At 42.7% G+C, this 71426-nt stretch overlaps 3 protein-coding genes across 5 annotated transcripts in view; all 3 read right to left on the reverse strand.

Moving 5' to 3' along the window:
- Positions 1-2745: 2745 nt before the first annotated feature.
- Positions 2746-39943, reverse strand: Gdpd1 (glycerophosphodiester phosphodiesterase domain containing 1). Its single transcript, XM_005076893.4, has 10 exons — positions 39679-39943; positions 30715-30757; positions 25558-25693; positions 22144-22189; positions 15900-16018; positions 15236-15325; positions 11053-11186; positions 7526-7585; positions 4454-4505; positions 2746-4097 (listed from the first exon to the last, which is right to left on the reverse strand). Exons 1-10 carry the CDS (start codon positions 39818-39820, stop codon positions 3975-3977), a joined length of 945 nt encoding a protein of 314 aa, XP_005076950.1. The 5' UTR covers positions 39821-39943; the 3' UTR covers positions 2746-3974.
- A 2620-nt stretch (positions 39944-42563) lies between these two features.
- Positions 42564-51184, reverse strand: Smg8 (SMG8 nonsense mediated mRNA decay factor). Its single transcript, XM_005076892.4, has 4 exons — positions 49400-51184; positions 47411-47556; positions 44366-45238; positions 42564-42972 (listed from the first exon to the last, which is right to left on the reverse strand). Exons 1-4 carry the CDS (start codon positions 51156-51158, stop codon positions 42775-42777), a joined length of 2976 nt encoding a protein of 991 aa, XP_005076949.1. The 5' UTR covers positions 51159-51184; the 3' UTR covers positions 42564-42774.
- Positions 51185-58140: 6956 nt separating this feature from the next.
- Positions 58141-71426, reverse strand: part of Prr11 (proline rich 11) — a 38628-nt gene continuing 25342 nt past the window's right edge. For all 3 annotated transcript variants that reach the window (XM_040749424.1, XM_040749427.1, XM_040749426.1), the window contains exons 3-10: positions 71112-71262; positions 70767-70889; positions 67967-68212; positions 65467-65565; positions 64046-64161; positions 61780-61839; positions 61597-61693; positions 58141-58644 (exon numbers count right to left, since the gene is read on the reverse strand). In XM_040749424.1, coding sequence (XP_040605358.1) covers positions 58576-58644; positions 61597-61693; positions 61780-61839; positions 64046-64161; positions 65467-65565; positions 67967-68212; positions 70767-70889; positions 71112-71262 — 961 coding nt within the window. In that variant the 3' untranslated portion in view covers positions 58141-58575. The remainder of the gene's footprint in view (positions 58645-61596; positions 61694-61779; positions 61840-64045; positions 64162-65466; positions 65566-67966; positions 68213-70766; positions 70890-71111; positions 71263-71426) is intronic.

The raw sequence follows: 71426 nt of genomic DNA on the forward strand, positions 1-71426 counted from the left end.
GCCTAGCTGTCCTAGAACTCTGTAAACCAGATTGGCCTTGAACTCAGAGAGATCCGCCCGCCTCTGCTTCCCCAGTTCTGGGAAGGGTATTTGTCACCATGTCTGGCTTTTGATTTCTTTCTCTTTAATGTTCTGAATTTTTTTTTTTGGCTTTTCGAGACAAGGTTTCTCTGTGGCTTTGGAGGCTGTCCTAGAACTCACTCTCTAGACCAGGCTGGCCTCGAACTCACAGAGATCGGCCTGCCTCTGCCTCTCGAGTGTTGGGATTAAAGGTGTGTGCCACCAACGCCCCGGCCTAATGTTCTGAAATTTGTTGACATGTGAGAGTTAACAGGTCGCCAAGAAAGTTAAAGGATTAATACCTCTCCTTTTAAATAATGTTGTAGTAGACTATATTAATTATGCATAAAATTTTAATACATGGATTTGTGTTTTGATCATATTCACTGTGACCTTTCCTTGTCTCCCTCCCACTCCTGATCATTTCCTTCCTGTTTCCAATTAGCACCCCCCATTTGTGTGTGTGTCCCAGTGAGTCTCAGTAAGGTTTGTTTATAGTAAGAAGCACCCTACTTGTGGCTATATTACTAAAGAAATGTCTCTCTCCATCAATCATTGACTGGTATAAATCCAAAGGGAGTGGTGGGGCTGAATGAGCCCCTCCCCTTGCTAAGTGCTGACAGGTGCAGTCTTGGGCAGGTAATCCCAGCTCCTGTGAGTTCAAGAGTGCACCAGCTGGCTGTGGAGGTGACTCACTGGGTAAAGGTGCTTGCCTCCAGGCCTGATGGCCTGAGTTCAATCCCCCAGATGAGCTGGTTGCTACAGCTTGTTCTCTGATTTTCATATATACACCAGGCTTCAGAGTTCAAGTGGGGCCACTGATTGAAACACAGTGCTCAGGTTTCATCTTATTTGTGAAAGAGAGTCATGCAGGCCTGGACTGTCTGGAATGCCCAACCTGAAGCTGGAATTAAAAGAGTGCCACCATGCCCAGCTGGCATTTACACAGCTGTTGTAGCTCTCAGAGTTGTTCAGCAAGATTTTTACTCACTGAGCCATCTCCTCAACCCAAAAATCATCCACTAGCCTAGCATGGTTTAAAAATAATTTTTTTTCTTTTTTGGTTTTTACGAGACAGGGTTTCTCTGTATTGTTTTGGAGGCTATCGGTTCAGCCCGGCCTCGAACTCATAGAGATCCGACTGCCTCTGCCTCCCCAGTGCTGGGATTAAAGGCGTGCGCCACCACCGCCCGGCTAAAAATAATTTTTGAGGTTTATTTATGTATATGAGTATTTTGTCTGTTTGTCCTTATGTGCGCTTTGTGCATGTCTGGTGTCTTGGAAGGCCAGAAGAGGGCACTGGGTCCTCTAGAACTGGAGTTATGGACAGTTGTGAGCTGCCATGAGGGTGCTGGGAACCCAAGGCTCTCAGCAACTGAGCATCTCTCTAGTCCCTTGAGAATGACTTTCTAAAACATGGTTGTTATTTTGAGTAATTTCTACTGACTGACACAAAACATGTGCTAGTTTTACAATATGACCTTCTCTGAATCATAATGAAGCAAGATTTAAAAAAACATAGCTGGGTGATGGTGGGGCATGCCTTTAATTCCAGCACTTGGGAAGCAGAGGCGGGCAGATCTTTGAGTTTGAGGCCAGCCTGGTCTACATAGTGAGTTCCAGGGCAGCCAGGGCTACACAGAGAAATCCTGTCTTGAAAAAACAAACAAAATAAACCATAAAAAGTAGCATTAAAAAAAAATCAGCCTCTGGACCTGGTAGCATAGGCCTGTAACTCCTATAATTTCCAACACTGGGGAGGCTGAGGAAAAAGACTCAAAGTTCAAAGCCTAACTGGGCTATAGAGTGAGTTCAGGGTGCCCTGAGTAATTCAGTCACAAAAAATAAAATAAAAATAAAACAAAGAGGCACTAGAAATACAACTGCAGTTCAGTGTTCGGGATGGCGCATTGGTGGATCAGCGTGGCCTGGTGGTCAAGCCTGTACTTCCATCACTCAAGAGGCTGAAGCAAGGCCTGAGGCATAGCTCAGCAGGTACACAGGACATCCTGAATTTGATCCCTGGAACCTACTTAACAGTGGAAGAAAAGGGCAAATTCCACAAAGGTACCCTCTCATCACCATATGTGCAGCATACGCTCCCACACACACACATCATGCAAATACACAGGGAGATACATATGGATACACACACAAACAAAATAAATTTTAAAAAAGAGGTTGAGGTAGGAGGAGCATCATGAGTTCAAGGCCAGCCTGGGGTACAAAAATGAGGCCTCAGAGATAAATAAATAAGATTAAAATGATCTCTAAGAACTAGAATAAAAGTTACTATACAAAAAAGTAAAAGTCTGCACCAGTAGACTAGCTTGCACAAGTTGCTGTCCAAATGTCAAGAAATAACTTCCTAATTTATAGTTCTATTTTCCTTACGCTAGTGAGAAATCCAGGTTTACTCATTTATTGATTAATTACCTCATTAACTGAAAAAGCTATATGAAACACACTGGAATTGCAAGTATGAAGGAAAGTCTGGTGTTGGTGGCACACACCTTTAATCCCAGCACTCGAGGTAGAGGCAGGCGGATCTCTGTAAGTTCAAGGCCAGCATGGTCTACAAATCGAGTTCCAGGACAACCTCCAAAGCCACAGAGAAACCCTGTCTTGAAAAACCAAAAAAAAAAAAAAAAAAAAAAAAAAAGTGAAAGGAAATCAAGGCCCTCATTTTACTCTTGGAAAACTTTATTACAGCTTAAACAACAGAGCAAAGATGGGAGAGTAAGGCCGTTCTCACAGCTATTTGCGGCAAACCCACACGAGACATAATTTAGCAAAAAGACACTTATTAGTCTGTATTATATCTTATCTCCCAATTTGATATCATGGAAAATTAGTCAAAAAGGTTAGAAACAGATTTGCAGGAAGTCACATCTGAAAGGAGAGGAAGTGATGTCTAATGTTGGGCGAGTCTGTTGACTCACACTAAAAATACCCACAATGGTGCTGCACTCCTGCTAGTTAATCAGTGCTAGGGCTGCCGTGTCCCTTACGATGTCGATGGAGGTCTAAACAGTCAGGTCAAGCCCAAAAGATAATAATCGTGTATTTTGTTAGAGGAAACAAAAGCATGACTAGTTGGATCTTAGTTTACAATTAAAAAGTCTATTTTTGAAGACATAGAAAAATAGACACAGTAGCATCGTCACACATCTGAAAAAGACTCCACAGGGAATGTCTCCCATTAACAACCATGACCTCGCAGCCTGTTTCAGCCCACAGAGTTGATTTCTGAGTAAGGAACAAACTTCACTTGAATTTGCCATCTATCACTAGCGCACGCCTTGCTCGCTGACTATTAAACATCCACTTCCAGGTTCTTCTTCCACTTCTTTCCCCTGTAACTAAAATGCACCTAGACATAACCAGACATTTCAAAAAGGCTGCAATGGCCTTCAATAATTTTCTTCTTTTTATTAAAAAAATTAAAAACAGGGGAGTTCACTATGTAGCCCAGGCTGACCTTGAACTCATGACCCTCTTGCCTCAGCCTCCCAAATGCTGGGATTACAGGCTTGCATCACCATGCCCAGCTCAATAATCTTTTACCATGGTTGATCTTTTCTCAGTGAAGGTTAATGCCCAATTGGCCTCCAGTCTTTGATTTGAGATTTACAATAGCAGAATACTGTGTCACATACAGCCATCTTGATCAATGATCTACCTACATCTCATAGCCAGTTATCTTTCAGAACAAGTTACCAATGTAAAATATGCAATATTGTTGAAAATAAATATACAGTATAGAGAAGTTTCTACATTCCCATACAGGCTTTAAAATGAGGTAATAAAAACTTAACTGATTAAACCTTTTTATCATCCTGGAATCTCAGGGACACAATGGTGACACACCTTTTCTCGCATCTTTTCAAGTCATGTGATTCTGAGACCCTTTTCTATGCTGGAAAATTATTTAGGAAATCCTTAAGCTTTGTTGGGTAGTCTGTCATGACTCCAGTCGCTCCCAAATCAAAAGCTCTTTTGTACTCATGCTCTTCATTTAAAACCCAAATGTAGACCTGGAAATTGGGGTACAGGAAGTAAAAGAAGAGGTGTTAAACAGCAAATGATTTTACGTTTCTCAGCTATGGTCTCAACACACTTACAATGAACCTTATAAAGGTTGTCATTTTAAGAAATGATTAAGCTCTTTTTTTTAAAAAATCACATTTCCTCATTAGATACTCACCACCCCTCCGCTCTGACTTCAGCTGCCCTCTTTCATACGAGACTGTAGCTAATGATTTATTACTAACCGTCAGGAAGAGCACACAGTCCTCATTACAGCTGTAGCCCCAAAGCCACAGCTCAGACAGTTAAAAACCCTGCACTGTGGTTTATATCAAATGGGAGAGCACTGTTATCCCAGACTTACTTGGATGCCCCGGGCAGTGAGGTGGTCAAATAAAGCTTTCCGCATTAATAAGCTAGAGGGGGAAAAAACAGCAGATTCAGGCACATCTTCGTCCTCAGGACTAGAATTAACCTTTGTCTTCTCTGTCAGTTCATAGAGTTTAATAATTGCTAGTTTAATCCAAATGCTTCAGCAATATAAGCAAACATCTCAGGTAATAATGGTTGTTACAAATTAATGTTCTTTCTTTTTGGACAGTTTCACTACCCTAGCTGGCCTAAATTACCTATGTAGACCAGACTGTCCTATCTAACTTCTGATCAGCAAAAACCTAGTTGCTTCTCTCTCTAAAGGCCAGCTGGATGAATTTTCGTAACTTCTGACTGCTGGCCACCCTAAGCATGCTTTAGGACTGCCCTTGGCTGCCCACCAGACCATTCACCTTGCAGCACCTCAGTGAAGTAGAATCTCCTCGCTTTGTCTGCTGGAGCCGGGATGAAAGTAAATATGAGCTAGAAGCCCCTGTCACTGTGCCCAACTTTCCAAGTTAAATAAGGCAGGGAATTCAATTTCAGTTCTGTGCCATCATATTTCTATCACATATGTTTTTGTATGTCTATTCATTGTGATTTTATCTGTGAAAAATGATTTAGACTGCAAATCACTTAAACAAGATGGGAACTAGTCGAACTGGAAAATTACAAATATTCTTTTTTTAAGTTTTATTTTAAATTATGTCTCTATGTGTGGTGTCTATGTAGACAGACATGTGCACACATGAGAGCAGGTGCATGAGGAGGCCAGTAGAGGGCATCAGATCCCCCGGAGCTGAAGTTACAAGCAATTGCAAGCAGCCTAACATGGGTTTTGGAAATCAAACCCTGTGCTAGGGCAGTCTGTACTCTTAACCACTGAGCCATGCCTCCAGCCCTTACAGATCAATCCTATTCCTATCCATTTACATGTATTACAGTGATTAAATATGAAAACCTAGCAATCATGAGCTTTTGCACCAATTAAAATGTATTCTTGAGGGCCTGGAGAGATGGCTCAGAGGTTAAGAGCACTGGCTGTTCTTCCAGAAGGACCTGAATTCAATTCCCAACACTCTCATAGCAGCTCACACTTGTCTGTAACTCCAACATCTGACACCCTCACACAGACATACATGCAGATAAAACACCAATGCACATAAAAAATAATTATTAAAAAAAAAACATCCTGAGTGAGGGCAACCCAGACTCAGAAAGACAAACATGGTATGTGCTCTCTCATGTGCGGATACTAAATGTAAAGCAAAGAATAACCAGACTAGAGAGAGCCATTATGGGGCTAGGGAGAAACCTGGTGCGAGGGGAATTTCCATGTATCCACAAGGATGACCCCAGCTAAGACTCCTAGCTGTAGTGGAGAGGGTGCCTGAACTGGCCTTCCCCTGTAATGAGATTGGTGAATAGCCCAATTGTCATCATAGAGCCTTCATGCAGTAACTGATGGAATCACATGCAGAGACCCACAACCAAGCACCAGGCGGAGCTTTGGAAATCCAGTCAAAGAGAGGGAGGAGGGATATATGAGCAAGGTCAAGATCAGGAAGGAGAAATCTACAGAGACAGCTGAACCACGCTTGTGGAAACTCGTGAACTCTAGACTGACAGCTATGGCTCCTCCATGGGGTCCTCTGCATGTGGGAGACAGTTGAAAAGCTTGAACTATCAGAGAGGCCCTGAGCAGCAGGACCATGATACAAACCTGGTACATGAGCTACCTTGTTGGAGCTCATTCCTTAGGGTGGAATGCCATGCTTAGTGGCAGTAGGACCAAGATATAATTCCAGTAATGAGCTAGCTTGTTGGTGCCCACTCCCTATGATGGGATGCCATGCTTAGCCTTAATGCAGGGAGAGGGGCTTTGTCCTGCCTCAACTTAATGGGCCAGGTTTTGTTGACTCCTCATGGAGCCCTTACCCTTTAGGAAGAGTGGCTGGGGGATGGGCTGGGGAGGAGGTGAAAGGAGGCCAGGATGGGGGGTTGGAGGGAGAACTGTGACTGGAGTGTAAAATGAAATTAAAATAAATAGCTGGGCGGTGGTGGCACACACCTTTAATCCCAGCACTTGGGAAGCAGATGCAGTTGGATCTCTGTGAGTTCGAGACCAGCCTGGTCTACAAGAGCTAGTTTCATGACAGCCTCCAAAAGCCACAGAGAAACCCTGTCTTGAAAAACCAAAAAAAAAAAAAAAATTAAAATTAAAATAAAGAACAAAATTGGATTCTTAAAGACTAGAAATTAGCCGGACGTTGGTGGTGCACGCCTTTAATCCCAGCACTCGGGAGGCAGAGGCAGGTGGATCTCTGTGAGTTTGAGACTACCCTGGACTACCAAGCAAGTTCCAGGACAGCCTCCAAAGCCACAAAGAAACCCTGTCTCGAAAAACCAAAAAAAAAAAAAAAAAAAAAAAAAACCAAAAAAAAAAAAAACCTAGAAATTAAAGCAAGAATAAAATACAAAAAGATTAGACTCCTGTGACATGCAGAAAAGACAAAACTAATTCTCCAAGACTCTTGGACATCAGGCATCAATCAGGACCTTGTAGGCAGGACTACATTGTGATGTTTTGGTGCAAATATTTCCAAGAAACGTGCCAGCCGACAATACCCACTTTTACACACCCTGTATTGCCATACACACTTCTTTTTACCATGTTGAACTGTGGGGTTTGTGGAAACAGCAAGGAAGTAGAAGGGAACAGTTAGTTTTTACAACCTTGCTAGTAACTAGCTATACCACCTGGAGTAAACCATTTAGGTGAATGGACAGATACCTGGTTTTCTTATGAAGGTTGAAGAGATAAGAATTATAGGCTGCCAGCTGGGCGTTGGTGGCACATGCCTTTAATCCCAGCACTCGGGAGGCAGAGGCAGGCGGAACTCTGTGAGTTCGAGCAATAGGTCGAATAAGCCTGAGCAATAGGTCAAACAGTTTATAATTAGTATAAACCTCTGTGTGATTATTTGGGACTGAATGGCTGCAGGATGAGGCAGGACAGGAAAATCTATCTACATATAGCCACAGTAGTAAGTAAAATACTTACGTATCAGAAAGCCAAACGAGAAACTTGTGACCTTTGGACATAGTGTGTGGTTCTTTTAGCCTAGGAAAATAAAGGATCAGAACACAGGAATGTATCAGTGTGATAGAACAACAAAAAAAAAAAATCAAACTGAAAACAGTGCCTGCAGATAGGATGGGAGACAGAGGCAGGAGGATCGTTATGAGTTCACAGTCAGCCTGGTCTTCACAGTGAGTTTCAGGACAGAGAGAACTACATAGTGATACCCTTTCTCAAAAAACAAAACAAAACAAAAAAAAACAACAACAAAATAAATAAAGTTTAAAAATACTTGTCAAAGGACAAAAAAGAATACAAATTTGGTTCTGTCTCTACTGGCCTTGAACTAACTTTTACTAGAAGTTTACAAAGCTAAGCAAAACTAAAGAAAAATTAATTTCCCAGAGACCTTGTGCCCTAGACTTATCATTATCTTATCTTTTGTTGTATCCTTTTTTTTCTGTACTGTCTGTTAAAATTTAATATCTCCCATACTGGTAGATTTAATAATGCAATCAAAGTATGGAGAGATGGTTCAATGGTTAGGAGCATTGGCCAGTCTCACAGGGATGCAGGTTTGGTTCCTGGAACTCATATGACAGTTCACAACTATCAACAGTAATTCTAGTTCCAGGGGATCTGATAGCCTCTTTGGCCTGCACAGGTGCCAGGCACACATGTGGCGCATAGACATACATACAGGTAGAATAGCCATACATTTAAAAAAATAAAATTTAAAAGCACAACCAAACTGCCCTATGGATTAGTGTGTCTGGTGTGGTGGTGCATATCTTTCGTCCCAGCACTAGGAAGAAGAGATGGGGGTGGAAGGGTTCTGTCTCTGTGAGTTCAACGCCAGCCTGGTCTACATATGGAGTTCTAGGCCTGCCAGAGTTAAGTAGTAAGGCCCTGTCTAAATAAAATATACTTGGGCAAAAGTCAGATGTTTTTGCGGTTGTTCTTCATTTTGGTTTGGTTTGCTTTGGGATGGGGTCTTGGCTCTCCTGCCTCATGTCTGAAGTGCTGGGATGACAGGTATAGCCACCACATCTCACCACTGACACTTTTTCTTTTAATGATGGTTTTGCAGTTTTAATTTCCCTTACGCTTTGCATACCTCCATGTCCCCAGTCTCACTATGGAGCGTAAATTGGTCTTGAACTTGTGATCTTCACCCTTTGGAGAGCTAGCAGTGTGCAGCACTCTGGCTGCCACAGATCTTCCTGCTTCCGTATTTGAAGATCTGGACCCTGGGCTTTCCTATGAAAACGGCCAACCTGGCACTTAAGCCCCACCCCGAGCGCTTTCTTCAATCTCTTTAGTTATTACTTTTGCTTTTGCTGTCTTCCAGTTTCTGAGTTCTGGGGCTGCACAGCCATCTGTCAGGAAATCTCTGCCACACCTCTCTCCTGCCAAGGCTTCTTGGCTGCGCTTTGAATTTGTCATATGCCAAACAGGCTTTTCATGTTCCTCAGTTCTTCATTTCCTGTTTCTTTTCTAATTTCTCCTGCTTATACTGTCACTCCCCTCCCCCTCGTCCTCCCATATTGACTAAGCTGGCTGAACTCCAGCGATCGTCAATCTGTTTCCTACCAGCCCGTAGGTTACTGATGCATCTGGCTTTATGTGGACACACTGGACCTGAACTCGGGTCCTCATGCTTCTGCGGCAGGCACTTTACCCACTGAGTCCTCTCCCTAGCCCCTGTAAATGGTGCCACACTCAGTTTATGCAATTCTGGGATAAAATCTGGGGCATCATGGATACTAGCCTAGCATTCTAACAACCAAGCTGCATCTCTAGCTCCAATTTTCTTTGTTTTGCTCTGTTGTTTTTCAAGACCTGATTTCTCTGTGTAGCTCTGGCTATTCTGGAACTTGCTCTACCAGGCTGGCCTCAAACCAATAAAGCCATCTCTGTAGTCCTTGTAATCACTTCCCAGAGAGAAGACCAACGCACAGAGTCCCCAGTGTTTCTGCTTCCTATGTTTGTGTTGTAGTAACATTCACTTCCCTAAAGAGCCCACAGAGCTGTCTAGAGGACATGGTATGCTAGTTTACACAGCAAAAAGCTAAACACTTCAGTAATAAATGGTTAGAACCCTTTTAGTACAGCAAATGAAAACAGTTTCTTTGCAGACAAGCGTTTTCTGAGCAGGGTGGGGTGGCACATGCCTGAAATCCCAACACACTAGAGGCTGGGTAATAGGGTTACCATGAGTTTGACGTCACCTGGGATACACTAATAAGGTGTGTGCGTGTGTGCTCACACGCATGAAAAGGTATTTTCAGTTGTTTTGTTTAAGAAATGTTCATGGAAGCTTTTTAACAAATATAATGGAGAGCTGACAAAATTTAAAAGTTTATCACCAAGAATCTCAACAGTAAAAATGGGAACTAATCATAATACTGAAAATGGGTCATCAAGATGGCTCAGCGAGGTGCTTGCTACCAAATCTGATGACCCACGTGGTAGAAGGAGGGACCTGATTGCTCATGGCTGCCCTCTGAGCTCCACATGTGTGCAGTGGTACACACATGTGTGCAGTGGTACACACATGTGTGCAGTGATACACACATGTGTGCAGTGGTACACTTGAGAGTACATTCATGCACACACACAGTACGTAAATGTAATAAAAACTTGGTTGGGGATTATGGGCTTGAGGGGGTGGCTCAGACAGTACTGTGCTCGTGCAAGCACGGTGATCTGAGCCTCATCTTCTGCACCCACGCTAAAAAATAAACTGGACACGGTGATGTGCATTTTGTAATCCCACTGCAGGGAAGGCGGCATGCTGGCAAACTAGTTTAGAATAATTAATTAGTGAGCCCCAGGTCCCAGTCAGAGCTCCTGTCTCAGTAATAAGGTGGACAGCTCCTGAGGAACAGTGCCAGAGGTTAACATCCCCCCCAACAACACACACAAAATATGATCTAATTATATATAAGAAGCTTTTGATATCATAATTCATTTTTCTATGTTGGTGTGGGAGATTGAACCCAGGGCTTCATGTTTTCCAGCAAGAGCTCAACATCTAAAATATATCCAAGTCCCACAAACATCTATTAATTTCTTTAAAATGTTGCTAAAATGTATTCTTTGAAAACTCCATACATGTAGTTGATCATATTAATCCCTCACGATTCTTTTTTATCCCCACTCTCTTTGGATGATTTCCTCCTTCCAATAACACCCCGTCGTGTGTTCATGCCATCCCTCCCCCGGCCCCCCCGCTTTAAACTCAATTTAATTAGGGTTGCTTACATGAACGTCCCTGTGGAGTTACTAGAGCACTGGCAAGGTAACAGTGACCTCACCATGGAGGAAGGCTGACTCTCTCCTTCACAAGCTGTCAACTGCCTGTAGCTAGGGGTGGGAAAGTATTTTTTTTTATTGTTGATATTTGCTTTAGTCTGTTTTTCTGTAGCTATAATAAAGCATCTGAGGCTGGGTTCTTTACCTTGAGCATTCAGTATCGGTAACTGGTAAAAAGTATAAGGACTTACTTCAGTATGATAGACGGCATCGGAATTTCAAAGAACTGTTCTCGAATGGGCACAAAGGGCAAGAGGCCGGTAAAGAAAAGACCAAGGATGAGTAGGACACGCTGTAGGCTGAAGAGTATTGGGATATCTGAATTCTAAAACACAAACAATGTCTTATGTTACTTTAACGAGCAGGATCAATTTACAAACCTCAGAATATAGTTCCCCGACTATATGTTGACAACTCTTGCAAACATTCTCTGAATTATGAATGTTCATTACAATAACAATTCAGAAATAACTAGTCCATAATTAGATGCTTTTGTAATACGTGGGTCTGTTGGTTATAGTCTGAACAACTAGAGACTAGGAGAAACACAACAAAACAACAGCAAAAGAGAGATGATGCAGAAAATATCTGGCAATCTGACTCCTGCTAAAAATAGCTCACTAGGCAGTGGTGGTGCACACCTTTCATCCCAACATGGAGGAGGCACAGGAAGGTGGATCTCTGTGAGTTTCAGGCCAGTCTGGTCTACAGAGTGAGTTCCAGGACAGCCAGAGCTACATAGACAAACTGTGTCTCGAAAAACAAAAACCAAAACAAACAAAAGAGTACCCAGAGTGCAAACACGCACATGAGTACTGTAGCAAATACGTCCCTGTTCTGGTCTGTTGTGGATCAAATACAGAACATAGAGTGTGACAGTGCACACCTACACTCCCAGCACATGGCAGGCTGAGACAAAGGGACCTCGGGTTTGAGGCCAGCCTGGGCTATATGAGACCCTGTTGTAAAACGAATGAAGAACAGAATTTTGTAAATTAGAGCAAGACTCTAACTCTTTCTCAGAAATAATTAGAGACTCACAGAAAGGTATAAAAATAATAGAGTATGATACGTGCTTGACATGAGGCTGGACTAGAGGATCAAAGCCAGTTGATGCAATACTGCTGATTCGATGACAGGCTTTCTTCAGCTTGCACTGTATTTCCTTTGTGTCATCATTTTGACCTGTGTGTGTATGTGTGTGTTCATGTGTTTAAATCTGTGAGATCCATGTACAGATTCATGTAACCACCACAGATGAGATAGAGAATATCCTACCAGCACTGTGCCCACTCCCTACTCCCTCCAGTCTGCAATTCGCATCTACAATTTTGAGAATGTTATATAAATGGAACTACACTGCATATAATCCCTTTTTAAAGAAGGGATTTATTTATTCATTTCTCTCCTCTCTCTCTCTCTCTCTCTCTCTCTCTCTCTCTCTCTCTCTCTCTCTCTCTCTCTCTCTGTGTGTGTGTGTGTGTGTGTGTGTATGTACATGTTTATTTGCAGTGGCAATACTTGTATCTGTGTTTGGAGGTTGACCTCTTGCCTATGATGTGGATGCTGGGACTCAAACTCAGGCTTCACGCTTGAGCAACAAGTGAGCCATCCCTCTGGCCCCAGCATGTAAGTTTAAAAATTTTATATTTATTTGGGGTGGGGGTGCACATGTAGTGACCAGAGGACAAGTTGCAGAAGGTAGTCACTTCTCTCTTTCCAGTCTGGGCTCTGGGGTGTTGAACTCAGGTTATTGGGCCATACGTGCTTTTACCTGCTGAGCCATCTTGCCACCCATCAGTATGTAACATTTTGAGTGCATGTGTGCACCTCTGTGTGTTTGAACCCAAGGCTTTGAGTATTGCTAGGGACGTGTTCTTTCACCGAGCTACAGTCTCACTTCTTTTTACTTTTTAATTTGAGACAGGATTTTGCTAAGTTTCCCAGGGTGGTCTTGAATTTACTCTGTAGCCCAGGTTTACCTTGACCTCAGCCTCCAGAGTAGCTGGGATTACAGGCCTGCATGGCTGGCCTGGTTTAAGGTTGAGTTTTTAGTTTTTCTTACGGTAATTTTTTTGAGACATGGTCTCTCTATGTAGACCAGGCTGACCTCAAACTCTATCTCTTGAGCACTGAGATTAAAGGCATAAATTACCACGCCTACCTAGCTTTATTTTTATTTTTGTGTATACGCACGTTGTGCATGTGGGTGTGCATGCCACGGCTCCCAAGTGGTAATCAGAGGACAACTCTGAGGAGTCAGTTTCCTCCTTCCTCCTTTGCACGGGTTTGGGGACAAATGACTAGGATGAAATTGCTGGTTCATACGGTAAATGTGTGTTTAGTTTTATTTAAAACAAACCCTCTCCAACTGCTTTAGAAAGTGGTGGTGCATTCCCCCACCAGCGAATAAAGACAGACTTGACTCCCTGGCATTTGTATAACTATTATCTTGAAAAGTTGTTGTGATGATGTAGGCTTCCAGTACATTCTCTCCCTGTGGTAACACCTTAAAATATCATTAGACAATGGCCAGTTTTGAGTGGAAAGAAATTTCTTAACACCTGAAGCTGTGTGGTCAACAAATGAGCTCTGTGGTCTCCTTTTGTTCACACGCTATATTGGGCCCTCACAGCCCAGACACATAAGGAACACTTACGCAGCCTGGTGGGGCCTCAGCTGTACTCTGAGATGACATGCTAGGCCCAGGCCCTAAATGTTTTTGTTTTTTCTGCTGAGAAGGAAGGACTGTCCTAAAAGAGTTCTTTGTGTCTATCTGAGAATTTCTATTTGTGTCATGATATTTTCCCCTATACTTTGATATCATTTGTATTCTAAAAAAGAAAAAAACAGGGGACTTAGGATAACTCAGTGGCAGTGTGGTATGAACCAGGCTTGGTTGAATCCCTGGCACCACAGTATATGAATTAATTGTATAAATAAAAATGAAAAGGAATCTTCTGTTCTTTTTTTTTTTTTCTTGGTTTTTTGAGACAGGGTTTCTCTGTATTGTTTTGCAAGCTGTCCTGGAACTCGCTCTGTAGACCAGGCTGGCCTCGAACTCACAGAGATCCGCCTGCCTCTGCCTCCCGAGTGCTGGGATTAAAGGCGTGCACCACCAATGCTGGCTGGAATCTGTAGTTCTTAAGACTTTTTTTTTTGCATTTGAATCCCAAGTTTTAGGGGCTCATGAAAGTTGCTGGAGGATGTGGAAAATCATTTCAAAAACAAAGCAAAGTTTTACAGACACATTTCCAACCACAAGGAAATCTTCAAAGGGTGAATGACCTGCTGTATGTACTATGCAACATTCATTACCTTGACTTGAGTTATGTGTGGGAGAGCAAAAACAATTTGGAAAACAAAATAATTTTGAAATTACCCACACAGAAATTTAATGTACCCAAAGATTATCTTTCATGTATAGTGCATACAACATTGATGGACAAATCTTAGTAGCATGTGATACAGTTCATCAAACCAATCTGATTACAACTGAGAGACTCCCCATAGGCAAGCAGACGTATAGAATGATAGGGAAGAGAGGGACCATGGCTAGATAACAAAGCTGTTGATTTCTAAGATGGAAATTTCCTCAACCTCCTGACTTGAGACAAAAGCCTAGCAGCGTTTGCCACCCACCAACAGGCCCCCTGCAGATGGACTAACTCAAAAAATTCAAGGCCTGATTGAGACATGTCACACAACAGTTTCGACCCAATCAACCATCCTACCTGTCTTCAAACTGACCAACCCTAAAGTAGGGGACCGACTCCTTGGAGGCTTTAAAACCCCCAAGCCGCTGGGTGTTGGTAGTGCACACCTTTAATCCCAGCACTTGGGAGGCAGAGGCAGGTGGACTCTGTGAGTTCGAGACCAGCCTGGTCTACAGAGCGAGTTCCAGGACAGCCTGCAAAACAATACAGAGAAACCCTGTCTCGAAAAACCAGAAAAAAAAACTAAACAAACAAACAAACAAAAAAACCCCAAAACAAACACACCCCCCAAGCCTCGAGAAGACCCTGGATCTTCAGCTTTGTGAGGCCCCCACCTCGACTCTGCAGAAGGTCCTTTTCTCTGCACATCTGCCCTGTGCAGCTTCCTCACCCCAATAAACACCTTCCTTTAACTACTGAATCTGTCTGGGTCCCTTGCTACCTGAGGTGCTTCAGGTATTTTCTTTAACAGGCAGAGAAAATGAACCCAACCAAGACTCCTAGACTGTCTCACAACAAACTTAAGCTGCTAGAGGCAGTCCGTCACCTCTATGATTTGCACATGAGCTATGAGACACATGAGTGGGCTTTGCAAACCGCTGCTATAGTGAGTCATGCAAACACAGAGCCAGCATCCCGGCTTGTTTCTGAAGCTTACCTCTTTGTAACATTTGTCTACAATTTCAGAGCTGGCATTGCCCCACACCGTTAGGTGCTCTCTCTTATACTGCTTCACCAATTCTGAGACCTACATGTGAAAAGTCAAAATTTTATGTATATGCCTATATGTAAATCCACCTGTATTGTTTTACTTTGAAAATGGGTTACAATCAATTATCTGTCAGAAAATAGTATAAAACTGTGGAAAAACTGATAGAGATTATTTTATAAAATGTGAGAGTATTTACATTTACCACTCTAAAATGTATTAGACCATGACTACTCGGTAACTAGGCATAAAATTAGAATCTGACTACTTAGCAACCAACCACGAATGAAACAACTTAAAACTGGTAGTCAATTATAGCAATGTCAGGATGACTAGAGCCTAAGAGAGCTCGCTTTTATCCAGGTCCAGGCTAGGCCAACTCGCTGGAAACAGAACATAGGAACATTTTCTACGGTGACTTTTATGGGTCATTACTTTAAACAATGCTCAGTTCTGGCATATCTGGTTTCCTTGATTACTATCAGTCTCTCAGCTATTCCAATCTTATTTAGTTTTTGCAATCAAACAATGCTGATGGCCAGAATATGGCATTTCCTTGCACACTATCAATCTGTCACCTACCCTGACCTTACTGAAGCTATGGCCCATGTACCTTTTGAATCAGCACATTGTTGTTGACTTTGATATCGATGTTAATGGGGGTCTCAGGAAAGGCTTCAAACACTTCCTTCAGCAATGGAATTCGGTTATCTTTTCCTTCACACTTGCATGCTGAGGAAAATAAGATTTTTAAATGGTAACTTCCATTCTCAAAGGATTGACTCTTACTTCTTTAATGGCTGGAATTGAGAGTCCATGTGCATCATAGGAAAATGGCGAGAGTCAAGTAGAAAGGAGTTATGTGAAATGCAGAAACTCAGCCATGTTATCACGAGGGCTTGATGGTTTCCTTCTCTCCCTGTGCATTCTTTTTTTTTTTTTTTTTTTTTTTTTTTTTTTTTGGTTTTTTCGAGACAGGGTTTCTCTGTGGCTTTGGAGGCTGTCCTGGAACTCACTTGGTAGTCCAGGCTGGTCTCGAACTCACAGAGATCCACCTGCCTCTGCCTCCCGAGTGCTGGGATTAAAGGCGTGCGCCACCAACGCCCGGCTCCCTGTGCATTCTTTGACACAGCTACAATGCAGTGTGCCCTTTGGTTTTTAGCTTGTTATTTTTATGTCCATACAAATTGTTATGTCAGCCTGGCGGTGGTGGCGCACGCCTTTAATCCTAGCACTTGGGAGGCAGAGGCAGGTGGATCTCTGTGAGTTCGAGGCCAGCCTGGTCTACAGAGTGAGTTCCAGGACAGCTTCCAAAGCCACAGAGAAACCCTGCCTCGAAAAACAAACAACAAAAAAATTTTTTATGTCATACATTTATAATTTTGATTTCAATTTATCTTATTTTTGCTGTTTTCAAGACAGGGTTTTTCTGTTAGCCCTGGCTGTCCTGGAGCTTACCGTAGACCAGGCTGACCTCACATTCTCAGAGATTTGCCTGCCTCTGTCTCAAGTGCTGGAATTAAAGGCATATGCTGCCATGCCCAACTGTGATTTCAATTTTTTAGGTTTCCAAGATAACTAGAGTCACATGAAGATTGTTAGAAATAATACACAGATCTATGCATTCATTGTTCAGATTTCCCAATGACAACATCTTGAAAAACCATATACCATATCACACCCAAAATACTGACATTGACACAACCCATTAATACTATTTTCTCACTGGCTTATTTCTTGACTTTTGTTTTTATGCTACTTGGGATAAATCCAGGGTCTCACACATTATAGGTGGCATTCTACCACTGAGCTACATATTCTCTATTGGTTTCTTCCTTGTTTTTGGTTTTTGAGACAGTAGCTCATGTAGCCCACCAAGGCCTTGATTTACTACACAGGGATAGCTGGCCTTGAATGACTGCTCCTCCTGCCTCTACCTCCCAAGGGTTAGGATTACCACCCAAGGGTTAGGATTACACATATATGTGACTTCACTCAGCCAGCCATTTATATTATGAAGATATTTAAAGGTTTCAAAATATTACACTGTGTATGCAGACAAGGCTGGCCTCAAACTCAAGAGATCTGCCTGTTTCTGCTTTCCTAGTACTGGGATTAAAGATGTGTGCTACCATGCCCAGCTAATTATTTTAATTTAACCATTCATTAGTTGAGACTGTTTTGTTAGGAGATTATCATTGAAGTTTTCAGAGACATGAGACTAATTTTTCAGGCAAACCAAGTACTAATCCAATAACTTATGAAATTATTTAAAAGTAAACTTTTAAAGAAAGGCTTATTTATGGAGATGGAGAGATGGCTAGCAGTTAAGAGCACATACTGCTCTTCCAAAGGTCTAGAATTCAGTTCCAGGCGCGCGCTCGCACGCACACGCGCGCACACACACACACACACACACTCTGTCTCTCTCTCTCTCTTAAAAATAATACAAATGAATATTTTTAAAGATGTATTCAGGAACTGAAGAGACTGCTCAGCGGTTAAGAGCACTGACTACTCATTCCAGAGGACCCAGGGTCTAATTCCCAGCACCCACATAGAAGCTCACACCTGTCTGTTACTCCAGTTCCAGGGCTTCTGACACCTCACACAGACATACACGCAAGCAAAAAAGCAAAAAAGCAAAAAAAAAAAAAAAAAAAGAACATAAAATAAAATTTTAAAAAGATGCATTCATCTTACTTTACGAGCATTTTGCCCGTATGTTTGAGCGTACACCAAGTGTGTGCCTGGCCCACAAAGGCCAGAAGAGGTTGTGTACTACACTGGAACTGGAGTTATGGCTGGATGGCTAGTCACCATATGGGTGCTGGGAACCGAACCCAGGTCCTCTGCAAGAGCAGCAAATATTTTTAACCACTGAGCTCTCTCTCCAGCCCATATCTGTCAAATAAGTTGCCACCAGTTAGTGGAGGGAGATCGGGGAGGCCGTCAGAAGAAACAGAAAAAGGCAAATGAGAAGGAGGAACCTGTAGCTTTGTGTCTAACCTCTTTGCCTATGTGCCTGGGGCCAGTCCCCACTGTGGGTGGGTGGTGCTCCCAGGTCCCAGCACCAATCCTTTGCCCTGAGTCTGCAGTGGGTCCCTTTTGTACTTTGTCCCCTTCAAGTGTCCACCCCCACCATCCCAGGCACTCCTGGGGGAAGATGTGGGGGCTACCCCTTCCCCGAGAGGCACACTCCAAAGTAGCTTTGAAATGTTTAAAAATTACTTTTAGATGTATTCTTTATGTGTGCTGGTGTTTTCCTGCATGTGTATGTGCTCCACATACATGTCTGGCGCTCTCGGAGGTCACAGGTTACCTGACCTTCTGAAACTGGAGTTACAGATAATTGCAAGCCACTAGATAGAAAAGAACTCTGGTCTTTTTCAAGGGCAGCGATCAGAATAGCTAAGTCGTCTCTTCAGCCCCTCAGGTTTTTTGTTTTGTTTTGTTTCTTAAATTCAGTTTCTCAGTTGTGCTATTCACATGTGTGGCTATTGGCTGTCTCATATCACAACACAGAAATACAGAATGTTCCAGTCACTGCAGAAGGTTCTATTTGGACAGTGATATTCTAGTTTGGTAAAATAACTGCTTTCTTCTAAGTATGGAGAACTCACATTCAAATGAATTGCCATCATATCTGAGTAAGATATACTCAAGGGACACAGAAAATGGTCCAACAGACAAAACTAACTTTAGACAAATAAATGATACATAGAGCTGGGCATCACACACATCCCAGCACTCAGGAGACTGAGGGAGGAGGATCTTGCTTCAAATCAGTCTGGGCTGTACAGAGAAACCAACAAGCAAGGAGTCGGTGAGATGGCCCAGCAGGGTACCTTGGCTGGTTGCTTACTATGTAGATCAGGCTCAGAGATCAATCTACCTCTTCCTGGCCCAAACTTTCAACATTCTAAAATTAATTATGAGTCAAATGCAATATAAATAAAAAGTTTTTTGTTTGTCTGTTTGTTTTTCTTGAGTTTGGGGCCCAACCCTTTAATCCTAGGACCAAAGAGACAGAGGTAAATGGATCTCTATGAGTTTGAAACCAACCTGGACTACACAGTAAGACCTAGTTTCAAAAAAAACTTTTTTTTCCACACCGGGCAGTGGTGGCACAAGCCTTTATTAATCCCAGCACTTGGGAGGCAGAGGCAGGTGAATCTCTGAGTTCGCCCTGTCTACAGTTCCAGGAACAGTCAAGGCTACACAAACAAAGCCCTTAAAAAATCTTCACAGTTGTCTGAAACTGGAGTGACTGCCATTATTTTTTGACAAGTCAGGAAACTGCTAAGAGGGAGAGGACAGTCTATTTGAGTACTGACCAGGTAAGGTGGAAACAGTGTCAAATTCTAGCTCAGTCGTTTACTTGTTACATGACCTTGATCAAGTTAATCTCCTCTGTGACTTTGGTTTCCTTCTCTGTAAAGGAGAGGTTTAGGTGTTGTTAGAGGTCTCTCCACATTCACAACTTCAAGACTTTATGAGGAGACAGAAAACTAGAAACAAAATGAAAGGTTCTTTTCATTTTGCTTTTTTCAGAACAGGGTCTCATGTAATTTAGGCTGGCCTCCAACTCAGTAGGTAGCCAAGGATCGATCACCCTGAACTTGTAGTCTTCCTGCCTCCCTCTTCCAGTGCTGGAATGATAAACCTATTCTTACATTGAGTTTACTCAGTGTTGGGCAAGCACTCTACAGGCTGTGAAATTCTTAGACCCAAAGGGTTTTTGTTTTTTGTTTGTTTTTGTCTTTAAAAAGAATCTTTTAAGGCATGTGGAGACTTGCCAGGTATGATGGTACACACCTTTAATTCCAGCACTCCAGAGGCAGAGGCAGGTGAAACTCTGTGAATGTGCAAACAGCCTGGTCTATGTAGTGAGTTACAGGCCAGATGATAATAATAATAAAATAATAATAAATTTGCAGAGTTGGCTTGCTTTAAGAGGAAAAATATAGTGAAAACATTCAAATTCTATTTTCAGCACTTAAAACTGAACAGAGCTATTGGGCTTGGTGTCCCAGCCTGGTCTACAGAGCAAGTTCCAGGACAGCCAGAACTGTTACACGGAGAAACCCTATCTCAAACACACACACACACACACACACACACACACACACACACACACACACACACACACACACACATTACTTAGGTGAAGACAAATTCAACACACATTAGCTTGAAATGTGCCTGACAGATGAGTTTCATTTTTATTCCATTATTACTTTTATTCTATTTTAATTTATCTGTATGTCTGTGTGTCTGTGTGTCTGTGTGCACATGTGTGTTTTTTGTGGGTACTGGAGGAGGCCAGAAGAGGCATCAAATCACCTAAAGCTAGAGGTAGGTAGTTGTGGGCAAACCAATGTGGGTGTTGGGACCCAAACTCAGTTAGTTCCTCTTGGAGGAACAGCAATCACTCTTAGTCACTAAGCTATCTCTCCAGGCCTTTATTTTTATTTTTTTGAAACAAGGTGGCCCTAGCTGGCCTAGGACTCACAGAGATCTGCCTGCCTCAGCTTCCCAAGAGATGGGATACTGCACCACATCCAGTACCTTTTAATTTTTTCCCCTGACTTTTATTTACCTTTCTTTCTTTTCTCCCCTGAGCCTACCCTGCCTTTGGTGTTTAATCTAAATAATACTTTAAAATGTAAAGTTATGCACATATGTGAGTGACTGAGGATACCTATACATCTCTATCTATCTATCTATCTATCTATCTATCTATCTATCTATCTATATGCACCGCATTTGTGCAGGAGCCTTTGGAAGTCAGAAGAGGGCATCATATCCTCTGGAATTGGCATTGTAAACAACCATGTAGGTACTGTGTTTATATTCACAGTATAAAGGGACTCAAAAGCTGGGCCTGCTGGAGCACAGAGGAAAGGAACATCTTCAGTTTGAGGCAGCTTTGGCTACACAGTGAATCCCACGTCATCCTGGGCTAAAAAAGCAAGATTGTCTCTGTGGGCTGGTGAGTGACTCTATGGGTAAAGGCAATTGCCACTAAACCTGAAAACCTGAGTTTTAACCCCAGAACTCACAACACACAAAGAGAGAGCCAAGCAACTTCAATTGTTCTCTCAAGGCACAGGTGCATATGTGGGTACACCAACATAAATACACAAATACAAATAAACAAATGCCACATAAATTTTTTTAACAGATGTATCAGCTAAATGACAGAATCAAATGCTCCAGAATCATAAAGATCTACAAGAGGTCTTTTCTACTTATCCACTTATTTATTTATTCATCCTTCATTATATTTATAATGGGAAATAACTATAACTAATAGAAATGCTATAAAACTTGATGCTTTAGAAGTACAGAAGGAAGAAGGAGGAGGAGGAAGAACAGGAGGAGGAAGAGGAGAGGAAGAAGAGGAAGAAGAGGAAGAAGAAGAACAACAACAATAATGCAATCAAGCATGGTGGCTCAATTCTACAACTCCCACCACTTTGAAGGCTGAGGCAGGAGGACAGCTGTGAGTTTGAGGCCAGTCTAGGATACATAGCAAATTCAAGGCCAGATGAGATATAGACTGAAACTATCTCAAAACACACAACCTGCTCCCCACCCACCCCTGAAAAGTATAAATTATCTCCAAAAATCTAAATTCATATAACTATTATGGTATTCAGGCTTCAATTAGTTGTCAGGTGAATTTAAGCTAACTGATAAAGTTAAATATTTAGGTCAAATAGTCTCAGAATCAGATAGTCATCAAGGTTTTAGATTTGTAGGTCATAGGTCAAGTTAGAGGGAAATATTATTAACAAGAAACTACTATGATTCTTTACATAAATGAATATACCATAAAAAAGAAATGTTACCTCTCTGAAATGGGACATCCAGTTTGCAAAGGTAAGGTGGGAGCTCCTTAAAAAGATATGATAAAAAAATGGTTAGCTCTCAAAAACAAAAAGCACTTTAGCATCTCACATTATGACATAAAGATTTTGTTTCTTTTTTTTTTTTTTTTTTTCAAGACAGGGTTTCTCTGTGGCTTTGGAGGCTGTCCTGGAACTCGCTTGGTAGTCCAGGCTGGTCTCGAACTCACAGAGATCCACCTGCCTCTGCCTCCCGAGTGCTGGGATTAAAGGTGTGTGCCACCAACGCCCGGCTAAGATTTTGTTTCTTTAAAAAAGATTAAGACGTACATTTAAACATAACATCTTTTAGCTTTCCAGAGGCAAAGACATGATAGAATTACTTATATACCACCTATTAAATTTATAGACTTTTAAAGTTGTTGCCTCCTTACTTTCTTTAAAGATTTGTTTTTATTATTTTTAATTATGTGTAGGGGTGTGTGAGAGTGTGAATGCAAATGACCTTGAAGGTGTTGGACGCCACAGAACTGACATGGGGCTGGGAAAAGAGCTCAGACCCTCCAAAAGAGCAGTGTATGCTCCTAACTTCTGAGTCATCTCTCTGGGCCCGAAATTTGCGTTATTATTTTGTTTCGTTGTTGTTGTTTTGAGATATGGTCTCTGCGTAGCCCTGGCTGTCCTAGAACTTGCTCTGTAGGCAAACTGGCCTCAAACTCAGAGATCTGCCTGTCTCTACCTCCTGAGTGCTGGGATTAAAGGTGTGTGTCAGGACAGGTAAAGGCACACTTTTTTTTATTTGTTTGTTTGTTTTTGAGGCAGGGTTTCTCTGTAACTTTGGAGCCTGTCCTGGGAATCACTCTGTAGACCAGGCTGGCCTCAAACTCACAGAAAAACTCCTGTCTCCACCCCTACTGGAATTAAAGGTGTTTGCCACCACCACTTGGGGAGGCACAACTTTTGAGTACTGTATAGGCATTTGCCATCATGCCCATTACATTGCAGTATTTGAAATGCAATATACATAATTAATAGTAGAAAACCATAGAAAACCAACAGAGTATACCAACCAACAACAGCATGTTAATGCCAGTTTTCTTTAGGGGACAAAAGTAGACAGTAGTTTTTTCTTCCATTTATTGGTACTTACTGTCATGCACGAAGGTAAATAATATGATTTAGATTATTTAAAATTACTTTTATTTACTCTCTGTGTGTGTGTGTGCGCATGTGTGTGCGTGTGTGTGTGTGTGTGTGTGTGTGTGTGTGTGTGTGTGTGTGTGTGTGTGAATGCACTGCAGTGCATTCATACAGTTTAGAAGACACAATGCAGGAGTCAGTTCTCTCCTTCCACTAAAATAGATCCCAGGGATAAAACTTAAGATTGTCAGGCATGGCCTCAAAATACCTGTAGTCCCTGAGCTATCTTGCTAGCCCAGATTTTTCCCCCTCTTCCTTTTTTTTTTTTTTTTTCCCCCGAGACAGGGTTTCTCTGTGGCTTTGGAGGCTGTCCTGGAACTCGCTTGGTAGTCCAGGCCGGTCTCGAATTTACAGAGATCTGCCTGCCTGTGCCTCCCGAGTGCTGGGATTAAAGGCGTGCGCCACCAACGCCCGGCTTCCCCCTCTTCCTTTAAGTTTCTTTCATGTGGGGGTGGGGTGGGGTGGAGAAATGGCTTAGTGGTCTTAAGGAGGATTTTGGTTCAAGTCCCAGCACCCACATGGCAGCTCACAACTGTCTAACTCCAGTTCCAGGGTATCTGACACTGCACATAAAACTACAGATTCTGTGTGTGTGTGTGTGTGTGTGTGTGTGTGTGTGTGTAAGCATGGGTACCATGTGTGCCACAGCACACATAAAGGTCAGAAGAAAACTTGGGAAGTTGGGTTTCTTTTTCTACTTGCTTTGACACAGGGTCTCTCTTGGTGTTTCCGTTGCTCTGTGTACTTCCGGACTAGCTGGCCCTGGGCTTCCAGATGATTTTTCCTTTCTCTACCTCCCATCTTGTGGTTGGGATGCTGGGATCACTGACATACAGCATTTCATTTTTCCTTTCCTTTCACCTGGCTTCTTGCTCTGGGCTCTGGAGATCAAACTCAGGGCATCTACCTTTCCTAGCAATCACCTTTATCTGCTCAGCTATTCTGCTGGTCCTTGAACAGATTGCTGCCATGGTGGCTGTGGTGGTTTGAATGTAACTGGCCCCCATAATCTCATAGGGAGTGGTATTATTAGAAGGAGTGGCATGTTGGAGTGGGTGTGGCCATGTTGGAGGAAGTGTGTCACCGTGGGGGCGGACTTTGGGGTTTCCTATGCTCAGGATATCACTCAATGTCTCAGTTGACTTCCTGCTGCTTTGTAGGACACTTAACTACTTCTCCAGCACTATGTCTGCCTGTATGCCACCATGCTTCCTGTCATGATGAGAATAGACTGAACCTCTGAAGCTGTAAGTGAGTCATCCCAATTAAATGTTTTCTTTATGAGTTGCTATAGTCATGGTATCTCTTCACAGCAACAGAAACCTTAACTTAACTAAGCCAGGCATTGGTGGTGCACACCTTTAATCCTAGCACTCAGGAGGCAGGCGAATCTCTGTGAATTCAAGGCCAGCCTGATCTATAGAGTGAGTTCCAGGACAGCCTCCAAAACAATACAGAGAAACCCTGTCTCGAAAAACCAAACAAAACAAAACAAAACAAAAAACAAAAACAAAAACCAACCCTTAACTAAGACAGCAGTGTGTACCTACAATCCTAGCGTTTGGGAAGTGGAAGCAGAAGCTCAAGATTGTTCTCAGCTCCGTAGGGAGTTTATGGCCAGCCTGGGCTACACGAGACTCTATCTATAGAGAAAGATGAAGCAGGTCCCCACAGATGCATTTGACCTATACAAATTCCCTGCTGGATGCCAAGATACTTTAACATTTTTCCCCTTCCTCACTTATTTCAATCACTGCCATTCCTTAGGGATTTTGTTGTATGGGTAGTTTGGGTTTTGGTTACCTTTTTCTATTTTATGTGTATAAGTATTTTGCCTGCACGTATGTCTGTGCACCACTTACATGTCTGATACCTACAGAGGCCCGAGAAGTGCATTGGGTCCCCTGGAACTGGAGTTACAGACAGTTGTGAGGTACCATGTGGTTACTTAAATGAAACAGGGTCCTGCAGAAGAGGAGCCAGTGCTGTCAACCAGGAAGCCATCTCTCAGTTCCTATTTGTTTGTTTGAGACAGGAGCCCAGACTGGCCTCAAGCTTGGGACAATCATGCTTTCCAAGTGCTGGGATTACAGCTGCAAACCATTAAACCAGTTTAATATCAGCCTTTTCAAGTTATTTATTGTAGCAACATCTGTCTCTTTTCTGCCTTAAAAATGTTACCCTTAAATAAAATAATATTAGCTTATTTTTACTTACACAATATTTGAGATCAGAGACATTTACATTGATCCCAGTTGACCTCTTCAGATTTGCATCATGTGACACTACGACTTGTTCATCTTTTGTGATATGGCAGTCCAGTTCTAACATATCAGTTCCAATGTTAACGGCACTGAAGATGTAAGAGAAAAACGGCACTTTGAGGACTGGTAAACACTTACTTTACATGTATCAGAAATGAAAATTCTGATTTTAAAATACAGGGTGGCACATGCCTCTAATCCCAGCACCTGGGAGGCAGAGGCAGGTGGATCTCTGTGAGTTTGAGGCCAGCATGGGCTACCAGAGCTAGTTCCAAGATAGCCTCCAAAGCTACAGAGAAACCCTGTCTCAAAAAACAAAAACAAAAATAACAACAAAAAAACCAAACAGGGTATCCAACAACAATGAAATAATTCAACCACATTTATCATTCATCAATGTGATGTTGTAATCTTATAATAAGTTATTAAAATGCTGTGGCTTGCCGGGTGTTGGTGGCGCACACCTTTAATCCCAGCACTCGGGAGGCAGAGGCAGGCGGAACTCTGTGAGTTCGAGGCCAGCCTGGTCTACAAAGTGAGTTCCAGGACAGCCTCTAAAGCCACAAAGAAACGCTGTCTCGAAAAACAAAAACAACAACAACAACAACAAAAAAAAACAATAAAATGCTGTGGCTTATAGTAAGTGAATCATGTAGTCTCTTCCAAAGAAGCTATGGTTAATTCTGACATTTCAATACAGTGAGAAAAAAAATACCTAACCAGATATAGCAATTCCTGACACATTGGTATAACTTAGGGCAAGCACACTTTTTTCCTCTTATGGCCTGTATTTACACATCTATAGAATGAAATTACCAAGAAATAAGACAAAGATGGCTGCTTTTATCATCTTGATCCAACATACTATTAGGCGGTCTGGTGGTATATTCCTGTAATCCCAGTACTTGGGTAGAGAGAGGAAGATAGGAGAGTGAAAACTAAAAATAAAACAACAATGGATTCCAATTAAAGGGAGACCTAGGGAATGACAGAAAAGGAACAGAAACAACTAGGTGAAAAGAAATAACCAGGTGAGCTGGTGCATGCCTGTTTAATCCCAAGACTCAGGAGTTCTAGCAGGATAAGAGGTTCAAGGTCATTCTCTGATACATAGGGTGAAGTTCAAGGACAGCTTGGGATACACGATATCCTGTCTAAAAACAAAACAACAAAAATTTCAAAAATGCAAAGGAAGGGAAAGGAAGGAAGAAAGGAATGAAGTTATTGACTTGGAAAATTATACATGAACAAGAGGTTTGTCAGAGACACAGAAACGATAACAATGAAAACAAGTAGAGGACCGGGCATTGGTGGCGCACGCCTTTAATCCCAGCACTTGGGAAGCAGACGCAGTTGGATCTCTGTGAGTTCGAGACCAGCCTGGTCTACAAGAGCTAGTTTCATGACAGCCTCCAAAAGCTACAGAGAAACCCTGTCTTGAAAAACCAAAAAAAAAAAATTAAAATTAAAATTAAAATAAAGAACAAAATTGGATTCTTAAAAACTAGAAATTAGCCGGGCGTTGGTGGTGCAAGCCTTTAATCCCAGCACTCGGGAGGCAGAGGCAGGCGGATCTCTGTAAATTCGAGACCAGCCTGGACTACCAAGGGAGTTCCAGGATAGCCTCCAAAGCCACAGAGAAACCCTGTCTCGAAAAAAACCAAAACCAAAAAAAAAAAAAAGAAAACAAGTAGAAATCCTAGAGATGAAATTCAGTCTCTAAACTTGAGCATGTAACAAAAATCTTCAGAGCCATGTCAACCTGATGAGACTGCACAGAATAGGGTGTTTCACTAATAAGGATTTACAAATGGCTAGAAAGTGTATAAACAGACATTCAACAGCAAAACTCGAGGAAAAGGCTAGATATAGTAGCTCACACCTGAAATCCCAGCACTTGAGAAACTGAGATAGGAGAATGCCTCCAGTTTGAATCCAGCCTAGGATATATAGTGAGTTCTAGATCAGCCTGGGTACACTGTGAGACCTGTTGAGGCAGGGTCACATAGGGAATAGTTTATTAAACAGACTGCACTTGGTATAGGTGATACACAGCACAACCCACTCTTCTAATTCATTTGGAAGCCTAGCTCCTTTTCTGAAAACACCACACATACACATACACATACACACACACACACACACACACACACACACACACACCTCCAAGTAACATATCTACTATTTTTCATCTATGCATATGGATAAATCAGATGCACTGGTCAAACATGGCAGCACAAGCCATTAATCCCAGAGTCCATTCAGGAGGACCTTTGTGAGTTCAATGCCAGTCTGGTCTTTATAGTGCAGGACAGCCAGTAATACATAGAGAGATCTTTTCTCAAAAAAAATTTTTTTAAAAAGGGGGCATGGCGGTGTACAACTATGGAGAGAAGGAGAGAGAGGTGCCAGGCATGGCGGTGTACATCTAGCACTTGGGGGGGTGAAGACAAGATGATTAAGAATTCAAGTCCTGCCGGGCGGTGGTGGCGCATGCCTTTAATCCCAGCACTCGGGAGGCAGAGGCAGGCGGATCTCTGTGAGTTCGATGCCAGGCTGGACCGACAGCCTCCAAAACAATACAGAGAAACCTTGTCTCGTAAAACCAAAAAAAAAAAAAAAAAGAATTCAAGTCCTGTTTCAGCTACATGCCAAGTTAAGGGTTATATGAATCTTAGTTATATGACCTTGCCACACAAAGGAAGATGTGGGAAAAAAACAATAACAAAAACTCCACTAAAACAATGCACAAATTTTCCAAGGGTTGAAGAGACAGCTTCAGTACCAATAGGTAAGTAAGTTCAAGGCAAGAGTGGTCAATAGAGAGAGCTCCAGGACAGCCAGGGTTACACAGAGAAATCCCGTCTCCAAACAAAACAAAACAAACAAACAACAAAAAACAAGCCTTTAATCCCAGCACTCGGGAGGCAGAGGCAGGCGGATCTCTGTGAGTTTGAGACCAGCCTGGTCTACAAGAGCTAGTTCCAGGACAACCTCCAAAACAATACAGAGAAACCCTGTCTCGAAAAAAAAAAAAAACTAACATCAAAAACCCCCAAAACAAACAAACAAACAAAAAAACCAACAAAGAAGCAGAAGACTAGAAGACTAACAAGAAGGCTCAGTGAGCTCTGGAGCCACATAAAGAAAGGAAAAAACTGACTCCAGCCAATCTCCACACAGGAGATACACACACGCAGATGCATAACACACACTGGTGAGAGCCAGGATAAACTTAATCATTTTGACTATAGGCCAAATTCTACTTCCAGGTATTGTTAATATAACTTGCTTCTTCTCCTACCATTCATATAAGTACCATAGGGATTACACTGTCCTGTTTGTATTCACCTATGTGGCCCAGTTTAATAACCTAGTTTTATTAGCTCTTAAGAATCAGGTTTTGCAGGGTGTTGTGGTACATGCCTGTAATCTTAGCACTCGGGAGGTGGAGGCAGGAGAGTTAGTTTAGAGTTATTATTGGACACATACTCCTTTCAGGGACAGACTAGTCTATGAGAACCCATCCATCTCAAAAAACAAAATGCCAGATTTTATATATACAAAGACTTGGTTAGCTCTGCATGTGGGTGCATACAATTCCTTAGTTTTACCTTCTATAATCACTATGAAGGAATTGCTGTCTCCTTTATAATTTTTTTTGCAGGGGGGGGGCATTCATGACCAGGTTTCTCTGTTAACAGCCCTAACAGTCCAGGGATTGTTTTGTGGACCTGGCTGGCCTGGAACACACAGAGATCTGCCTCCTGAGTACTGGGATTAAAGGCATGTGCCACCACCACCCCACCCTTTTTTATGATTTATTTATTTTTCTTTTATGTGCATTGGTGTTTTTCCTGCATGCATGTCTGTGTGAGGGTGTTGGGTTCCCTGGAGCTGGAGTTACAGACAGTGGTGAGCTGCCATGTGGGTGCTGGGGACTGAAGAACTCCTGTGCTCTGGAAGAACAGCCAGTGTTCTTAACCACTGAGCCATCACTCAAGCCCCGAAGAATAATCTTTAAGACGTCACTGAATGGTGAAAAGCAGAAACTTAGACCAAATTCTGCTGGGCTGCGGGAGTACCTCAGCCACAGAACACATGCTAGCATGCAGAAAGCTCTGGGTTCAATCTTCAGCCAACAGACAGACCAACCCTCCTGATTAGTCCTAATTGCAAATAAAATGTTTCAGTATTGCTAGGAGTGTGGGACCACTCCATCTTAAAACATGGCTTAAAATTCCATTAGAATTCTTTTCTCACTAAGTGTGGATAGGATGCCTTCCTTTCATTGACCTTGCTTTGTACCCTGTTTTGCTATTCAGAGAAGGGAATGCAGGCTGATGGTAATCATCTGGCTCCAAGACAAAGAAACAAGGGCCCCAATCAGTGTCTCCTGTAGCGTCTACTACTACCACAAGGCCTTGAAAGGGCCGCTGTATGAACTATGAATCCATTATAAATAGAAACAATTTAACTCATCTTCCTAAAAAAATAAAATGAGCACACAAGAGCATTCCAAGAAGAACCGCCATTGCGGGTTCCTGCTGAACAGAAACTACCGGGCCCAAACACACACACACACACACACACACACACACACACACACACACACACACACACACACACACACACACACACACACACACACACACACACGATCCTATTCATAACCGACAGCTGATGTAACCATTGTCTCATTTGCTCTTTCCGCAACAGACCAAGGAGCATTACTCACAGTCTGTCCCTTGTCACAGATGTCTGCTTCCGGCTCTGCAAATGGAGTCTCTCTGGACTCCTCAAAACTTGGACTACTTTTACAATTACACAGAAGCCAAACACTGTGTGATAATCCAAAGGATAGAAAAGGCATTTTACCTGACTGGTCTACAAAGTGAGTTCCAGGACAGCCTCCAAAGCTACAGAGAAACCCTGTCTCGAAAAACCAAAAAAAAAAAAAAAAAAAAAAAAAAAAAGAAAAGGCATTTTACAGAAACGGCTATCATTATCACAAGTAAGTGACACATATACACCATCTCTCTTTGCTTCAATGACATCTCCCTATCACTTCAGTGACAGGCTCTAAGAGGGGACCTTCCTGTATACTTACTGCTGGAAGGCAGCCATTGTGTTCTCCAGGTTTTCTCCAGCACCTGTGGAAACATGGAGTTTAAATTTCAATTACTTGTCATGTTGAACATTTTATTTCTCTAGAAACTGCAATGAGCCTTGTGTGTTTGGGGGGTGAGTAGGTGGGTGGAATCCTATTTTTCAGGTTTTTTGGGTTTGTTTGTTTGTTTGAGAAGGTTTCTCTGTGTAGCCTGGCTGTCCTGAAACTCACTCTTACAGACCAGGCTGGCCTCAAACTCAGAGAACCGACTGCCTCTGCCTCCTGAGTTCTGGGATCAATGGCAGGTGCCACCATTGATTTAGGTCAACAAGCATGTATTTAAGGCAGTTCAGATAACGATTCCTTCACAGTCCATTGAGATCACTGATACTCCTCCTTTTTAATGGCTGGAGATGAGCTCATTTAGTAGAGTGCCTAATGTTACAACGCCCTAGTACTTTGTGGTACTATAAACCGGATGTCACAGCCTACGTTTATAATCCCAGCACTTGGAAGGCAAAGGCAGAAAGGTTGGAGGCCAGCCCAGGCTACATCAGTCTTAAAAAAATAGCCCTCTTTAAAAGAGCTGCTGCTTACTTCAGTTGTGCACTCAGCCCATAACTGCTTCTTAACTTCTTTTATGTCTACCTGAATTATGGCCACACTTACAACAACTTCAAAGTTCCCCTCTCCAGATCTTTTTTTTTTTTTTTTTTTTCAAGACAGCGTTTCTCTGTATTGTTTTGGAGGCTGTCCTGGAACTCGCTCTGTAGACCAGGCTGGCCTCGAACTCATAGAAATCCGCCTGCCTCTGGCACCCAAGTGCTGGGATTAAAGGTGTGCACCACCAACGCCTGGCCCCTCTCGAGATCTTTGATGTTCAATTTTTAAAAGTTTATTCCAGGATCCATTTTAGGATAAAATGGTTTTCAATTGCTAGCTGCTAATCATGCCTATTAGCTTTCTAGTCTAAGAAGCTGTGAAGACCACACAGAGTCAACATGGAGGCTGAGAGACATTATTTCTATTCGGAGCCCATTACCCCAGGCACTGCATGGTGTTCATCCACAATGACTGCAAGGTGTTCAGATTCTGTAAATCCTCTCAAGGTCAGGTGGCCTTCCAGAGGGCAGCTCCTAAGGGCTCACAGAGGACAGTGCATTTGAAAAACGCAGAAAGGATCCATGAAATACTAGGGAGAGTGGCGGGCGGGGAGGGGGGCTACTGATGCAATGAAATGTTGAAGAGATCAGACAGAAATGCCAAGCTGAATTTATATGGAACAGGTTGAAGAAAAGTGAGAATCATGGAAAGTTCAGGACATCCAAGTCAGCAAATGCCAGGCTTATTGTGTTAACAGCTACAAGCCCAGAAAGCCAACTATACAAGGATTGGATTTCCATCACACTGCCCTTTCAATTTTCAGGATTTTTTCCCCCGTTTTCTTTTTCTTTTCTCTTTTCAGACTGATTTTCATGAGTTCAGGCTGGCCTCAAACCGTGACATAATAGAGGCAATACTTGAACTCCTGATCCTCCTGTCTCCACCTCCCAGCGCTGCGATTACACCACACTTGGTCATTTTTAGGGTTTGTACTTGCAGGCACGTATCCCTGTGTGTGCATGTGCCACAGCACGTGTGTGGAGGCCAGATGACAGCTCTAGGCCTGTCTTCCACTGAGTATGAAGAGCCTGTTGCCCTCCTACTGCACACGGCAGGCTAGCTGGTCCTTGAGCAGCTAGCTCTGACCACCATCTCCTCCAAGGAGCTCTGGGATTACAGATGTGGTTATACAGCTGGCTTTTACATGGTTTCTGCGTTTCACATTCACATTCTTACACTTGCCCTGCAATCACTATTACCCCCAGAGCCATCTCTCCAGCCCCAATTTTCAGGTTTGGTGGAATTTTTTGTTGTTGTTTTGGTTTTTTGGCTTTTTTATTTTAAGCTAGGGTTCTGGCTGGATGTGGTGGCGCTTGCCTTTAGCCCCAGTACTCCAGTGGCAGAGGCAGGAGTGTCTCTGTGAATTCAAGGCCACCTAGGTCTACAAAGAGAGTTCCAGAAAAAAAATAAGAGATAGGGTTTTACTCTATAGCCTAGGCTAGGGTGAAACTCACCAAGTAGCCTGGGCTGGCCCTCAAATTCTTTGCAATTCACCTGCGTCGGCACACATGAGCTACCATGCCCAACACAATTGTAGGTGATACTGACCCCCCTCCTTTTATGAGACAGAGTTCCTTCTTTGTGTAGCCCTGGCTGTCCTGGAAATCACTCTGTAGACCAGGCTCACAGAGATCCACCAGCCTCTGCATCCTGAGTGCTGGGATTACAGAAGTGTATCACCACCACCCAGCAGAATATTTTTGTCTTATTTATCTATCACCAGTACTAAGGATTGAATTGAACTCGTGGCCTTGTGCTTGCAAGGCAAGAACTCCACCACTAAGCCAAACCCAGCTCCCAATACTGATTTTTTAAAACTAAGTACATGATGGCAAAGAATACAAAGACTGCCAGTACATTTTGTATCATGGTTTTAACTCATGCTATTACAATAGTAATTTTAACCACTGATGCTAGGGCCTGAACCTCAATTTTCAAGGCATCAAACGTGCAAAGCATATAGAGTACCACTGAGCCTCATGCCCAGACATGTTTATCAGTTCTTTGTAGTACTGGTGAAGACACCAGCACAGTACATGAGCTAAAGATTGTCTTATGGACATAGTCTTAACCTTGCAGGCTAATTTAAGGATATAAAGGACCAGAAGCCAGAGACCACACTCTGAAGATGCCAAAAGAGGGATCCAAGATTACTTTTGGGGACAACTTGGAAGGGAAACAAGGGTCTCTTGACAGGATCTCTAAGTAGCCCAGGCTGGCTTCAAACTCTCAATCTTCCTGTCTCCTGGGTGATGGAATTAAAGACATACACTATCACTGCTCAGCTAACAAGTTCTAGAATTTATTACATTCAGAGCCAGGAATGGTGGCACACTCCTGCAATCCCAGCACTCAGGAGGCAGAATCATAGCCTGGTCTTATAGTGATTTCCAGGACAGCGAGCACTACAGAGGGACTCTGTCTCGAAACAACAACCCAATAAACAAGTAAATAACTTTTTGTTTTGTTTTTATGAGACATGGTTTCTCTGCATAGCCCTGGCTGTAAAATGAATTAATAAATGACCCAGAGATGATACTGGGGTTCAAACTTCAAGCTGAAGATCAGAAAAGTAAAGCAGCCTGCCACTATCTTCTTACCTCTACCTCAGGTTGAAATGAATGATCCAGTCTCCAGAAGCTCTCACCAAGCCTCAGCCTGTAACCTCTCATCAGTGTGGCTGGAAAATGTCTATACTAACTACTGAAGATCCTGCTTCTATCTTTTATATCCATCTAGTGCTGGGATTAAAGGCATATGATCTGTTGACTCTTTTAGACTGATTCAATCTCCTGTATCCCTGGGTGGCCTTGAACTCAGAGAGATCTGTCTATCTCTTAATCCTAAATCCTAGGATTAAAGGTGTGTACCACTACCACCTAGCTTCTGGCTGCTGGGTTATTGGTGTGTGTCACCACTCCCTGATCTCTATAGCTTGAGGCTGACTTTGCTTTTCTGGGGTCATCGGTCAAGCTTTAATAAATCACAATATATCAATATATCAGTATACCTGGCTGTCCTGAAACTCACTCTATAGACCATGCTGGCCTCAAACTCACAGAGATCCACCTGCCTCCGATTCCTGAGTGCTGGGATTAAAGGTGTGTGCCACCACTGCCTGGCTCATTTAATTATTTTCAGACAGGGTCTCTCTACATAGCCCTGGCTGTCCTCCAACTTGCTATGTACACTAAGCTGGTCTTGGTTTTACAGAAATTAACTGCCTCTGCCTCCCATTCAGATAGCTACCATCCAGATAGCCTCTTACTTTTCAGATTTACCGGTAAGTGATTATGATAGTCTTCTGGTTGCTATAAAACTAGGAAGTAAATTCCTCAAGGATTAAACCTACTGCTTACTGAGACTCATATGGTGAAGCCTGCAGAGTAACTGAGGGACTAATTAAGAAACATAGTGTTCCTCTCCAAAGAATTATTTAGTGGTAGGTCCTCCCTCATGAACTTGCTCAAATTTACTTTCTCTCAAACAATCATCACGTGACTCATAGAAACAGCCTAATTAATTTTTTGTTTCTCCTAATAAGTAACTAGAGTTTCCAGATCTACAATTAAACAATTCTACACACAGCATACCCCGTGTTTCTGAGGCAGGGTCTTGTATTCCAGGCTAGTTCCAAACTCACTATGCAGCTGAAGATGACTCTGAACTTCCGATTCTTCTGCTCCCATGCTACAGTGCTGCAACTACAGCCACATGCCACCATTCCTGGCTTACATGGGTCTGGGGATGGAACTCAGGGCTTCACGAATGTTAGGCAAGTACCATTTCCTCAGGCCCTTAAAGTTTTCATTACACATGAATTACTTACATCCTGTGAGTAGGGTGGGAGTCCGGTGTGCATGTACAGGTCAGAAGACAACTTGTCTGTGATAAAGTCCATTGTCAAAAGCAATGTGAAAAGGAAAGGGTTTGTGTCAGCCTAACGTCCAGGTCATAGTCCATCACTGAAGGAGGGCAGGGCAGGAGCCTGGAAGGCAGGAAGGGAAGCAGAAGCCATGGTGGAGCACTGCTTATGGACTTGTTCCTCACAGCCTGCTTAGCCTGCTTTCTTATACCACCTAGAACCACTTGCCCAGGGAAGAACTCACCCACAATTGACTAGACCCTTCCATATCTATTAGTCAAGAAAATGCCCTACAGACTTGCCTACAGGCAATCTGATGGAGGCATTTTCTCAATTTAGAGTCCTTCTTCTCATGTATGTCTATGTTTGTGTCGAGGTGACAGAAAACAACCAGCACATCTACCATGTGAGTCTCATGGGTCTAATTCAGGTTTTTAGGCTTGGCAATTGACATCTTTACTTACAGAGCCATCTCACAAGCCCTATTATTAGGTCATTGAGATGGGGGATCTTATGTAGCCCAAGGTGGCTTCCAACTCACTATGCATTCAGGGATGACCTTGAACTCTTGATGGTCCTGCCTCCTCGAGCGTGTTTGTGTTTTAGACCAGAGTGGCTTCAAACTTACAACCTTCCTACCTCATCCTCCCCAGTGCTAGGACTACCATACTACTAATTTTATGTATTGTTTCACTGTATGCTTTTATTGTGTGAGTATGGGTGGGTATTTATATTCAAAGGAGAACTTTGGGTGTCATTTCTAGTTCTAACACTTTTAAGATAGAATATCTCATCAGCCTTGAAATCACCTGTTGTGAGATATTTGTACACTGTGTGAAGATGTATTGCTGTGATTGGTGTAATAAAGAGTTGAATGGCCAATAGCTAGGCAGGAGAGGATAGGCAGGATTTTCAGAGAGAGAGAGGAAGAGGAGGAGAAATCTAGGTGCACAGATTTCACCAACAGACTCAGAGCAAGTTGAACATGCTGTACTAAGAAGAGGTTGGCAGTCCTGATGAGAAAACAACTATGTATGACACCCAATGTGGGGAGCCAGATGAAGCATTTATCTGCTTATTCTTCATCAATAAAAACTCAGGAGTCAGATATCAGGGTGAGAAACTGATCAGAGAAATGGCAGAAGAGTGACCAAGAACCTCCTCTCTTTCTCCTTCTTTGATCCAAAAGGCCAAGAATCTTTCTAAGCCCCTTTCTGTTTCTTCCCATGTTTCGCTATCTGTCCTCAGTGCTCCAAACCTCTATGGCTACTATGGCCAGCTAGTAGCTAGCTCCGCCCTTGGATTCAATGTAAACTTTATTGCCAGTCTGGGGAGTGTCAGAGTCAAAATATGCCACAACACTCACCACCTAGACTCTGCTAGCTGGCTGGAGCCTAAGGGACCTGTCTCCACCTCTCCAACACTAGGAAAACATGTACATACCACTGCACCCAGCTTCTTTTACCAAGGTTCTGGGAATCAAACTCAAGTCCTCTTACTGAGTGATCTCCCAGCCTCCTGTGTTCTCAGTTTATATTAATTTCCCCTCCTTTGTTTAGTGCTTCCTAATTACTTTGGATCTTGATAGGATAAAAAAATTGCATTTTGTATCCTCACATAAGATTTTTTTAAATTTTTTTTTTTTTTTTTTTTTTTTTGGTTTTACGAGACAGGGGTTCTTTGTATTGTTTTGGAGGCTGTTGGTCCAGCCTGGCCGAGAACTCACAGAGATCTGCCTGCCTCTGCCTCCCGAGTGCTGGGATTAAAAGCGTGTGCCACCACTGCCCGGCAACTTTTTTTTAAAGATTTATTTATTATGAATACAACATCCTGCCTCTATGTATGTCTGCACACCAGGAGAGGGCAACAGATCTCATTATGGATGGTTGTGAGCCACCATGTGGTTGCTGGGAATTGAACTCAGGACCTCTGGAAGAGCAGTCATTGCTCTTAAGAACTTCTGAGCCACCTCTCCAGCCCCCTAAGTTTTTTTTTTAATGTGCATTGGTGTGAAGGTGTCAGATCCCCTGGAACTGGAGTTACAAACAGTTGTGAGATGCCATGTGGGTGTTGGGAATTGAACCTGGGTCCTCTAGAAGAGTAGTCAGTGCTCTTAGCTACTGAGCCATTCTCTATCCCCTACAAAAGATTTTTTTGTTTTTGTTTTTCAAGACAGGGTTTCTCTGTGGCTTTGGAGGCTGTCCTGGAACTCGCTCTGTAGACCAGGCTGGCCTCGAACTCACAGAGATCCGCCTGCCTCTGCCTCCCGAGTGCTGGGATTAAAAGCATGCGCCACCAACGCCCGGCTGATACAAACGATTTTTTTAACATTTATTTTATGCATGTGCACAAATATGCATGGAAGTCAGACAAATTGAGGGAGTCAGCTCTCCTCTCCAACCATGTGGGATCCCTCAGATTGAACTCAGGTTGCCAGGCCTGGCTGCAGGTGCCTATGCCCATTTCCCTGCCTATGATGCTAGGAAGGAAATAATATTGGTCCAGCTCCTTCTATAATCTTTCAGATAGATGTTTTTTGGTTTCTGTTTTTCCAGACAGGATTTCTTTGTATAACAGCTCTGGCTGTCCTGGAACTTGCTTTGGAGAACAGGTTGACCTCAAACTCACTGAGATCCACCTGCCTCTACCTCCCAAGTGCTGGGAATAAAGGCATGCGTCATCACTGCCCAGCTCAGATAGATGTTTTGTATATGAGTCGATGTTTACTTTTCTTGTAGTTTTTGTTTGACGACCATTAAATTATCATTAAAATCCTCATCTATATGACATACAATGTGCTAAAGTGTTGTTTATAAAGCCAAGGAAAAACTATGACAAGTTTTAGCCACGAAAGAATAATCTTCAAAAGGAAGATGTCAGTATTCATGAAGTTGAGGCAGGAGTATCTCAAATTCAAGGCCATTCTGTTCAAAGCCAGCCTGAGCTATACAGTAAGACTATTTAAAAACAACAAAAAAGGCAAGGCTGGGCTGGATAGATAGCACAGGAGGTAAATCATTTGCTTCAGATCCCCAGAACCCACCCATCACAAGTCAGAAACAGTAGAACCCAGAACCCATGCATATGCCAGAAGCAGTAGAACCCAGAACCCAGGCACAAGCCAGAAGCAGTAGAACCCAGAACCCATGCACAAGCCAGAAGCAGTAGAACCCAGAACCCATACACAAGCCAGAAGCAGTAGAACCCAGAACCCACGCATAAGCCAGAAGCAGTAGAACCGGCATCTGGTGCCCTTACTGGTAGATGAGAGACCAACTCAAGTTTACTGGTGAGTCCATCCATGAACAAGAAACTCCATTTCAAACAAGGTAAAGACAAGGACCAATATCCAGTATTGTCTTCTGACCTCCACACATGCACTCTAGTATGTATATGCCTACACTCACACGAAAACACGTCGTACACCCGTATACAGACATATTAAGCACCACCACCAGTAGCTGGGCATGACAGCTCACTCCTTTAATCCCTGCACTTGGGAGGCAGAGGCAGGTGGATCTCTGAGTACCGGCTCCATTTCAAGCTACTTTAAACCTGGTGTCACATTCATCCCAGAAGAAAAATTAGAAGTGACTGAAACAATTTATATTTTATACATTATGATTAAGATGTAATGAAGTCACATTATTAAACAGTAATGAAGAAGCAAAGACGGCCTATACTTTTGTAAGAGAACATTACCATCTTTAAAAAATAAGACTAATAAACGAAATCATGTTTTAGTCTTTTAGAAACCCACAAAGCATTGCTGGGATAAATAGTGCTGTGAAAACAAAAACAAAAAACAAGCAAACAAAAACAAAGCAAAACAGGTACTACGAGCCTTGGAGTCCTTGGAACCAGAACCCTTCAAGTTCCCTGTCTCACTTCAGCCCAAGCCCTATGACCTTGGAAAACGTCCCTGGTTTGGAGACATTTCTCTCCAGGGCTTAGTTACAAATGCGTGGAGGGTGGGCCAGGTCACTAGGCATCGCAGACTCCTCAAGCTCGCTCCAGGTGACTCGCGAATCCTCAGCCCTGCCTGTGCCCAAGCTCTTCCCCACGGACTCGGCCACCAGCTGGTTCCCAGCAGTCTGTTCCTGGTTCCCCCTGCGGGTGTCTCCGGGATCTGCATCGGCTTTGTGCCTGGCTCCCAGGAAGGGTCCTCCCGATCATCCTTTCATCAACTGAGAAACGCCCCACTTGTCGCTCTCAGCTTCCTCTCCTCACAGAAGCCCTGCCACCCTTCCTCCCCAGAGGCGCCCACCAGGACACGAGACCCCTTTCCTTTCCTCCCCTCGGGACGACTCATCACATGAAGCTCTCCAGTCACTGGAGCCCATTCTTCCTCAGCCTCTCCAGTATCCCCACCCTCTCTACCTTCTGCAAAGAAGCCACCCCCATCTCCGCCATCAGGTTCTGGGGACCCCTCTCACCTCCGCGGTGAGAGATGTGCCTACTGAGGAATCGCTGCTTCTTTTTCTGGTGCAACAACGTTGGATATTTAAGCAACAAGAACGACGTGACCAAATACCCTCCCAGGGTAGAAAGAAGGCAAAAAGCCGCGGTGGACGACATCCTCGGTCACCACCTTCTGGGCCTCTGAACCCCACGGCGCTGCGGTGGTAGCAACGGCTGCGGCGCCGGCGGCTGCTCGAGGTCTGCTCGCCCCCAGCCGGTGCCCTCAGCGCAGCGCACTTGTGAGTGCGGGCTCAACACGCAGGCGCAGCCCGACCCCAGCGCCTGAGCAACAAAGGGGCTCCGATACGCAGGCGCGCTGCGTAGGGGAGAGTTTGGTGTCCAGCAGCTATGGTCCCACGCGTAAGTGCTTCTAAGATCCTGAGGCAAGAGGTTGGAAACTTGCCAGTTTTTATTTTATTTATTTTTTGCACCCCTCAAGCAGAAAAGGCTCAGAAGCCAGGATAGCCTTCAGGAAAATCTGACGTAATTGGGAAATGTACATCAAAGGAGGATTCCAGGGCAAGTCCTAGCCCCTTCTCTAGGAAATGCAAAGAATTGTTACTAATGCCTCGAATTCCTTAAGTTCTCGAGAAGTGTTGACTCAACAGTTCGTGTAAGAAACTTGGGACTGGAAGGTGTAGCCAGTTGGTAGAGCATACCGGTTTACGCTCCAGCACAAAATAAATATAAAAAAAGAAACTGGCAACTAAATCGTTTCCTATAAAAATGGGCAACTAAATTTTCTGTTTCCCTTTTTCATCTCACACATTACACGTCACAAAAACACTAGGAACCACGTTTTGGGGACAGGGTGTTGGTTTTGTGAGATAGGGTCTTAGCCCTGTCTAGACTTGAAATCGCTATGTAGTAGCGGACAGAGCTTTGAACTCCTGACTCTTCTACCTCAGCCTATAGAGTGCTGGAATTATAGGCATGGATCATATTTCATGATCAGGAACTAACCACAAAGGCTGTGGCTCAGTGGTAGAGCACTTTCCCAGCATGTTCAAGGCCTTGGGTTTGTTTTGTTTATTGAGACAGGGTTTCACTGTGTAGATCATGCTGGGCTCAGACTCACAGGGTTCAAACTTGCCTCTGCCTTCCAAGTATTAGGATTATCAACTTATTTATTTTTGGAGACAGGGTCTCACTGTGTACCCCTGGCTGACCTGGAACTCACCATGAAGACCAGGCTGAAGATCCACCTGCCTCCTCTGCCTCCCTTCCAAATACAAACACCTTAAAGTCAGCTGTTTGATTCCCAGTGCAAAACAATCAGCAACAACTGACTCACCGTGTTTAGCTCAGGCTGGCTTCAAACTCCTATGGCTAAGTAGTCATCTTTCTTCATCCTCAATAGCTGGAACTCCAGGTGAGGGCTGCTGCACCTGATCTCGTTGTTTATTTTTATGCATTTACTTATTTTGTGTGTACGTGGGTGCACAATAGAGGTCAGAGGAAACCTATGGGTTGCCACTCTGTCTTTCCACCTAGGGAGCCCTCAGGCGGTAGCTCCTTTTCCTACTAAGACATCTTGCTGGGTCAGGTAACATCTTTTGGAAGTGTGATAAACACAATATTTCACATACATTGAGACTAAAATCTCTTAATTCTGTATTTAAAACCCATCTGGGAAAATAGAGTCAAATACACTCCTTTGAGTCAATTTATTTTGCATTTACCTAGTTGATGGCATAGCCACAATTGGTGATATGGTGGCATGTTGGGAAAAGTTACATTGATAAGATTTAAACACTTAGCAAATTATTTTGTAGAACAGGTATTTAATTTAAGAACATTTATTCCAGGCCTGAAATCCCCACTACTCTGGAGGCTGAGGCAGGAGAACTGTAAATTCCAGGCCTGCCTGGGCTACAGAATGAATTAAAGCTAGCCCCAGCTAGATACTGTCTCCAGCTATAAAGAACAAATGAACAGGAATATAACTCAGTGGTATACACGAGACCCGAGGGTCGATGCCTAATACTGAAAGGGGTTTGCTAGCACACACCTGCAATCCCAGTGCAAGTAGACAGGCTAAGGCAGCATAGTGTTGAGAGGTCAAGGTCAGTTGCTAGAGAAATGGCTCAGTCAGTTAAGAACACTTGGAATTTTTTTTTTTGTTTCAGACTGGCCTCCAGTTTGGAGATCTGCCTGCCTCTGCCTCCCAAGTGCTGAGATTAAAAGGTGTGAAACCACTATTGCACTGTTTTGTTTTTTTGAGAGGGGGTTTTTCTATGTGACAGCTCTGGCTGGCTGTCCTGGAACTTGCTCTGTAGACCAGGCTGGCCACATAGATAGACCTGCCTCTGCCTCCTGAGTGCTGGGAATCAAAGTGCCCCACCACCACCCGGCTTAAGAGCATTCTTACAGAGGATCTGGGTTCAGTTCCCATCCCCATATGGTAGTTCACAACTGTCTATAACTGCAGTGTCAAGGTATTCAGTATTCTCTTCTGACCTCAGTAGGCACCATGCATGCATGTAGTACATATAACATACATGCAGGCAAAACACTCATACATATAAAAATAAATAGGGCCAGGTATAGTGGTACATACCTTTAATCCCAAAACTCTGGAAGCAGAGGCAGGTGATCTCTGAGTTTGAGGCCCACCTGGTCTACAGAGTGAGTTCCAGGACAGCTAGGATACAGAGAAACCCTGTCTTGAAAAACAAAACAAAAAAGAGAGAAAGAGAAAAGAAAAGCATAATCTTAAGGAATAGCCCAGCTGAAACATCATTTTATCAGAAAGATGAAACATTAAATTACAATAAAAGTATGCCTTATATTGACAATGAAATATAAAAATATGCCTTATATTACAATGAAACAAGAGAAAACATACCATTTTGCATCCTTTTTTTAGAACAACAAATATTTATTGATTTTACAATAAATATCAATATAAGGAAATAATGGAACAATTATTGTCCAAATACTGAATACTTCTAACCAAAACACATTTTGGTTTGGGAAAAACACAGAACACACATTTAAAAACAAAATCTCACACATATCAAAAACAAGACAAACATCAGCTCCAGTACGGGACTGAGTGACTGGGAAACTTATTGTGTCACTGCTTTCAGGACTCCCCGAAGCACCTTGTAGCTCATTAGCTGCACATTCTCCTTAGGAGGAAAACAAGGTCCCCTCTCAGTCACATACGCATAAGGGAATCTCAAAACCCAAAGGCCATCAGGTGGGAGAGTGATTTCTTGTTTTTCTGGATAAAATACTGGACATGGTGGTGGGCCTGGTTGAACCTGAAAAACATGTGTAACAGAATTACTTTTAGATTTCTCAATAAGAAATGCTTGAAAATAAATGTCTAAGCAAACAAGGGGTTTAAAGAACACTGAGGACTAGGCAGTCACACTGAACATGGAGGTAGAAGCTGCTGACACTTTCCTGGGTCCTCACTTCGTCCCCTTGGTATATTATTCCCGTTGCTCTTTTCCACTTCCTGTTGACCAGGTTTTGTTTTGGTATCTCTTTCTCTCTGTATCCCTGGCTGTCCTGGAACTAACTCTGTAGACCAGGCTGGCCTAAAATTCTCAGAGAACCACCTGCCTCTGCCTCGTAAGTACTGGGATTAAAGGCATAAATCATCTACCTCACCTAGATTTTTTTTCTTTTTTTGGACTGCACTTCTAAATCAGCAGGTGTTTGGAAAACTAGGATCAAACTAAATTCTTACTAATGGTTATCACAGTTAAATCAATAAAGATCTTGGATTTAAAAGAAATTAGGTACTTGGAATGTAACTTAGTGGGGGAGAGGGCTGGCCTAGCATACCAGCACGCATACAAACAACAAATTAACAGACAGATAATAAATAAAATGTAAACAAAAATATTTAAGCAGATATGGGGTTGGAAGGAAATTAAGCAATACAACACATCTGGTGGCAGAATTCTGTGAGTTCTATCTAGGCCAGCCTAGTCTACATTTTGGGTTCCAGCATAGCTAGGGCTACACAGAGAAAGCTTGTCTCTTAAATAAATAAAAATTATAAGAACAAAGGGGAGGGGATGTAGCTCAGTTGGTACAGTGCTTGCCTCACATACATGAAACCTTCAGTGAATCCATAGCGCTGCCTAAACTAGGTTGTGGGTGTGTACCCTGCCATCCTGGCACTGAGGAGGTAAAGACAGGAGGGCAAGTTCAAGGTTATCCATAACTACACAGTGAGTTTCTGCCTGCCTGGACCACATGAAAGTCTCTCAAACAAACAAAAATCAAAATAAGAATCATGGACCTGGGACACAGATCAGTTAGTAAAGAAGAGGGTAGGTATATGGGCTGGAGATGGCTCAGAGGTTAAGAGCACTGACTGCTCTTCCAGGGGTCCTGAGTTCAATTCCCAGCAACCACATGGTGGCTCACAGTCATCTACAATTCAATCTGGTGCCCTCTTCTGGCATGTAGGCAAAACACTGTATATGTGATAAATAAATAAATCTTAAAAAAAAAAAAAAAAAAGAGGGTACATGCCTAAAATCCCAGTGTCTGGGGGGGTAGAGACAGAAGTTCAAGGCCATTGAAAACTACACATCTAGATCCAAGTTAATGAGGGTTACATGATCTGTCCCATAAAGACCAGTCCCAAGAAAAGCATTGTTTTTTGTTTGTTTAGGGGAAGGCTTTGTTTCTTACCTGTGGCATCAGTATTATCTGCAAAGGAGCATCAGGAACCACAACAAAAAGCCTCATAAGCTGAGCATAATGAGGTTTTAGCCCTCTGCCCTGAGACGAGGACAGAATGTACAGGGGCATATCACTGTTCAGGGCCTTTAAAGCTGACTCCTTTGGTCCACTTCCCATCACTTTCATGACTTTGTCAGGCCCTGAGCACATGAATCTTCGACCTCTAGAGTCTTCATACTCAAAGCCAACAAAAGCTCTAGCTATGTCATCCCGACGCCTTCCTCTTCCCATGACAACTGCACTTCTCTTTCCAGGAATAGCTTTATTTGGAGCAGGCCAGGAATTTGTGTCTAAGTCTCCTTCATCTTCAGCCCTAGTCCTGATGACAATGTCCCAAGGCATAAGATAGTTTGTTCCTGGAACAAAGCCCTGTTGGTCCAAACCTGTATGAAAGTTGTACGACTTGGCTGGACCTAGTTTAACTAAAGACCAGCTGGAGAATTTGGGTAAGAGGCCTTTTGGGCAATTTGAATGTAGCATGCCTGGGAGATATTCAACTGTGGATGCTTGCCGATCAACCAAGTTTGGTCTCTTTTCAGATTTTACTTCTCCTTGACCATGAACTTCTGGATTGTCTCCTCCTGCTTGTGGGTCAGCTGGATAGGTACCTAGACTATCTGTTGATTGGCCCAAGCTCAAAGCTAAACTCAGGCTTGTGCTCTCTCCTTGGGTTTGAGGTTCTTTTTCTTTAAGTTTCTCGACATCTGAGTCAGGTGGGGCAGGAGACGGTTCATTTTTCGCAGGTGCAGGATCTGGAGTACTTGGCTCAAATATGGGGAAATTGATATGGTCCAATTTCCCACAACACTTTTCTTCCAGAAGCTATAAAGAGAAAAAAGAAGTGGAAACTTTTTATTTCAAATATATATTCTTCTTTGTATGCTTAAATAAGTAAAAAGCAAATATACTACTGAGCAGAGGGTGGGCAGTGCATGCCTATAACACAGTATTGGGGAGGGCAGGTTGGAGCTGGAGAGATGGCTCAGAGGTTAAGAGTACTATCTGCTTTCCCAGACGACCTGAGTTCAATTCCCAACAACCACATGGTGGCTCACAACCATCTGTAATGAGATCTGGTGCACTCCTCTGGCATCTAAGCAGAACAGTGTAAGCATGATAAATAAATAAATCTTTAAAAAAGGGGGGGCAAGCTGAGTAAAGCAGAACAGAAAGTTAGCTAGCCTGGGCCACAGAGCAAGTTCCAGACCATCCTGAGCTAGTCTGTCTCAAAACAAATACAACACACACACAAACACACACTTCATTCTAACAAGCAAGATTAGCAATGTATGAACAAAGAAGAACATGCAGGTTTTTGTTTGTTTTCCTTTGATGTGAATTCAACTTTCTGGGTATTGAAGTAGCAAGAACTATTTTTGTATTCCAAAAGAATCCAGTCTGAGTTATTCCTTTGAGGCAGTGATTGAAGGCAGGGCTGTTTTCAGTCCCAGTAACCACTAGTAGATAAGAATTAGACACAAACGACTGGGAGGTGATGGCACACACCCTGTCACTGAACAGGTTTGCTGCACTGACCTACTTACAAAAAGTGATTAAAAGAACTGTTGGGGAAAAGTCTTTTTATTTGTTTGTTTTGTTTTTTGAAACACGGTTTCTCTGTGTAGCCCTGGCTGTCCTGGAACTTTCTTTGTAGATCAGGCTAGCCTCAAACTCACAGAGATGCCCCTGCCTCTGCCTACAGTGTACTGGGATTAAAGGTACATGCCCCCACCACCCAGCTTGGGGGAGTGGTTTTATGACCAGAAAATTTCCATTTTTTATTGTTTAAAACCCTATCAATGGAGATCCATAGAGATGCTCAATGGGAAAGGGGACCTGGTGCTCTTGTAGAGGATCCAGCTTTGATTCCCAGCACTCACATGGTGACTCACAAATGTAACTCCAGTCCCGGGAAAGCCATTCTTTTTTTTTTTTTTTTTTTTTTTTTTTTTTGAGACAGGGTTTCTCTGTATAGTCCTGGTACTCACTCTGTAGACTAGGGTGGCCTTGATCCCAAGTGCTGGGATTAAAGATGTGCACCAGTGCCCAGTCCATGCCTTCTGATTTCAGTAGGAACTATATACATGTGTGGTGCACACAGGCACATGCAGGCAAACCACTCAGACAAATTAGGTTAACTCCAGCTCATGTGGGTCCAGCACCCTCTTTTGCCCTCCACAGGCATGTAACACAATATACATCCACACACATATACACGTAATGAGCTTTTTTTTTTTTCCGAGACAGGGTTTCTCTCTATTGTTTTGGAGACTGTTCTGGAACTCACTCTGTAGACGGGGCTGGCCTTGAACTCACAGAGTTCCACCTGCCTCTGCCTCCTGAGTGTTGAGATGAAAGGTGTGCACCACCAACGCCTGGCAATGAGCTATTTTAGTAAAAGGAGTAACAAGTAAAATTGTGATGATGGATATTTCTTGAGCTAGATAATAAAGGCCTCTTTCCAAACCAGTGATGGGATGACTCATGCTTTTAATCCCAGCACTCATGAGACAGAGGCAGGCAGAGCTCCATGAGTTTAAGGCCAGCCTGGTCTACAATGAATGTTCCAGGACAGCCAGGACTACAAAGAGAGACCCTGCCTCAAAAATAAGTAAAATTTTGCTGGCATTGGTGGTGCATGCCTTTAATCCCAGCATTGGGAAGGCAGAGGCAGGGGATCTCTGTGAGTTGGAGACCAGCCTGGTCTACAGAGCGAGTTCCAGGACAGCCTCAAAAGCCACAGAGAAACCCTGTCTCGAAAAACAAAAACAAAAAAATTAATTAATCAATTAATTCTAATAGTTTATACACTGTGTGTGTGTGTGTGTGTGTGTGAAGTATGGCTAAAAAAAACAAGAAGTACATGTCACAAACTTGCCCTTGTTTTCATACCATTGCAGTAGCATAGGCTTTTCTAAGTATTTTGCTTTGAATATGTATTTTTACTTGGGTAATATTCAGTAACAAAGAGAGCTTCAGAACTTCATAGTCTACCTGGTAGAAGTCATAGTTAGCAGCCTTGATATCAAAGGGGTCGTCTCGAGGTGCCTGTTTCCTTCCGCAGTTGCAGGCTCCAGTGGAGCGGGCTCGGCTATTGTGGTAGAGCACAGGAGGGTTCCTATCAGCCTCTGGTTTTTCTCCTGGAGGATGTAACTGTCATTATTAATCTCACAAAGACAACGCAGAGCCAAGCTTACTTTGTATTCTACAACAATTAACTTCTCAGATTCTCTGGCAATTAAGAAACACATACATGGGGTCTGGAGAGATGGCTCAGTGGTTAGGAGCATTGACTGCCCTTTCTGAGGACCCAGGTTCAATTCCTAGGACCCAGTGGTAGCTCACAACCGTCTATAACTCCAATATCTGACATCCTCACACAGATATACATGCAGGCAAATACCAATGCAAATTAAGAAAAAGAAACATACACACATACAAACAAGCAAACAAAAATCTTGATAAATATTCAAGCTTTGAGTTTTACCCTTTTTTTTCAGTGCAGAGGATGAGACTTGGTGCCTCATTCATATATGCAATGCAAGTGCTCTGTCTTCTAGCTACACCCCGTCTTTTTTTTTTTTTTTTTTTTTTTTTGGTTTTTCGAGACAGGGTTTCTCTGTGGCTTTGGAGGCTGTCCTGGAACTCGCTCTGTAGACCAGGCTGGCCTCGAACTCACAGATATCCGCCTGCCTCTGCCTCCCAAGTGCTGGGATTAAAGCTGTGCGCCACCAACGCCCGGCTACACCCCCTGTCTTAATCTTAAAGGCTGAACTAGCCAGAAATAGTGGGGCAATCTGTAGGCAGAGACAGGAGGATCTCGGTGAGCTCAAGGCCAGCCTGGTCTACAGTGAGACCCTGCCTCAAAAATAAAAAGTTGAAATTCTAAGCAAATTCTTCCTTCTGTATAACATCATGATGACCTTTCATTATTCCTCTTAATTCAACAAATACTCTAAGAAAGAAGGTGAACACACATTTTCTGAAAGTTCATGCTACTTATAATTATCATCTGAGCTGGAGAGATGGCTCAGCGGTTGAGAGCACTGACTGCTCTTCCAGAGGTCCTGGATTCAATTTCCAGCAACCACATGGTGGCTCACAACTATCTGTAACTTTGATTCTAGGGGACCTGACACCCTCACACAGACATACACTCAGGAAAAACACCAATGCACAGAAAAAAATAATAAAAAAAATAATTACCATCTACAAAACTCACTGGAGTTCAATATATATATAAATATATAAGGCTGGAGCTGGCAAGATAGATCATCTAGTACCTGAGTTCCATCCCCAGGACCCACATGGTAGAAGGAGGGAACTGATCTCCACTCAAATGTCATGGCATTCACATATCTATAAACACACACGCATACAATACAATTTTAGAAATAAAAATAAATAGATGGTATATACTAGTTGGTTGTGGTGGCACACACAAGACAGGTAGGTGGATCTCTGTGAGTTTGAGGCCAGCCTGGTCTACAGGGTGAGTTCTAGGACAACCAACACTACACAGAGAAACCCTGTCTTAAAAAAAAAAACACAAAAACAAACAAGCAAACAAAAAACAGCAGAACAAAGAAAAAAGAGCTTACTGTTAAATTTCTGCAGGGTTCTTTAAAAATCAAAAATATCAATATATACCAAATGAACCATCTTAAAACAAGAGTAAAACCATAGCTCAGGTGCCAGTGAGGCTCAGCAGGTGAAGAGCTTGCTACACGAGTCTAACTACATGAGTTGCAGCCTTGGAACACACGTAAAGGTAGGCATGTGAGCACGCAAAGGTAGGAGAGAATGACTTCACACTTGCCTCTGACCTCCACAGGTGCACTCCCCCCCCCACACCATGCAAGCACACAATAATAATAAAATCACAGACTTCACACTTGCCTCTGACCTCCACAGGTGCACTCCCCGCCCCCCCCCAACACACATACCCACTTCATTGCAAAATGTTGGAAACTTTGTAGCTACCTGATTTAGGTAAAGAGTGAAATTTGTGTACACAGTGCTGGTCAGTCAAACTCCTCTCTTCACAGAGCTGATGGCCATTGCTCCAAAATTTGTAGCAGTCCTCATGTAATTGCATGGCATATTTGTGAAAGGCTGGCCCTCTAGCATGTTGACTATATACTCGAAGAGCCTGAGCAAGCTGATTCTTATGGACAGTCATGGTGTAATTATGAGGCAAGTTCGATTGGTAGGCACTATGAGCCATGGGTAAAGCTTTTTGGCACCTGTTTTCTGAGAATTTTGTGTCTATATCCAAAAACCCTTCTAGGACTTTAATACTGCTTAAAATCTTAGAGGTTAGCTCCCCAGTGGGTGAGCTCAAGTCCTCTTCCTTCCCATCAATGGCCACTTCATACAGTTTTGCAGCTGCTGAGACCCACTTCTGGTAAGTAGGAAGTTCAAAGTGGGAGGGCTGTGGGTTCCTGCCCACACTATCATCAAAGCCTTTTTTGCTTAGGACAAGCTCCACGTGCTGCCATAGGAATTCTCGAAGAGTGAAATCCACTAGCTGGCCGGAAGAGCTAGAAGCGCCGCTATCAGTGTGAAAGGAGAGCTGCTGGCGGCCGTGCTGTCGCATCACTTGATACCGCCTAGGTCCAGAAAGGGGCCCAGGCACCAACAAAGATTCAGGGTCCTTCACAGTACAATGACTCCTAAGTTGGTCCAGCAACATGCCGATTGGGTCCTCCTCTTGGCTTCCTGGGACGATATACACAAACGCTTGGTTCGCAGGTACCGTAAAGAGGCAGTTGATACTCTGATTAGTCAAGACTCGACTCTTGCGGAAGATTCTGTAGATCTGATCCTCCAGGGCATGCTGCAGTCTTCTTTTGGGAGAATGCTTCTTGGGCTTGTCTGGATGAGCTGTATCTTGGCTCCGGGGGGGTTCCACCTTAAGGGCTCCATTGAGTTGAAAGAGGAAAAGGAGTCTGGGTGGGCAAGGTCGGCAGTTTAACTTCCAGTCTTTGCCTACTGGACAGTCCTTAATGGCTGTTTTGAGGAGAGGCAGTACTTTCTGCCTCAGCCCATCCAAGGCTCTGAATACTCGATCATAAGTGATGTCAAAGGAACAAGTCGGATGGACCAGGAGCAATATATGACAGACAGAGAAAAGGTAAAGGAGACTGAGGCATTGCAGCTTCTCCTGATGCTTCCAGAACTCATGTGTTTCCGCATGAGGTAAAGAGAGGCCTCCACCGGCTTCTCCGCTCTGGAGAGCCCGACAAGCACGCAGCAGCTGTGAATTGTCACAGATGGAAGTGAGAATAAGATACAGAACTTTGCTTTCCTGGTTGTAGTAAGCCTGCAGAAGGCTAAAGTCCTGGGGACCTGGCTCCGCTCGGTTACCTTCCGCCGTAGACAGACCTCCACGAAGCGAATCCCCGGCGGCAGCCCCCGGATCCCCCGCTCCTCCGGCCTCTCCGACGGAGACAGCTTCCGTCTTGATTCCAGGCCCTGGATCCCCAGGATCCTGGTGGTGAAAGAGAGGGAAAACCTGTCGGTCGCACACAGTGTTCACCAGAGAGAACTTCTCGGAGTTCAGGCGCAGAGCCGTCTTGCCGAAGATTCCCACCACGCAGATCTCATCCTCCCTCCACGGAGGCTCGGGCGCGCCAGCTGCGTTCCCTCCGCCCTCGGCGGGGGGACCTCCGGGACTCTCAGAGCCCAGCCAGGCTGACGCTCCCATGAGAAGCTCTCGCAAGCTGACCGGCCCCGCCATGGCGGAGAATGAGCTTCCTCCAGCGTCCTTCCGGTCCCTCGCTAATCCCATCCGACCCGGTCCTCTTGTAAAAGACCTCCTCCCCACGTCAGTCCCTGCTTTTCTCTCACTTTAGTTCCGGTGTCGTGTTCTGTGTCTATTGTCTCCTTGTCTGTCTCCCATTGTCGTGTCCCCACCCCCGCCACCGCACGCCCTTTCTAGTGTCCTGCCAAAGTCTTAGCACTACATTTGCCCAATTAGAAACTATAGGGATTGAGATGGCAAAAAGATTGGATGTAGTTTTCATTTTAAAGACTACGTAAAAAAATTCCAACTGATTAGGCTAACAGCTCAGTGTCGATGGTTGCTTATACTCCCACCTTCTCTTGAGGCTGAGGCAGGAGGATTCCTTTGTTTATTTGTTTTTTGTTTGCTTTTCGAGACAGCAAAACTAACTCTGTAGACCAGGCTGCCTCTGCCTCCCAAGTGCTGGGATTAAAGTGCTGCCCTCTCGAGTGATGGGTAACATGCCAAGACCCTGTCTCAATAGAGAAAAGGAGAGAGAGAGACAGAAATAGACAAAGACAAAGACAGACAGACAGACACAGACATAGACACAGAGAGACAGAAAAAGAAGATAACCAAGTATGTTGACACACCCCTGTAATCCCAACTTTCATGATGGTGAGGCAGGACTCCCTTGAGTTCAAGACCAGTCTTGATTACAGAGTTAGGTGCTCGTTCCAAAATAGGGGGAGAGGGGCCGGAGAGATGGATTGAGATCAGGTACTGCTCTGGCAGAGAAGAAGAGCTCTGTCTTGCAGCACGATGGTCAGAAACTATTTTTATTTATTTTATTTTTAAAAGGTAACTCTTTAAATTATTTATTTACTATGTATAGTTTTTTATCCGTGTACATTTTTGTACCCCAGGAGAAGGCATCAAATCTCATTATAGATGGTTGTGAGCCACCATATGGTTGCTGGGAATTGAACTCAGGACCTCTGGAAGAACATGCAGTGCTCTTGACCTCTGAGCCATCTCTCCAGCCCCAGAAACCATTTTTAACTCTTTAAACATTTATTTATTTTATTTGTTTGTTTTATTTAGTTACTTACATTTATGTAAATGTGCATAGTGGTGTGTGTGTGTGTGTGTGTGTAGTAAATGTTCATGCTATGGCTGACACAGAAGTCAAGGGACTACTTTTGGGAGTTGGTTCGCTACTTCTATCATGTAAGATCCCAAGATGGAATTCAAGTAGTCAGACTTGAACTGGAGAGATAGCTTAGCAGTTAAGATAACTTCCTGCTTATGCAGAGAGTCAGGTTCAGTTCCCAGCATTATATCAGGTGACTCATAATCACCCTTAGCTCCTGGCAAGGGATCAGAAACCCTCTCTGGCCTTCCTGGGCACTAGGCACATACATGGTGCACATATCTACAAGTAGACATCCATGCATGCACATAAAAACACTAAAAATACAAACAAGACAAAAGTTGTCAGCCAGGCAGTGGTGCTGCACCCCTTTAGTCCCAGCACTAGGGAGGTAGAGAAAGGTTGATTTCTATGAGTTCTAGGCCAACCTGATCTACAGAGTGAGTTCCAGGAGAGCTAGGGCTACACAGTGAAACACTTTCTAACCAAACCAAACAATAAAAGCCAAAAGTTGTCAGACTTTGTGGCAAGCACTTTACCCACTGAGCTATCTCAATGACCCCAATCTTTTTCTTTTTTTTTCATGAGTCCTTTCCTTATACTTTTTTTTTTAATTTTTATTATGTATGCATATAGTGTTCTATGCTTGGACACCAGAAGAGGGCACCAGATTATGGATGGTTGTGAGCCATCATGTGGTTGCTGGGCACTGAACTCAGGACCTCTGGAAGAGCAGGCAGTGCTCTTAACCGCTGAGCCATCTCTCCAGCCCTCCTTATACTTTTTGTTGTTATTGTTTCTTGAGACATGGTCTCATGAAACTCATGCCAGTCTTGAAATTGCTATGTAGCTGACGATGACTTTGAGTTTCTGATTGATCTTCCTGTCACAACTTCCTAGAGGTATAAAATACCATTCCTGGCTTTTATTAGATGCTAGAGATCAAACCCAGGGCTTTACTCATGGTCTTTGACCAACTGAGTTCATCCCAAGCCCCAGTATTTTCCTCTCCTCCTTTTTTTTTTTTTTTTTTTTGACAGGGTTTCACTATGTGGCCTAGGCTGGCCTCAAACTTGCTATGTATACAGGTTCATTTTGAACGCACAGAGATTCCCATGCCTCTGCCACCCCTGTGCTGGGATTAAAGACATGCATTATTATGCTCAGGTCTTCTCTTAAACAAGCAAACAAGACAAAATGACTCTTATTTGTTATGTGTGTATGATGTATGTGGAGAATTATGTCACACTAAGCATGTGAAGGCCTGCTGTGGAATAATCCTTCTGTACACTGTGAATATGTATTATTCTCATTGTTAATAAAGAACTGACTGGTCTATAGCTGGGCAGGAAGAGACTGAGTGGGAGAACGAGACTAGGATGATTTTGGGAAGAAGGGCAGAGTCAGGAATCTCAATCAGATGCAGAGAGAAGCAAGATGGGCATGCTCTACTGAAAAAAGATACCAAGCCATGTGGCAAAGTATATAAGAAATATGAGTTAATTTATATGTAAGAGTTAGCTAGTAACAAGCCTGAGCTATTAGCTGAGCATTTATAATTAATATTAAGCCTCTGTGTGGTTGCTTGGGAGTGGCTTGCAGGACAGATACTTTCACCTACAGAGGTCAGAAGACAATACTGAGGAACTGATTCTCTCCATCCACCTTTACATGGGATCCAGGTATTAAACCCAGGTCTATCAAGCTTGCTAAGCAATCACATTTACCTGCTGAATCATCTCACTAGCCCCCTGTCTTTTATATGTTATATTTCTTTTTCTTTCTTTTCTTTTTTTTTTTTTTTTTGGTTTTTCGAGACAGGGTTTCTCTGTGGAGGCTGTCCTGGAACTCGCTCTGTAGACCAGGCTGGCCTCAAACTCACAGAGATCCGCCTGCCTCTGCCTCCCGAGTGCTGGGATTAAAGGCGTGCGCCACCAATGCCCGCTTTTCTTGTTGTTTTGTTTTATTTTGTTTTTCAAGGTAGGGTTTCTCTGTGTAGCCCTGGATGTTTTGGAACTCATTATGAAGAGCAGGCTGGCCTTGAATTACAGAGCTCCACTAACCTCTGCCTCCCCAGTGCTGTCATTATTTTTTTTTTAAGTTTAAAATGTGGTGTGGAGGTTTGTGACTTTAATTCCAGCACTCCAGAGGCAGAAGCAGGCAAATCTTTGTGAATAAGGAGCTCCAAGACAGACAAGGCTACGTAGTGAGACCCAGTATCAAAACAAGCAAAACAACATAAATACTAGGAGCATATAAGCAGTAGTTTAATGAAATTATACAACATGCAGAGTACTCAAATGGTTACAATGAAAAAGCATATAAATTCTAAAATAAAAATTAGTAAACAATTTAAAGTAGGGTACATTTTAATACTGATACAACAATAATAGCAGCTTTGTAAATGTTTTGCCTATAAAACTTCTATTTTTTGAGACAGGTTCTCACCAAGTTGCCCATGCTGGCTACTGGCCTTGAACATACATTTCCCTCCATCTCAGTCTTCTAAGTAGCTGGGGCAACACAGAAGCCACTATGTTGAGCCTAGCTTTTTTATTAAGTGAACCTTCTATGTCATAAGAATGATTATGTTATTTCAGTTACAATGGTAAAGTGTATATTGGTTTTTTTTTTTTTTTTTTTTTTGGTTTTTCGAGACAGGGTTTCTCTGTAGCTTTGGAGGCTGTCCTGGAACTCACTTTGTAGTATATTGGTTTATTAATATTGTAAACATTATAAGTGCCCCACAAAATACCATTCTATTATAAATCCTTTATTTTCAGTGATCATTTCCTTTATTTTTTTTTATTTTTTGGTTTTTATGAGACAGGGTTTCTCTGTAGCTTTGGAGGCTGTCCTGGAACTCACTTTGTAGTATATTGGTTTATTAATATTGTAAACATTATAAGTGCCCCACAAAATACCATTCTATTATAAATCCTTTATTTTCAGTGATCATTTCCTTTATTTTTTTTTATTTTTTGGTTTTTATGAGACAGGGTTTCTCTGCATAAGTTTCGGAGGCTATCGGTCCAGCCCGGCCTCGAACTCACAGAGATCCGCCTGTCTCTGCCTCCCGAGTGCTGGGATTAAAGGCATGCGCCACCACTGCCCGGGTATTTTTATATAATATCAAACTAGCTAACATGTTTTCCAAAAAGTTCTTCTGGACTTAGTGGTATATGCCTTAATCCCAGCATGCAAGAAGTGGAGGAAAGGGGGCAGGAGAGATGGCTCAAAGGTTAAGAGCACTGACTGCTCTTCCAGAGGTCTTGAGTTCAATTCTCAGCAACCACATGGTGGCTGACAACCATCTACAATTCAATCTGGTGTATATGTAATAAATAAATAAATCTTTAAAAAAAAAAAAAGAAGTGGAGGAAAGATCAAAAGTTCAAGGTCATCCTAGCTAAATAGTTCTGAGACGGAGTGGGCTACATGAAAACCTGTTTCAACAAACAAACATACAGGTTCTAGATATATTATGTTTTCTGTATTATAAACATAAATGTGGATCTCATAAACAGGACCACCTCAAGGTGCTAAACACTGTCCCCAAGACTACTTTCTAGTCTGGTAACTTTCTGACAATGTGATTTGGCATCTCAAAGTATTATCATTCAATGGTAATACAGGGATTTGACCTGGAGCTATAACTGTGTGAAAGGCCCTGGTTCAAAACACAGAACCAAAAAAAAAAAAATTAAACAAACCCTCCAGGAATGTTTAGGGCATCATTAAATTACCTTTTGAGGTACAGTGAACTGGATGATTAAAATTTTAAGGCTGTTATCTATGTGGCTGCTTCCTATTTGACTAGAAAGTTCAGTGAATATCTGAAGTCTTTGGGGTTTTTCATTTTGTTTTTTAATGGATAAGGGGGCCATTACCTTTATTTTTAGATTTATATTTAAATGTATTATTTATATAATTATTAGTTACTCTTCTGGTTGCTGTGCTGTGATGCTGACACTATCAGTCTAAGGGAGGAAGAGTTTGTTTGGTTTACAGTTCTACCATTCACTACACATGGAGAGAGGGGATCAAGATAGCAGGAGCCTGAAGCAGCAAGTCACATTGAATCCACAGTGAAGAAGGTTTCAACTTAGGAGATGGTGCTACCCACAGAGGGTAGGTCAGCCCATCTCAATCTACCTAATGCAGATAATGTCTGAGAAAGCCTATCTCCCAGGTGATTACAGGCAATCGGAAATAGATAACTGAGATTAACCATCATGAGAGAGAGAGAGAGAGAGAGAGAGAGAGAGAGAGAGAGAGAGAGAGAGAGAGAGGGAGAGGGAGAGGGAGAGAGAGAGTGTGTGTGTGTGTGTTAGTACTAGGGATTGAACTCAGGGCTATGAACATTCTAGACAACAAATTCTATATTCCTGAACTCCCTGCAAAGACCTAAATACATTTTTTTAAATGTTTAAGTGCTTCAAGTTCACTATTAAGGAGATATTTCTACTAGCTTAGCATGCACATGGCCTTGAGTGTACTCTGTAACTCTCAAATATTTGTTCCTAGTAGGACAGATTTATACTTAAAGGTTATTTGTGGTTTACCTGAAATTCAAATTTAATAGAGTATCTTATATTCCTTTTTTTTTTTTTTTTGGTGTTTTTTTGAGACAGGGTTTCTCGATTTCAAACAAATACAGGGTCTGTTCGAATTTTTCAGGTCACATTGAGTTTTGTAGTTTTGTTTTGTTTTTCTCTAAATTACTTCTTTATTTTAAGACAGGATCTCTCCTGTATAGTTCTGGCTGATCTGGAACTTGCGATATTGACCAGACTGGCCTCAAACTCCCAGAGAGATCTTTGGGCTTCTGCCTTCTAAGTGCTGGGATTGAATGCATGTGTCACCATGCCCAGCTAGAGAGTCTTATTTTATGGGTCAAGTTTGTAGCAATGGATGAATCAGCCTGAGACAAACCGGAACCAGGCTATGTTCTTTACCTTCTTTTTAAAATTATGTATTTTTCAGAGGCAAACACCCACAATTAAACACTGAATTGAAACCACGGAACCCAGCGACAGAGACAGAGAGGAGCGATGAGCAAATTGGCAAAGAATGGGCTGGCAAAACCAGCAGAGACAGCTGATGTGAACAAGGGGGGAGCTCTTGAACCCCAGACCGACAGCCGGGAGGCCAGCATGGGACTGAGTCAGAATTCCTGAGTGTGAGAGTCAGTGAGGAGGCCTGAGCAACCTATGGGGCCCTGGGCAGTAGATCAGTGTTTATCCCTGGCATACAAACAGACATCATGTGTCCATAACACAAAGAGGGATGCTCTTTCAGCCTGCACTCTTAGGGGAGTGCCTGGACCCTACCCTGAGAGAAATGACTCTGGATATCACCTATGTGGAAGGAAATGGGGATAGGGTGGGAGGCTGAGGGGGATGGTGGGGGGGTGCGGGAGGAGAGAAGGGAGAGGGAACTGGGATTGATATGTGAAGCAAGCTATTTAAAATTAAAGTAATAAAAAAAATAAAAAACAAAAAACAACAACAAAAAATTTGTATTTTTAGTTGTGTGTTTGTGTACTTGTGTACATATGAGTACAGGTGCCCAGCTAGGCAAGAAGAGGGCATTGGATTTCCTGGATCTGTAAGCCACTTGAAGTGAGTGCTAGAATCTGAACTTGGGTCTCTGGAAAGGAAGCAAGTGCTCTTAACTGATGAGCCATTTTTTTCTAGTATCCAGACTATTAATGTCATAACTATATTTATATAATAAGCTAGTTATACCATTAGTATTTTTAAAATTTTTCTTATTTAAATTAAAACAAGCCTGCTTCAACCCATTAGTATTTTTAACATGTTTATTATTTTGTGTGTGGAAGGAGGAATATATCATAGTGCACATGTGGAGGTCAGAGGACAACCAGTGGGAGATAGTTCTTTCTTCCCTCCATTTGTGTCCTGGGCATTGAACTTGGGTCATGAGTCTTGGTGGCAAATGCCTTTAACCATTGAACCATATCATCAGCCCCTATGGAATTAAATCTGAACAGTCACTGTAACCAAAATTGGGTAATTCCAGGATAAACATTTCTTTGCAGATTGCATCTTCCCATCTGGTTCCCTTACCATCACAACCATCAGAAAATATCTAAATGCTCCCATTATGGCACAGTTGTGTAGGTTCCATACATACTCACTCTGATTCTTCAAGTAGAATTACATTCGTAGAGCTATACATATTTTAGTACATTAAAATTTAGGGGCTTGGTCTGCCATTGTATGGATCCCTTCACAGAGTCAGGCAGAGTTGGCCTCAGTTTTGTTCATCAAAGCTGCTTGTAGGAAGTGGTAGAGACTGAGTAGGGCTTTGAGGGTGAGCCAGCTACAACAAAGAAAATCACAGTTACAACATGAGTGATGTCCCTATGACTAACAAAGTTTTCTTCCTTATTAACAAAGCCTTGATGCTTTTTGCAAGGCAGCAATGCATTCCTAGCCACCTACCTACACCAGCTTTCCCGATACAAACAGAAGCTGACCAGCCCCTTGTCCTTGGTCTTTCTCCTTTGGCCTGAGATGTGAATATATGCCTATAGAAGCACTGCCGTTGTGCACCATAACGATAGAAGCCATGCATTATGGATGGAAGAGAGCATGTCTGGAATCCCAACACTTGGCAGACTGAGGCCAGCCTGGGCTACATAGTGAGATTCTGGCTCAAAACGAAACCAAACAACAACAAAACTAAGCAACAGTGAAGGACTAAAGAGCAGGAAGGACATGATGAAACAGATGCACCAGCTGTGGACTTCCTATTTCCCAAAGGAATGTTCAGCTGAGAAATGAATTCCAGCTGGGGTCAGCCAGAGATATAAGGTAAGACTGTCTAAAACAAAACAAAACAAAAAAAGAAAATGAATTCTAGTGGCTGGAGATTTAGTTCAAAGTAGAGTGCTTGCTGAGCAATTGTAAGGTCCTCAGCTAAAAAAAAAAAAAAAAAAAAAAAAAAAGCTGAGCGGTGGTTGCACACGCCTTTAATCCCAGGAGGCAGAGGCAGGTGGATCTCTGTGAATTCGAGGCCAGCCTGGTCTACAGAGCTAGTTTCAGGACAGCCAGGGCTACACAATGAAACCCTATCTCGATAGAAAAAAGAAAAAAAAAAGACAAATTGTAAAGAAAAATTATTCTTGGGGGTAAGGGTATGTTTATAGTGATCCACCTGCCTCCATCTCCTGAATGCTGGGATTAAAGGCATGCACCACCACTGCCCGACACCTGGCTATTTTATATATATATATATATATATATACATACATACATATATGTATGTATATGATATTTTGATTAGATCCTCTGTGGTCTATGGCTGAGCGGGAAAATCATTCTTTAACAATTTTGCTGCATATCTTCCTACTAAGTGGATTTTTGGTAACATAAACTATGGCAAAATTTCATCTGTGATTTTGCTGTTTCACAACATATGGGTTTATATTATTATTATTATATTATTATTATTATATTTTCATGTGTTTCCATGGTTCCTGGTACACTGTACTAGCTATTGTGCGGGGACAAGGGCAGCAAGGGTCCTATCGCTAACAGAGAAAGGAAGTGGCTAAGGCCCTCTCTGCAGCTTCTTCCCTTGATCTCAGGAGTCTGTGGTACTTCTGCCGAGAGCAACCATGGTGTTCAATGCCACAAAGGCCCGCAAAGAAGTCCCAGCATTCCAGCAGGGGAGGCAGGAGATGGCTTCTCTTCAGAGTCAAAGATACATGAAATCGCCGGGCGTTGGTGGCGCACGCCTTTAATCCCAGCACTTGGGAGGCAGAGGCAGGCAGATCTCTGTGAGTTCGAGGCCAGCCTGGTCTACAAGAGCTAGTTCCAGGATGGCCTCCAAAGCCACAGAGAAACCCTGTCTCGAAAAACCAAAAAAAAAAAAAAAAAAAAAGATATATGAAATCAGGAAGACTAAGACAAACAGGTGTGGAAACGAGGAGACCAGGACCAGCCTCTCTTGTTTTATCATGGCACTCATCAAGCAGGTGATGATGGAGAAAGCTGTCCAACCTTTTTCCGTTAAAAGCGCACAGCACAGCCAGACTCATGTCTCTATCCTGTCTGTCACCTGTCAGGCTCCTGCTTTAGAGACCACCACACAACACTTTTCAGTTTGTCATATAGGCCATTATGCCTCTCAGTATGGGACACTTATACATACATACATGCTGTTCTTCTGTTGCCTAGATTTCTCCTCCATGACATTTATGGTAGGATAATCCTTTCCTTATTAATTCCTATTCATTCTTTAGTTGTCTCAATTATTACCTATGGAAACCTTCCATGTTAGACCATATGGGCTAAATCATTTCCTATTTCTGGTTCCCACAAAACTTTGTTCCTTTCCTTAATAGCACTTACTATGGGATGCGATAATAAGGGATTATTTGATTTTCCACTGAACTGAAAGGTTCAAGGCAGCAGATCTGTGTCTGCCTTTTCTAACCATTCTAATTTGGTGCTCTAGAACAGTGCTTACCATGCAGAAGTACTGGATAAATTCTCTTAGAGGAAATTAAACCATTATCTTAGCTGTATATTACAATAGTTTTTCTTCATAGAATTTTATAATACCAAATAATTAAAGCATGGTGCAAAGCATACAATGAAAAATTATCATTCTTTGATTTGTTTATTTGCCTTTGCTGTATTAGAGGCTGAACCTAGCGTGCCCCATGTGCTAGGTAAGGGCTCTAACACTGAGCTACATTTCCAGCCTCTTTTTGCTGCTGCTGCTTCCTCCTCCTCCTCTTCTTCCTCCTCCCTTCTCCCATCTTCTTCTTCGAGACAGGGTTTCTCTGTATAGCCCTGGCTGTCCTGAAAACCACTATGTAGACCAGCCTGGCCTCAAACTCTGAGATCCACCTGCTTCTGCCTCCTGAGCACTGGGATTAAAGGTGTTGTGACGCCACCTGCCAGTGAACAATATGCACTGCTAACCACTGAGCCACCTCTCTGGCCCCTATTATTATTGTTACTAAGAGAGTTACTTTAGGTAGTGGGACATGCCTATTATCCTAGAATTAGGGAAGTTGAGTCAGGAAGGTGATATACTTGAGGTCAGTCTGGTGAGGGTACACAGTGAGACCCTCTTTAGAAATATATAAATATATATTTTAGACTGTGAGTCTAAATAAATCAGCTTATTCTCCCTCCCTCCTTCCCTCTAGTGCTTGGCACTGAGCCAGGCCCTCATGCATGCTGGGCTACACTCTCAGCACTTACATAAATTATTGTTCAGGACTTAATTTGGCTTTTAGGTTTTCCGCAGACTCACCTGAAACTTTCTCCTTAAGGCCCGGGTCATGACTGGAGTCAGTCCAGTTCCTGTTTCCATATTTTCTTTATTGGTGAGAGGGGTCCCACCTGGGCTCCTATAAAAGTGTGCAAAAGATCAGAGCTGTGTTTTATCCCCACTTTTTGAGCTGACTTGGAAAGTATAAGGATGAGAGATTATTACCTGTCTACATTGACTTTTCTCAGCAGCTTCCGAAGATCTAGTTGGCTTTTACCCGGAGTACTGAGGATAAAGTCATAAAAATTAAAACTTTCCAGTGATGGGGGAAGTCCTGTGTATGTTTGTCTTATTGGTTGATGAATAAAGCACTTTTGGCAAATAGGGAAGCAAGATAGGTGGGACTAGAAGAGATGGAGGATTCTGGGAAATGGAGGCACAGTCAGTTACCATGTAGAACTCGAGAGGAGTAAGAGGTCCAGACCCTTTCTCAGGTAAGAGAAGACCACATGGAAATACTTAGATTAGCAGTTATGGGTTAATAATTAAGTCAGAGCTAGCCAATAAGAAATCAAGCAAATGGCCAACAGCTTCATAATTAATATAGAATCCTGCATGTTAGCCGGGCGTTGGTGGCGCACGCCTTTAATCTCAGCACTCGGGAGGCAGAGGCAGGCGGATCTCTGTGAGTTTGAGGCCAGCCTGGACTACCAAGTGAGTTCCAGAACAGCCTCCAAAAGCCACAGAGAAACCCTGTCTCGAAAAACCAAAAAAAAAAAAAAAAAAAAAAAAAAAAGAATCCTGCATGTTCATTTGATACGGCATTGGGACCAGGCTGACGGGAAGAATGCTCAGAACATTCCAGATTTCACCATTTTTCCAAAAACAGGTCAGTTTTATAGGCAAGTTCCTAGAAAGTAGTTCTTTTTGCCACACTAAGAAAACAGAAACTGGATGGTGATGGTGTACACCTTTAATCCCAGCGCTCAGGAGGTAGAGGCAGGCAGATTTCTGTGAGTTCAAGGCCAGCCTGGTCTACAAAATGAGTTCCAAGTCAGTCAGGGCTATATAGTAAAACCCATATCTTAAAAACAAAACAAAACAACAAAAGAAAAAACAGGTACAGTCCATCATGCAGAAAAGTCACGGCAGAGGGCTCTGGGTGCACTGTACTCATAGTTGGGAGTCAGAGAGATTAATGAACTCTAAACCAAAAAATGTGTGTGTATGTCTTTGTGTCACTGTTCACATGTGAAGGCCAGAGAATAACTTTTAGGTTTGGTTCCATGTACCTCATAGGTCCCAGGGATTGAACTCGGGACTTCAGGCTTGGCAGCAAACACCTTTACCTGTTGAGCCATCTCACCAGCCCCGAACCTGGAAGTTTGAAAAATGTCTGTTTATTTAAACAGGGTATCATGTAGCTCAGGCTGGCCTTGGACTCACTATCATAGGTGATGATGACTTTGACTTTGAACTCCTGATCTTCCTGTTGGGATTATAGGCATGTGCCATCACACCTGGCTAAAAAAAATCTTTGTTAGTATTTTATTTTTGCCTCAAATTTGTTATTAAATCAGTGGTATGTCAGCTTCTTGAAGGAGGGAATAAAGCAGTGAATGGTTAGGGAAAAAAAAGACTAGAATTATAAAAATTAAATCAAGTAATGACAACAACAAAATCATTCGATATGTTATCAATGGCTGTCTCTAATAATAGGATTAACTATTAGATTGGGAGTTGAATGAATTACATAGATCCAAGTGAATTATCTACATGAGTTTTGTTTTTCTCTTTAATTTTTTTCTGTAGGTTTCAATTTTTTTTATAACGAGCATAGTAACTTTTTTTTGTTTTGTTTTGTTTTTTTTGTTTTTGTTTTTTCGAGGCAGGGTTTCTCTGTATTGTTTTGGAGGCTTTCCTGGAACTCGCTTTGTAGACCAGGCTGGCCTCAAACTCACAGAGATCCACCTGCCTCTGCCTCCCAAGTGCTGGGATTAAAGGCGTGCGCCACCAACGCCCGGCTGAGCATAGTAACTTTAAAAGTTAAAAATACAGCAGGGTGTAGTGGCAGACATCTTTAACCACAGCACTTGGGAGGCAGAGACAGATGGATGTCTGTGAGATCAAGGTCATCTTGGTCAACCTATCGAGTTCCAGGAGAGCAAGAGCTACACAGTGAACTCTTGTCTTGAGACAAACAAACAACAACACAAACCAAAAGGTTAAAAATGGTCCCAAAAAGGGCCAGTGAGATGTTTCAGTGGGGAAAGACCCTCGCTGCACATGACTGACAGCCAGTGTTTGATCCCTGAGAATCCAACTCCACAGTGTTGTCTTCTGACTTCCATACAAGGGCAGTAGCATGTGTATGTTCCCCCACCTCAACATACACATGCAACAACAATAAACTACATTTAAATCTTAAAAAGAAGCAAAAGAAAATCAGGTTTTAAGTAGCAGTAGAGCATAATAAGGTGCAATTCCTTACATTAAGACATTTTTAACTCGTGTTGTTAACATCCTGGAGTTGGGTTTCAGAGTAACTCGTTGCAGGTCAGAGATAGTAACTAGTGGATTCCGTTTCTCTGGTGGTGATGGTATAAGCTTTAATTATAAAAGGAGACATTAAAGAGACATATTATTCTAATGTAAACACACCAAAGTAGCAAATGTTTGACTGCCAGAGTGTATGTTTTCCACGATTCAATTCTTTATTTCAAAGGGTCAAAGGCTCTCTCACATTCCCTTATCTCCCTGGGGTTTTATTAGAAAAAATCCCATTGGTTTCAGCAGGCTGGCATGGCACTTATTATGATGTGGCCTTGAATTTTAAAAAAAAATCCTCCTGCCTTAGTCTAAGTGCTAAGACTACATGTTACTACATCTATCTAGTATGTTTCTATCTATAGTGTCTCTCAGACCAGCCTCTTGACTTCCTGTGTACCTAAGGATGATTTTGAACTACTAATTCTTTGCCACTACCCTCCAAGTGCTAGGACCATTTGTTTTCAACATGTGTCCATCTGAAATGTGAGATATGTATGGGTATATATGATAGATGTATGTATACATGTTCTTATGTATGCATGTATGTGCATGGAGGTCAGGGGTCAATGCCAGGCATCTTTGCTATCACTCATTATCATATTGAGACAGCCTTTCACTGAACATGGAGCTCACTGACTGGCTAGACCTGCTAGCCAGTGAGTTTTGGGGGCCTGTTTTCACCTCTCCAGTATCAGGAGTATAGGTGAGGCTGCTTTCTTTACATGGGTATTGAAGCGCTAAACTTAGGCCCTCATACTTGTGTGGCAAGCACTTTACCAACTGAGCCATGTCTTCAGCCTGTTTTTTGTTTGTTTGTTTGTTTGTTTTAAGGATTGGAAATTGAACCCAAATGCTCTGTCACTGAATTGTTTAACTAGCACCAACAGAATGATTTCTGTAATAAGGTTTACCATATTTTCCCAAAGGAACAACCAGGTTAAAAAATTAATACACAAGGCATGACACTGTATTTCTAACACTTGTGAGATTTAGGTATGGTGTATTCAAGAATTTGAAGCTGGCCTGGGATAAGTACCAAGAAAAACACACCTGTGAGCTTTGGAGACACTTTAGTTGGTACAGTGTTTACAGTGTTAATTTATATTGCTAATCCCAGCACTTGGGAGATAGAGGCAGGTGGATCTCTATGAGTTTGAGGCAGCCTGGTTTACACAGTGAGGATCAGGAAAGCTAGGGCTACATAAACAAATAAATAAAAGTAAGGTAGAAAGCAATGGAGGAAGACATCCTGTATTAACCTCTGACCTCCATATACCCGCAAACACACAAATATAACACATACACAAAACAGCCCCTGCCCCAAAAGGAAGAAGACCTTGTGTGTGTGCAGTGACATCTTACCTTCTTCCTTTCTTCAATATTCTGTGTCTTTTTTAATTTTACAGTGAGTAGATCTTTAACTGTTATATGCATGGGTCCATCTTTCTTTAACGGTTCAGTCTTAAAATACACAGAGAGGTTAGAATTAAAATTGGCATCAGGACATCTAGTGAAATCCAAATCCAAGTTTACTTTGTAAAGATACAGAGTTGAAAGTTAAATTGTTATTGTTATTTGTTTTATTTTTTGCTTTTCCCCTACCATTATTTTTGAAACAGGGTATTAGTATGAAGTCCTGGCTGCCTTAGTACTCCATATATAGGTTAAACTGGCCTTAAACTCATGACAGTCCTTTTGTCTCAGCTTCCAAATGCTGGGATTATAGGAATTTACCACTACACCTATCTAAAGTTAACTCTTATTTTATTTTTGTTTTTTGTTTTTGTTTTTTTTTTGAGATATGGTTTCTCTGTGTAGCTTTGGAGCCTATCCTGGCACTCACTCTGTAGACCAGGTTGGCCTTGAACTCACAGAAATCCTCCTGCTTCTGCCTCCTGAGTGCTGGGATTAAAGGCGTGCACCACTACCTCCTGGCAAATTAACTTTTATTTACCCTAAGGATTAAACACATTGTATGTGAGCAAGCAAGAATGACAGGGGTATGAGTGGGTGGTGACGGGGGTGTGGGTGGGTGGTGACGGGGGTGTGAGTGGGTGGTGATGGGGTGTGGGTGGGTGGTGATGGGGGTGTGGGTGGGTGGTGATGGGGGTGTGAGTGGGTGGTGATGGGGGTGTGAGTGGGTGGTGATGGGGTGTGAGTGGGTGGTGATGGGGGTGTGGGTGGATGGTGATGGGGTGTGAGTGGGTGGTGATGGGGGTGTGGGTGGGTGGTGATGGGGGTGTGGGTGGGTGGTGATGGGGGTATGAGTGGGTGGTGATGGGGGTGTGGGTGGGTGGTGATGGGGTGTGGGTGGGTGGTGATGGGGGTATGAGTGGGTGGTGATGGGGGTATGAGTGGGTGGTGATGGGGGTATGAGTGGGTGGTGATGGGGATATGAGTGGGTGGTGATGGGGGTGTGGGTGGGTGGTGATGGGGTGTGGGTGGTGATGGGGTGTGGGTGGGTGGGGTGGTGCTAGAGTCCTTTAAAAATGTTTTGCAGCTGGGCTGTGGTGGCATACACCTTTAGTCCCAGCACTCAGGAAGCAGAGACAGGCAGATCTCTGAGTTTGAGGTTAGCCTGGTCTACAGAACAAGTTCTAGCTCCAAAGCTACAGAGAAACCCTATCTGGAAAAACAAAACAAAAAACCTTTTATTTGGAGCTGGAGAGATGGCTCAGTGGTTAAGAATAGTTGCAGAAGACCTGAGTTCTGTTCCCAGCACTCAAGACACGCACACAACTATAATTCCTGTTACAGGAGACCGAACGCCTTCTTCTGACTTTTTCAGGCACCAGGCATGTACATGGTACACAGACTTACAAACAGGCAGAACACCCACTCACATAAGACAAAATAACTTTAAAATTAAAAAAGTGTATATATTTTAATGTATATTCATGTTCGACTGCATTTATGTATGTATACTACATGTATGTTTGGTGCCTTTGGAGTCTCCAAGAGGAGGTAACTCTCCTGAAACTACAGTGAAAGATAATTGTGTCCTACCATATAGGTATTAGGAAACAAACCCTGGTCTTCTGTAAGAGCAGCAACTGCTATTACCTGCTCAGCCATCTTTCCAGCTCCTGTGTAGCAGAATTTTCTTTGTATGTTTGTTTTGAGACTGGTCTCAAACTCCTAATATAGCCATAAACTCACTATGTAACCAAGGGTAACCTTGAACTCCAGATCCTCCTACTTCTACGTCCCAAGTACTAGGATTAGATATGTGTTCTAGTCTTTGGAAGAAAGCTTTCAAAAAGTACAATAATTGGAGCAAGGTATAGTGGTGTCTGTGTGTGTATGTATATATACATATGTATATGTATATGTATATGTATATGTATATGTATATGTATATTTTGTGGGCTACAGTACAAGCTCCTCAAAAGCTGAAGCAAAAGATCACAAGTTAGAGGCTGTAACATAGTGAGTTCTAGGCCAGTAAGAGCAGATCCGGTCTCAGGGTACAAACAAAAACTGCTAACAACAAAAGCCTAAAACAAAACAAAAGGACAACAAGAAAACCCCAATAATTACAATGGTGTGGTGACATACAGTCATAATGCCAGCTACTTGAAGGCTAAAGCAGAAGGATTGCTTGAGCCTACCAGTTCAAGATCAGCTATATAATGCTACTATATCTAAAACCAAAATCAATCCTCCCCACCCCACCAAAAAAAAAAAAATCAGCAGAAATAAATAAATAAATAAAATCAGAATAATTAACAAAATTAAGACATAGAATCAGAACAAAATATAGTCTTCATATCTAGGCCTTTGGCTCAATTTTGAAAGGCTGCTTGGCATTATTCCTATATTAGAGTCTAGCTAAAATACATTGTTATTGATCATTTCTTACCTGAAGTGCTTTAGTAGAACCAGATTTTCTGAGCAGCAATGGTGCTAGGGGTGGTGGTGGTGGAGGAAGAGGAGGAGGAGGAGGGGGAGGAGGAGGCAGAAGACTGGTTGGCTGTGGCAGCGTGGGAAGAAGTACGGTTGGGGATTCTCCATGGGTTGTTGGAGCACAGGCTGGCACCTTTGTAAGCTTATTGCTCTCACCACACATATGACAACAGCTTGAATAAGAGGGTTTTTCTGAGATGGTCTGGAAAATAGCATATATGACAAACAAACAGTAGATTAATTTGGTGGTGTGTGTTTGGGTTCTTCCTTCCTTCCTTTTTCTTTTTTTTTTTTTTTTTTTTTTTGAGACATTTCACATTCTGGCTCTGGCTGGCCTAGAACTCACTCAGGCTGGCTTTAAACTCAAGTTAAATTGTTTCCCCAGCTATCTGGGCAATAGGATTACAGGAATGCATGGCCACTCTTGACAATAACAAATTTACTTCAATAATTCCATTGTTTATTGGGCTAGAGAGAATTTTGGCAATTACAAGCTTGCAGCTCTTGCAGAGGACTGCGGTTAGTTCCCAGAACAGATAGGGCAGCTCACAACTGTCTAACTCTAGTTCCAGGAGACCCAACGCCCTCTTCTGGTCATCTTACTCACCCAAACCACACCCAGGCTTTGTTTTTGTTGTTCTTGTTTCCAGGGGTGGGGATCACACTCACAATTGGAATATTATATGTGTAATAATCTGTATGTATGTCCCTATATATAAGGAAAAGTATCATGAATCTAAATATCTCATAAGGATACTGCAATTGACTTCATGAACTAGTTGACTGATTAGCTATTTTGAGATGAGGGTCTTGGTAATTAGTCAGGCTGGCCTTGAACTCCTAGGCTCAGGCGATCCTTTTGCTTTAGCTTCCCTAGCAGATGGGACTATAGGCACATATCACCATGCCCAACTGAAAAAGTATCACAGTACATGTTTTAACTATACATGAAGCATCCTATAGAATCCCAACACCATCTCTTTCTATACTTCTATATTTAATTTATTTAATGGCATGTTCTTTTTGTTTGGGTTTGTGAGACAGTCTCATTCTCTAGCTCAGAGTGGCCTGGGACTCACTGTGTAGTCTCTGCTGGTAGATCCTCATGCCTGAGCCATATACTACCACACCTAAAGAAAGTGTTGACATTGACAGCAAGGGGATTCTTGGTATCCTTCTGCTTCTTCTGTGGCTTTCTGCCAGGTTGAGGATTGAACACAGGATATTGTGCATGCTAGACCAACAGACTAACACAAAACTGTACCCCCAGGCTCATAAATGTTACATTTGCACACTCATCACACTTTAGTATTTATTATTTGCAAACTCTCCCTTCCCTCACATTGGGCATTGAGCTTGGCGGTCCACATGGCAGGCAAATGATTTACCATTGACCTATAGCTCCAGCTAAAAGTAGGTTTTGTGAGACAGGGTCTCATGTACTGAGACTGGCCTTAAAGTCCCTATGTTGTTGGGGATGACCTTACACTCAATCCTTCATTCTTTACCGTCTAAGTACTAAGATTACAGGTGTATACCACCATGACTGATTTACGTAGTAAGGGGTCTCCTGCATGCTAGTTGAGCACTCTACCAACTGAGCCCAGCCCTCTCGACTTTCTGCTGAAAACAAGAGCTTTTAAAGATGTATTCATTTTACTTTATATATGAATGTGTGCACTGTGTAGTGCAAATGCCTACAATGTTCAGAAGAAGGCATCAGATTCCCTGGAACAAGAGTTACAGGCAGTTATGAACCACCCAGTGTGGGTGGGTGCTGGGAACTAAACCTGGGTAATCTGCAAATGCTGAAAGTGCTTTTAGCCACAGAGTCATTTCTCCATTCCCTCCATTTCTTTCACCATTCCCCATAAAAGTTATATTAATTTATGTTCGTCTCAATAATGGAAGAAAGTACCCATTTTTCTAGATGTTTAGTTTTTTGGGGTTTTTTTGTTTTGCTATTTTGATTAAGTTCAGCGTGTTGCTCATTGAAATTGCTTTTGTAATTCTGTTTTGTTTGTGTGGCTGAGACCATTAATTGTTCCCAATACACATTTTTTTTTTTTTTTTTTTTTTTTTTGGTTTTTTGAGACAGGGTTTCTCTGTGGCTTTGGAGGCTGTCCTGGAACTCACTTGGTAGTCCAGGCTGGTCTCGAACTCACAGAGATCCGCCTGCCTCTGCCTCCCGAGTGCTGGGATCAAAGGCGTGCGCCACCAATGCCCGGCTCCCAATACACATTTTAAAAACAATTTTTTTTTTAGTTTTTCGAGACAGGGTTTCTCTGTATTGTTTTAGAGGCTGTCCTGGAACTCACTCTATAGACCAGGCTGGCCTCAAACTCACAGAAATCTGCCTGCCTCTGCCTCCCGAGTGCTGGGGTTAAGGCGTGCGCCACCAACGCCTGGCTCCAAATACACATTTAACAACAGTTTTTGATTTTAATTATGTGGTTTTGTGTGTGTGACCTATGGAGGCCAGAGGATTAGATCTCTTAAAGCTGGAGATACAAGCAGGTGAAGACCCCATTGTAGGTTCAAGGAGACAAACTCGATCCTCTGCATGAGCAGTACACACTCTTAGCTGGAGAGCAATCTCCCCAGTGCCCCCACTATAGTTTTGTCTTCTTCCTTTGCAAAAGGAAGTCTTTCTGCCTGACATTTGAGGGAATAACCAAACATATATCCAGGGTCCTTTCCTATTATCATAGTCTTTTCAGACAAAAGTCTCTGGATGTTTGTTCAGCAATACCAACCTTCAGTGTTTCTTGGAGATTGCATAATTCACTTTTCAAAGCACAAAACTGTTGTTTTAGACTGTGAAGTTCTCTGTGGTAGACTCGGGAAGGGAAGATGGCATCTTTCAACACTTCTAAACTCTGAAATTCATAAATAAATAAGCCTGAATCTGATGAGAAGGATGCTAAAGGAAGTGGTGCCACGTATGCACAGACAGGTGTAAACTCACAGATTAATCTTATCCAAGTTTAGCCTCAGGCGTATGTCAAGCCCAGGAACCAATACAAGAATGAATGAATACTAAGTACGGCAGAATAAAAACAAAAACTATATTCCTGAGAACAGGTTTATGAAATCTATACCTGGGCTACACATGTCTGACAGCAACTGTATATGCACCACGCTCTATTCATCCAAACATTTATTGTGTCTTTGATGTTAGGAAATCGGAAGTTCCAAGAATGTCTTAGCCAGTTTCTGCTTTGGAGTGTATCAGTTGAAGAAGTAACAACTCTGTGGAAGAAACATTAAACAAAGCAAATAAAAACTGTAGATCTTGTCTGGGCATGGTGGTGCGCACTCAGAAACCAGAGACAGGAGGATGGATATAAGTTCAAAGCAAGCTTGTTCTACATAGTGAGTTCCAATCCAGTCAGAACAATATAGTAAGACCCTGT

The sequence above is a fragment of the Mesocricetus auratus genome, unplaced genomic scaffold (assembly GCF_017639785.1).
Source record: "Mesocricetus auratus isolate SY011 unplaced genomic scaffold, BCM_Maur_2.0 Super-Scaffold_100007, whole genome shotgun sequence".
Lineage (NCBI taxonomy): Eukaryota > Metazoa > Chordata > Mammalia > Rodentia > Cricetidae > Mesocricetus > Mesocricetus auratus.

Excerpts from the sequence above, each read along its gene's own strand:
- Gdpd1 (XM_005076893.4), bottom strand. The coding sequence starts at position 39,820 with ATGTCGTCCACCGCGGCTTTTTGCCTTCTTTCTACCCTGGGAGGGTAT. Across the intron at positions 25,694-30,714 it reads ACAATGGCTGCCTTCCAGCA|TGCCGTTAACATTGGAACTG; the intron begins GTAAGTATACAG and ends TTACATCTTCAG. Across the intron at positions 4,506-7,525 it reads CTCGTTTGGCTTTCTGATAC|CTTATTAATGCGGAAAGCTT; the intron begins GTAAGTATTTTA and ends TTCCCCCTCTAG.
- Smg8 (XM_005076892.4), bottom strand. The coding sequence starts at position 51,158 with ATGGCGGGGCCGGTCAGCTTGCGAGAGCTTCTCATGGGAGCGTCAGCC. Across the intron at positions 47,557-49,399 it reads TCACTCTTTACCTAAATCAG|GAGAAAAACCAGAGGCTGAT; the intron begins GTAGCTACAAAG and ends TACATCCTCCAG. Across the intron at positions 42,973-44,365 it reads AGATAATACTGATGCCACAG|GTTCAACCAGGCCCACCACC; the intron begins GTAAGAAACAAA and ends CATGTTTTTCAG.